Genomic DNA, 72,089 nt, shown 5'->3' on the forward strand with positions numbered 1-72,089 from the left:
TGGCTGAAAGGAAGAACAGGACATTGATTGAGACAGCCAGGACGATGCTTGCTGATTCAGGGCTTCCTATTACTTTCTGGGGAGAGGCAGTGAATACAGCTTGTCACATTCTGAATCGGGTTTTGACAGTTAAACGGTTTAAGAAAACTAGTTATGAACTTTTGCACAACAAAAAGCCCAATTTGCAGAATGTTGAGCCTTTCGGTGTTCCTTGCACTTTTCTTAAAACTCTTCCTCAAGGGAAATTTGAACCTGAATCTGAGGAGGGTTTCTTTCTGGTTATGTACCAAATACACCGATTAGGCGAGTGTACAATCAGAAGACTGGCAAAGTAGATCTTGGTACAAATGTCGTAATTGTAAGTCATAAACCTGCTGTACACATTGGTCCTGCTAATAATTTTGATTATGATGGTGTCTTCACTTCTTTTCGTGGTCCTGTTTCTTTTGCAGGTGTTCCGACTGTGGAGGATGTCGTTACTCTCCATGATCCTCTGGATGGTGGACCGGTTTCTGGTTCTTCTTCTGTTTCCTCACCAATAGTTGAGCCTACTTCTGAATCCGGAGAATCTAGTGGGACAAAAGTAGCAGATTCTACCTTAGAGCTTGCTCTTATAGTTCCTACTGATCCCTTGCATATATCTCTACCTGATTTGCCTTTCTATGATACTGATGACACAGGAGGTGAAAATCAGGAGGAGCCTAAAACTCCAGATTATAAAACTCCAGAGCAACATGTGCAGACAAACTTGGGTGATGATCTTTCAGTCGATAAGGTTCCTCAAACTAGGGTCAACAAGGATCATCCAGTCGAGCAAATCATTGGTGATGCTTCTGCCTCTGTTCGCATGAGGAATCAATCTAAGAAACTGTCGTGTATGTTTGCTGAAGTTAAGGATACTGGGGCAATTACTTGGTACTTGTATTATTGCTTTATCTCTCAGGTTAAGCCTAAAAATGTTGGCATGGCTCTTAAAGAACCGTCATGGGTTGAGGCGATGCAAGAAGAATTGGCTCAGTTTCGAAAGCTTGAAGTATGGAAGTTAGTTGACCTACCTCCGGGTGAATCTCCTTTAACAACGCGTTGGGTTTTTCGTTGTAAACGAGATGACAGAGGTGTAGTCACTCGCAATAAGGCTCGCTTGGTGGTTAGAGGATTTGAGCAACAAGAAGGCTTTGATTACGATGAGACATTTGCACCTGTAGCTAGACTTGAAGCTATTCGATTATTTTTGGCATATGCTAGTTATAAAGGTATTAAGGTGTATCAGCTTGATGTAAAGAGTGCCTTTTGTATGGAGACATTAAAGAAGAAGTGTATGTAGAACAACCTGCGGGTTTGAGGATCCAGACTTTCCTAATAGAGTATATCGTCTCGATAAGGCTTTATATGGTTTGCATCAGGCTCCTCGATCGTGGTATGAAAAATTGTCAACTCATTTGAAGGAAAGTGGTTTTACCAGAGGTTCTATAGACAACACGTTGTTTATTAAATGGAAAGGGAAGGACTACTTGCTTGTACAGGTTTACGTCGATGACATCATTTTTGGTTCATCTGATGATAATATGTGCAAGGAATTTGAACAGAGCATGAAGGCTAAGTTTGAGATGAGTGCTATGGGGGAATTAACCTTCTTCCTTGGACTACAGGTGGATCAACTGAAGGATGGCTTCTTTATACATCAGACCAAGTATGTCAAAGATCTTCTTACTAGGTTTCGAATGTCTAATGCTAAGGATGCTGTTACTCCCATTAAGACTAATCATGGGTTGTGTCCTGATAAGCCTAATGATCCGTACGTCGATGCCACTCAATATCGAGCTATCATTGGATCCTTGATGTATCTGACAGCCTCACGTCCAGATATTACCTTTGCTGTTTCTATGTGTGTTAGATATCAGGCTAATCCGAAAGAGTCTCACTTGAAAGCTGCGAAAAAGGATTCTTCGTTATGTGAAAGCCAAGCCAAGCCTCGTCTAGGTCTTTGGTATCCCATGTATGGTTCCTTTGACTTCGTAGCTTATACTGATTTGGATTATGGTGGTGACAATTCGGATAGGAAATCAACGTCAGGTGGATGTCAGCTTTTAGGGGGGAGAATTATATCGTGGCAGTGCAAAAAGCAGACATCTGTTGCACAGTCTTCCTGTGAAGCAGAGTACATTGCTGCTGGATATTGCTGTTCTCAGGTGCTTTGGATACAGCAACAATTGCGCGATTATGGTATGAATATCTCCAATACTCCTATTTGTATTGATAATAAGTCTGCCATAGATATTACCAAGAATCCGAAAAACTTTAAAGTCACCAAGCACATAAATATAAAGTATCATTTCATACATGACTGTTTTGAGAAAAAGCTTATTCATTTAGAAAAGGTTATTACTGATGATAATCTTGCTGATCTATACACTAAAGCTTTTGATGGACCTCGTCTTGAGTTGTTATATCAACTCAATGGTGTGAAGAATGCCAAGTAGTTTCTCTCAAAGAACTTAAATTTATTTTTCGTGTCTTTGTAGTGTAAGTCGTACATAGATAAAGTCATAAAAATACAAAAAGAGTTGTCTTAGTATAAGTTTGTATATATCTAGTGTCAGAAAAATAAAAAAAACATTAAAAAAAATCAAAAATCCAAAAAATATGAATAAAGTAAGGTTACTGCGCTAAATGATTAGAAGTGACGATACTTTAGTTTTTAAGCCTGCTTAATCGTAATATAACTGCTTAGTTCAGTGATTTCAATTTGGGATATATCGGTAGGCATAAAGTACCAAGGTTTCCTTCAATCTGAACTTAAATTATACAATGTTCTTGTGGGAAACATATTCAGATATATGGCTGAGATTGCTTGCTTTTCAGTAATGAATTGATCTAGTCCTTAAATTTTGTGAAAGATCTAGCATTACTATAAGATTTGTTCAATGTATAGGCAAGAACCTTTACCAATCATGAGCATGAAAGTAAATGTGATATTGTTATGCAAATCAAATGAATGCAAATTAAGGGGCTAATGTGGTCTTTGAGATTCGGACAAGTATGTCCTCGGGGTGTCTTTGTATACCTAGCCTACCTAAAGCTTCCAATTTGGGATAGGTTGTCAGAAAGTTCGCTACATGGATCTCATAGAAAATCACGGGTTCCGTATAAATCATGAATTGCAGACGCAAATATGTGAAATCACAAAGTAATTAAATTCAGTTATCTATAAAGTGTCTCATGATTTGGTAAGGATGTTTTTGAATATATTGAATATTTGTTATCTTAGTGCTTGTATCGATTACGGAAGTATATCTGAATGTGGGTTACATAAGTTCGCAAACTATTCAAATGGCATATTAGGCTACTAGGGTTACATGGTGACTATCCTTGGCCAGGGTATGTCGAAAGTGTCATAACTCAAAAGAGACTGGAAGTACCGAGTGTTTAAGAGGACAAACATATCGGTAATCGCTGTTGGGTCATGGTTCAGAACTTATAATAAGAGAATTATTTCTTACCCACAGGCTTATGGAACATGCTAACCTGATCTAATCAGCAGTAATCAAACATAATGTGAATAATGTATAAAGTCAAGTTAATTAGAATTTAGATTAGTTTATTATTCTGCAATTTTTATTCTGAGTTATTTTTCTTTTTATTAAGTCAAAATTGTATTTTTTATATATATAAGTTCTTATTGCACGAGAGATCCTATTCAAATTCTGAGTATATGTTTTGCTGCATTCCTTCATGTGAATTTGTAATGAGGTTATGTGGTTTGTTTACAAAGAAGATTTTCTAATATGGACATTAATTTGTTTAAGTTTAGAAAATGATCTTTCAAGTGTTATGTGAAATGTCAAAATTATTTGTAACAAGTTAAGTATTTGATTAATAACTTGGTGACATTTTAGGGTTTGACAAGAAATGACCTCCCTTGATCTTTTGTTAGATTTTTAGTTATTTCATATTTGTTAACCCTGATTGAGTGTGTTTGTAGCTTGAATTTTCTGCATTATACTGTTTTGTTCTCAATGCGTTAATGAGTTCTGTAGTAAGTGTGCAGTGTTCAGGTTAAGAAGATAAAGTTAGAGTGCTGATTTCTGTTACTACATTGTTATTTACACAGATGATATCATGACGATAAGATCCTTGGTGTGTAGTGATAATATTTGTGATGCAGATTTGAGCATGTGAAGAATGAATACATGAACTTGCTCTTGGAGTAGTTATTTACTTTATGATTCATGTATTTAATAATCAAATTTGATATTAGGTTCTTTTGAATTTCATGCTGTGATTTATGACATCCTTTTGGAAACTTTACTAAGTTCTTCAGTGAATTTTTGTTGGATAGTTCATTGTTTGTTAAGTTTTGTAGACGGCATCTAGTATAGGACTTAAGTGTTTCAAGATGGTTTGCCGTCACATATATTCATGATCAAAGGAAGTTCTCGGTGTCATAATCGTCATTGGTAATGAGATTCATATATAAATTGATTATTTTCAGGTTTATTGATGTTTAGTGTTTAAACCATGGGTTTTCATTCAAGATTATAATGTTCGGTTATATACTTACATTATGATTATGAATTTGGGTGATAAGCACGTTTTAGTACAAGGCATGAACAGGTTGCTTTCTAACGAGTTTTTGCTATGTACAGATTGCGATGAAGGGTCGTGTTTTGGAAGATCGCTTTGATGAAAATCTGGAAAAATTTTCAAAAACTTAGCTGAAATCTGGAATATTTTCTGACTTTGATTTGTTCTTACGAAGATAACTGTTATCTTCGTTTTGATAGTTCGAAATTATTCTGTCCAAACGAAGGCTATCTTCGTTTGGATAACTTCGTTTGTGCAGTTTAGCCCGACCCATAGTTAGCCCATTCTTATTTCACTATATAAAGGGGTTTTTCTTCGTTTTTTTTTTTTCACAAAACGAAAATTACTCTTATTTTCAAGCAAAACCCTAAAACCCAAACTCTTTTCTTTTCTCTCTATCTACTTCGTTTTCTTGATTCGTTTTGCAAACTGTCATCTAAGTAAGTGTTTGATCTTCTTTTCATTCACGAAAATGATCTAGGTTTTCTATGTATTTTCGATTTGATTCGTTTTCATTATATATATATATATTCTTGAAATCATTTACTGGTTTATACAAACGAAGTTCGACTTGTGCAAACGAACTTAGAGATTAGTTCAAACGAATTTAGATTTGTGACCATGAACTTAGCTTTTAGTTCGAGCGATGTTAAATTGGGTAGAAACGAAGTTAACTTTCACTTATGCCTTACAAACTTATAATTTAGTTGATAAGGAACAAACTTAGCTTACGAACTTAGTTTGTGTCCAAACGAACTTAGACTTCGTTTATAAGTTACGAACTTAGAATATAAGTTATAACTTACGAACTTGCATGTCCAGTTTAGACCTTACGAATTTAGACTTCGTTAGGTGAAAATTTCAGATTAGTTCTTACGAATTTAGTATTTATCTTCGTTCCGTTATAGCTTACGAATTTAGATTCTATTTTCGTTCCTGTATACTTAACGAATTTAGAGAGTATTTTCGTACAGTTTATACTTTATGAATTCACCTTAACGAATAATTTTGCGAAATTATTGATTAGGTTTTTCAATTCTGCCATTCATTTACCGTGCTTATTTATATTTGTTTCAATATTGTAATTTGTTTTGCAGAAATGACTCTCGCTCCTCGTCAGTTTGTGAAGAAACATAATCTTGCACTGAATCTTGATCCAGATCAGCACAATAGCAACCATTTTCATGAAATGTTTGATTACATTGCTCGCTCGAGATTATTTTTTGCTTTTTGTGATTCGCCTAGACTTGTTAGGCAGTATATCGATTTTTTTTGGTCAACTGCACATGAAGTTATGGTTGAAGGACATAGTTTTATCCGTGCTACTGTTGGAGAAATCACATTTGATTTCAACGCGGCATCGCTTCGTACTATTTTGCATTTAGGTGCAGAACCAGAGGTAGACGAAGAGGAAGACGTAGAGATGACTTATGAGTTTGAACTTCTTCTTCAATGTTTTCAGAGAATGGGATTTGTCAGTCAGGTCAAACTTCCTTTTGACAAGAGTGGTTTTCAGGGAAGATGGAGATATCTGGCATATGCACTGCTCGTGTGTTTGAGCAATCGCAAGGCTGGTTTTGATCAACTGTCTACTCAGATTGCGTCACAGATGGTTGCATTGGTGTATAATCGACCTTATCCCTTCTCCAGATACTTTTATCAGGAGTTTATTGATCAGCTTAATGCTAGGGGGAGGAAGGGATTTCTTTTGTATCCTCGGTTTGTTATGGCCATAGTTAGACACTTTTGTCCTAACTTAGTGTATGACCAAGGTCCTCGCTACGTTCTTCATGCTTGTCCTTCGCGTCTTTTTGCTGATCTTGAAGCAAATACAAGTAATGTGGCTAGTCTTGATGATCCACCACTTTTTGGTCACTTGATTAATCCAAACTATCGATCTCGTCTTGAGAATGATATGTTTGTGGATGATATTGATGAAGATTCTGATTCTGGTGACTCAGAAAGTTCGGAGAATGTTTCTGCTTCTGGTGATGATTCAAGTGATGAGTCTGATGGTTCTGATGATGGAAATGATGAAGGTGAAGCTGATAGTTATGACGGTTCTGTTGCTACAAATGAGACAGACACAGATGAATCTGTTGCTGCTGAACGTCGAACTAAGTTGATTCATGATATCCCTGTTGCTTCTGAAAGCGATCATTCGCATCAGTCGTTTGATCAAGAAGGTGTTGCTTTCTATAAAGAGCGTTGAAGTAAGGCTTGTCATGCTGTTCCAGCTGTTTCAGATTCAGCTAACTCCATTCCTGATGCTGCTCAGATTGATCCTGATATTGCTGCTCAGCATGATTCTGAACTGCGTGGAATTTTTGAAGATATGGAAGATCCGGTGAACAAAGCCAGTTCGGTTAGTCCGGTGAAACGGAAAGGGGGTGTTGATCTTCAGTATACAAGAACTAAGCGTAGACGTGTTGCTGAAGCTTCTTCTGTCGTAATTGCTGAAGCACAAGTCTTACGTCCTCTGGTGGCTCCTTCTTTATCTTACAGACTTCCTTCAGATTCTTCGATTGTTCGTCGTGTTGATCTTCTGGAGACTCGGGTTCTTACTTTGGAGTCTGATCTCACCGATACCCGAGCCGCCTTGACGTTTTTGATCAACTGGGTCAAGAATCAAGGGGGCGAATTTCCTGAAGAGGTCTGTAGATTGTCAGCAGTTCAACCAAGACGTCAGAATGACGATGATGATGCTGATAATGCTGGTGATAGGAATGATTCTCGCCCAGTTGAAGATAAAGGAAAGGGTGCAGAGACTGAGGGGGAGACAGGAGGTGATACTTCTCATGTTGGTCCTTCTGATATTGGTGCTGGTCCTTCTGGTGCTCCTCGTGATTCAGGTTTCTGATTTTGATTATGATAAAGATTTTTAGATAGAATGTATATTCGATTGTATGTAATAAGTTATGACATTTTGTGTAATATAAATGTAATCTATCTTATTTCAATACAATTACATTCATGTTTATTATAATTATCATGATTATTCTTTCTATTCTGGTGTTCATTTTGTGTAAATTTTAATAGATGATCCAGATTATACAGATTTATTCTTTGATGGTGATGAGCTTGAGGAAGGTGAATTTGTTCCTCAACCAAATCTAAACATATTCAAGAAGCCTTATGAGTTTGATGAAGTATGGGACTCAATTCCTGAAGATCCATCGATTGAAGAAAGTAGGGAGTTGGATCTGAAGAGATCAGATGTTCCAAACTAAAGTTTTACACCTTGTTGTGTATGCTAAGAATGGTGATGCATTGATTCCTTCTGATTATGAGATTAATGTGACAAGACCATTCAGTCCAAATGATTTTCCAGTTCCTCTCAGAGATGATGATTCATTGCATATGGTTGATCGACATGTTCCCGAGAGAAGATTTAATGAATGGATAGTACATAGGGAAACTTGGAAACCAAATTTGTATTAGACTCATATCTCAGACAAAGATGCTGCAAAGTACAAGACAATCATCTGGAGTTGGTTCTATGATGATGAATTGAAGCTGTTTGTTCTTAAAAGACTAGAAGGTTGTCAGTACTTAGCTTGGTGTGAGAGACATTTCAGGAGTTTATGTGAAGAAGATTTACATGAACTTGGAAATAATTGGATTATCAATCCAAGTGATGATGGTTTAGCTGATATTGTTGGTAAGAATCTTCGAAATGATTTCTGGTTGAGAAAGAACATGAAAGATTAAGATAAACCACAGTTTAAGATTGAACCAAGATCGAAGAAAAGAGTGGTCAAGCCAGATAAAACAGTTGAGTATGTTCAACATGATGTTAAGTGTACGATCAAAGTCCCTGCCAAGAAATGGGCACAAGATGTCTTGGACAAGATGGATAATTGGGAAATTGATCGAAATTCTAGTGAAGCAAAGATATATGCAGACTCTAAGAAGAAGATTTTGTTGAGAAGAGTGTATGATCCGATGTAGTTGGTGAACTTCTCAAGAAATGATCTAAGGAAGTTATACGATACAGAGTGTTCGTTCTTGCCATTTTGGAAGCATGAAGAAAGTAGATATCGTAAGATACTTCAACTCTGCTTACATGAAGATATCCATGCGAATAGCGAAAGATTGTTATTTGATGCATGATCAGATTTTGAAGACTGAAGAAATCGAAGGTGCTGCTGTCAAGGGGGAGTTTGTTGATGCACGTTGATGTGACAACAGCAACTTAGATTTGATCTGTCTTTTAGATTAAGACATTATGTTATTTTATGTCGTATCTATATATGTAATTGATAGATTATGGACTTTATGTTTTGGTAATGATCGATTACATGTTTTGGTGTTATATATATGTTATGTATGATGTTTGTTGTGTGTTATACAAGTACAAACATAATATGTGTTAGGATTCCTTAAGATGAAACAGTTAGGAATATAACCAAGTATTACATCTAACGAAGATAAGGAATATCTTCGTTAGAGGCAAACGAAGATAAACTTTGTTTGGTACAAACGAAGATTAACTTCGTTACATGGACTGGGCTGCTAAGTTCGTAAGAACAAAGCCCAACAAGCCCAGTTTCGATCTGAAACATATATATACGAATGAATACCCTAAAATGAGGTATCACATTCGACATACACGTACTCCAGACCACTAAGTTCGTTCTATAGCTTATAGAAACGAATATAGCATCATACGGCTGATTATTTAATTGATAATTAGCGATATACACGTTAATTAATCAAAATAGTTATCTCGTGAGGATTCCGCACTCACGATATAATAATAGACGATCTCGAGAGCGATCTGTAGCTATCGAGGGACTCACAGGTTTGACTTTGTTGAAGATTGTGAAAGAGCATTTAAGAAACTTAAGAAGCATCTCATGGAATCACCTATAGTAGTATCACCAGATAATGCATTACCTTTTGAGATAATGTGTGATGCTAGCGATTATGCCGTAGGAGCAGTTTTAGGACAAAGGATGGACAAACACTTTAGACCGATTTACTATGCTAGTAAGACCTTGAACGAAGCTAAAAGGAATTACACTACCACTGAAAAGGAGTTGCTAGTGGTAGTTTTTGCCTTAGATAAATTTAGGAATTACATAGTCATGCCAAAAGTGACCATCTTTACAGACCACGCAACAATTCGATATTTAGTTAACAAGAAGGATGCAAAACCGAGGTTGATTAGATGGGTGTTACTGCTTCAGGAATTTGATTTAGAAGTTAAGGATAAAAAGGGAGCAGAGAATTTAGTTGCAGATCACCTAAGTAGGTTAGATAATTTAGATGAAGAAGAAGTAGATCATGAGGAAATAGGAGAATCATTTCCAGAAGAAAATTTGATGAGAGTAGAATTAGAAAATAAGGATGATACACCATGGTTTGTTGATATAGCAAACTACTTAGCTGCAGGAGTGTTACTACTGCATTTAGATTATTACCATAGGAAAAAGTTCTTCTCTGACATTAAGCATTATTTCTGGGAAGAACCACACTTGTTTAGGATTTGTGCAGATGGTATGGTTAGGAGATATGTGTCAAAAAGTGAAAGTAGAAGGATATTAGATGACTGCCATTCAGGACCCACAGGAGGACATTATCGACCAACAACAACAGCAAGGAAGGTTTTCGAAGCAGGATTCTATTGGCCAGGAATTTTCCAAGAGGCCAGAACTCTAGTTAGCTTATGTGATGCATGCCAGCGCCAAGGATCCATAACAAAGAGAGATGAGATGCCACAGAAAGGCATACAGGTATGTGAAATTTTTGATGTTTGGGGCATAGATTTTATGGGACCATTTCCACCATCTCATAAGTATAAGTACATACTTGTAGCAGTAGATTACGTGTCAAAGTGGGCTGAAGCCAAGGCTTTACGTGTCAAATGATGCCAAATCTGTCATAGATTTCCTTAAGAATTTGTTTAGTAGGTTTGGTATGCCAAAAGCCTTAATTAGTGATAGGGGTAGTCATTTTGCTAATGCTCAGTTACAAAAAGTGCTTAAGAGGTATGAGGTTAACCATAGATTTTCGACAGCTTACCACCCTCAAACTAGTGGACATGTAGAGAATACAAATAGGGCACTTAAGAGAATCTTAGAAAAGATAGTTACCGATAACCCCAAAAACTGGGCACTTAGGCTAGATGATGCACTTTGGGCATTTAGGACAGCATATAAGACACCTATAGGAACAACACCGTATAAGTTAGTTTATGGCAAAACTTGTCATTTTCCATTAGAGATCGAACATAAGGCTTATTGGGCACTTAAGAACTTAGATCTTGATATGTTAGAGGCAGGAGAAAGGAGACTCTTACAGCTTCATGAATTAGATGAAACTAGGTGGATGGCTTATGAAAATTCAAAGTTGTATAAAGAAAGGACAAAAGCTTGGCATGACAAGAGAATAAAGGCAAAAAGGTTTAAGGAAGGAGATTTAGTGTTACTGTTTAATTCTAGGTTCAAGCTTAAATCACCTAAATTCAAACCAAAATGGTCAGGACCATACTTATTACTTAGAGTATATTCCTCAGGTTATGTAGAATTAAGGACCAAAAATGGAGATAGTTTTATAGTTAATGGACAAAGAATTAAGGTGTATAATCATGAAGTAGGAGAAAGGCAAGTCGACCCACGGGACGAGTTCACTTTCAAAATGACTTAGGAAAGCTAGAATTTTAGGTTAGGTACTAACGTAGATTTTTAGGAATAGGAAATTATGTTTTGTATTAGTATTGCAGGTTCAAGAATGAAGGTAGATCATGGAGCTCAGAAAGGAAGAAAAAGGTAAGTTTTTAAGCTGATTCGGAGTAACCAGCGCCGCTGGAGCATCAACCAGCGTCGCTGGTAGTGCACCAGCGCCGCTGGTAAGTGTGGGGGAATTTTCCAGATTTTCATAACTTTTATTATAAAAAAAGGGGGGGGGGGCTTAACATGCGCCGGCCATGCTAACGTGCGCCGGCCAGGTTGACTAGTCAAAAAAGGGTATTAAACCCTTATCTCTTTTACAACCACACACAAACAAAAAAATCAAAAAACCAATATAACCACACCCCCCCCCCCAACCGATCGGCCACCACCACCATCTCAACTTTCCACCATTTTCTTTCTCTTTTCTTCTTCCCATCATGGCTCATGAGGTAATGTATCTAAACCCTTCTCTCTTTTTCTTGTGTTTTTAGTTTTATAACCCTAATTAATTAGTTTTAGGTCAAAATTAGGAATTAACAAAATAGGTTGAATTTTGGATTAAAAATGGTTAAGATAGGTAATACGGAGTTAGATTCACAAAACCCCATTCATAGAATTAGTTTAAACCTATGCATTAACTAGATATAGGTTAATTAGTTTACTTTAGGAATAGTAAACTATGGTTAGTTGAGAAAATTATGTTTTGAAAGAATGAAAAGTTGTTTTTGCACAAAAGATTATATTGTTGAACTAAGATTAGCAGTTTGTAAGTTATAGGATACAACATTGGATTAAAAATAAAAAAAAATAAAAAACAAAAATTTGTTGCTGAAACAGAACCACCAGCGTCGCTGGCCACCCACCAGCGCCGCTGGTTCCTGGAATAAACCACACCAGCGCCGTTGGTCATGACCCCAGCGCCGCTGGTGACCTTACCTGATCAAGGAGCGTCGCTCCCCACTTGCCAGCGACGCTCGTCACAAGTTTCTGAGCAAACTAGCGGCCGCTGGTCAGCCACCAGCGCCGCTGGTGACCTTTTGGACAGAATACTTATATTTTCGTTTTCTTCTGTTTGTCACACGTTTTGCAGCATAAACGGCCTAGGATAAGCTCAGATTCAGACAATAACAGCTCTGAAAGTTCAGATGATGTTTGGAGACCCGATGGATATGATTTCACGATTGAAAAGCCGCATGATTTCAACATTCCATTTATTGTAGCCAAGAAAGATAAAGATTATGGTAAACTGTTCGACGAAAAGCACGACTGGTTGCTTTGGCCCAATGCTAAAAAGAGTGAAAAGATTAGGTTGAATAACAAATTGGTGAAACTTCAGAACAAGGATTTAGCAATTCCAAAACGTCTTGATTGGAATGCTCTAGAAAAAGCAGGATTGAGAAAAAGAATCCGAAATATGATGGAAACAGAAATCGAGGATGGAGATGAAACAATTAGTTGGAATATGTGGGCTTCTTTGTTTACTAATGAAGAAAATGTTTACAGGGAGTGGTGTTTGGAATTCCTCAGCTCACTTTATGTCGAGAACTATAAGCCAAAGGAGATTAACATTGCCCAGGTTATTCACTTCAGGGCAGGGGGTGTTTGGAGGCATTGCACGATTGCTGACTTTGGTTACTTGTTAGGATGTTGGGATTTTCAGCACTTGAATGATACTGATTTGGATAAGTTCATTGAAAGGGCTCTAACTACAACAAAAAGTAATGTGGAAACGATGAATGCCTTTTGGCAAAGGATTGGTGGTAAAACAACTCTTAAAGGAAACTCGAGCAAAGCTTCTGAGATACATGATGCGGCATACAGGTTGCTACATAAATTGGTGGCATTTAACTTTAGGCATCGTTCGTTGAATAGGGACAAAGTTTATGCTATGGATGCTCAGCTCATGATGCTATGGATTGAGGGATCGCCGATGTACTTCTGCCTTGCACCACTTATGGTCGCACGCTATCTTCAGTCCCACAAGGACGAAAAGATAGTTGGTGGTCATTTCATATCACAGATTTATGTCAGACTTGGGTTAGGAAGCACCAGACATGAGTGCTCATTCTTCAGGAATACAGAGGTGATGGATGAAAAAGATTTGATAAAGATGCAGATTCTGGATAAAGATGGAAACCCATGGAACAAAGGCAATACAGGAGAAGCCGACATTGAAGATCAAGGGCGAACAACAGGACACATATTTGAGACAGGGCAGAACAGCAGGGGACCCACTACCCGATTGAGGAATGATATCGATTCACTCACTGCAGAGGTTCAGAGACTTAAAATGCAGCAGCAGCAGTACCAGGGGTCTGTTTTAGGATACATGATGTATCATACTCAGAGATATCAACCAGTCCAGGAGAGATATGTGGAGCAGTTCTTCCCGAGTATGCCAGCCTATTCAGCTCCTACAGTTCACCATGTCCAGTACCCATTTTATGACCACTATTATCCTGGCACTCCATTCCAGCCGCTTACTACCAGTACGACGATGGGAGTTGACACTGTTTCACACAGTCGGGACCGTACTAGGGCCTCCGACAAATTTGATTTTGACACTAGTGCAGGTATTTCATATGACACGACTGGATACTTTAGACAGGATGTTGATGATGGTGTTGGTGATCAGTAGCTGCTGCCATGAACCTCGATGATGATCCACCAGATGACTAATGATGGTTTGACTAAGTTGAAACAATTTCTCTCTTCTCTCTCTTTTGATAATTCTTTCTTATTATTATGATGGTTGTGGTTGGAAACCGCCTGCGTGCAGATGATGTAGTTTCAAACAATATTCTCTTCTCCCCCTATTTTATAATTCTTATGGTCAGTAATGTTAGATGCCCGCTTGCGTGCAGAGGAAAACAGTTTAAAACAATTTCTTTCCCAAAACCCCCGATAATTCTGTAGTATGGTAACTTATGTGGTATGTAGGGTAACAAGACAACTATCGAACATTTTCTATGCTTTATGTTTAATGACTATCATGTTATGTTCTATATCTGTTGCTTTGATGTTTGTTTTAAGTGTGTTTGACAGTGATAATTATCGAGTGAGGAGTGATTTTACAGATTTCATGGAAGAACACGGCCAAGAAAACCCGGGAAGTTTCGTTACTCTTTTGAATTTTTCCCATTTTTTCTTTTTAGCCTTAGTTTAGTATTTACAATGAGGACATTGTAAAATGTAAGTGTGGAGGGAGAAATGCGTAAAATAGGAAAAAATTTCAGATTTTTGGTTTGAAATATAAGAGTTTGAAATGATATTTAGATGGTTTTGGAACTAGTGATTTATTAGACAGAAATGATGAGTATTGTTGTAGATACCGTTTTAAGCTACATCTCTTGAATCCTTAGCACATATTAGATCTACCCTAAGTGATAAAGCAGTGTTTCATGCATGATAAATGGGACTTAAGTTTAAACGATTGATAGTGCGTATTAGAGGAAGATATAGCAATTTCATTTGTAGTCCTAGGTTAACACGAATAAATAACTGCCGTGTGAGCTAGAACCTTTAAGATTTATGGAAATCCTTAAATTTCAGGAAGTAGATTGTATCTAGTAAGAATTTTTGATGATAGTGTGACCCATCTGGGGGTCTGTCGGCTAAATTATGCTTAAACAATAGTAAGTATCTTTCGATAGCTGATATATCTTAAAAAGAGTGTATTATGCTTTAAGTTATCTAGCTGTGTTTGTAAACGAAAGAATTAAATAAATACAAAATCAAATTAAAGGTCAAGTTATGTCGCTTTGGGTGTGGGGAACCACCGACCTGTCACCGCTGTCTTGACCACCTACACAGTCTAGCACCAAAAACAAAATGGTGTACACCCTGACCTGAGTTTAGTTATGTCACTTTGCGAGTGGGGAACCACCGACCTGTCACCGTTGTCTTAACTCTTAAAGATGTTTATCCTAGATTGTAATTGTCATAAGATCATTAATTAGTCGAACTAGTGCAAGCAATGGAATGGAAGTATTTCAAGAAGGGAAAAGCAAAAACACATTAATAATAATTATGTACTAGGATTGCTTATGAATTGTTGGCATTAATCTGTACTAACCGTCAATCATGGTAATTGAATTGTCAGTGGTAGCATTAGACATATGCATAAGCGATAAAGGTATGAACAAAATAAGTGTGGGGGAGGAAAAGAGATGTTAGCGTAAGAAATGTATCTAGTAACCCTGATTGGTCAAAAGCTAGTTCCTAACTTTGAATTAAGATTGATTTAGATTTTTGCTTGAGGACAAGCAAAGGTTTAAGTGTGGGGGAAGTTGATGAGTGATTTATTTGTGACTTTTTCCCCATTCGTTTGTCATGATTTCGAGGTATAAATGAGTCGTTAGTATGAACTTTAAGGTACTTAATGGAATTAGGTTTGTGAACAGGTTTGATTTGAGAGATGACAGATCGAGAGAGTAGAAATGAGCTTAGGAAGATTAAGGATGAAGTTCGGGAGATGCATGTATGAAGAATAAGAGCTAAAATAAGGAAACGCGTGCGAACTGGAGCAACCAGCGCCGCTGGTGGACTAACCAACGCCGCTGGAATCGTACAGGAACTAGACCAGCGCCGCTGGTCCCCTTCAGGCAACTCACGAGCGTCGCTCCTCAGTCACCAGCATCGCTTGTCCCTTCAGATTACACAACCAGCTTCGCTGGTGATTTACACCAGCGTCGCTTGACTAGGTCGGCCAGAATTAGGGTTTTTCGTATTTTGCCTATAAATACCCCATTATAAACCCTAAAAACGCAAGCAGAGCACATAGGTCGAAAGTGACGGCTAGGGATCGAGAATTTGGACCTCTCAAGCACTACGGAGCAGATCTAACATCATCAGACGCTTGGGAATCCAACCTAGTGATTTATAATCACCCGGTTCTATATTCTTTCTTTCTTTCCGTCATCTCTAGATTCCTATGTTATTTTATTTCATCAGATTGTTCATGGCTACTCAAATTATGAGTAGCTAAACTACTAGATATTTGTTTGGACGTGATGTAAACATGACTTGATTGTTGATTATGATTGATTGTTGAATAGTTTCTATGCTAAATCGTTGATCCATATTTATTTGAATCTGAATTGTTATTAGTTTTCATATACAAACTGATTTTTATTGATTTGGTCGAGTCGAATTGGATCCGAGGCTGCAGGGTCATTTTAATCTGTTTGCGAAACATTGATCGTCTTTAATCAGTGTAACCATTTGATCTATAACTGGACATTTGATTGAGAATTAATAATTGGTTCAAACGAGTATGTGTTTAATTAGGTTAATCTAGCTGATCTGGCGAACGGATACCGAATCCAGGTGGTTAGGGTAATCAATGTCTTTTAACTTTAACAAGAACAAAGACTTACATAAAAGATTTCAGTCATAGTTACAGGCTCAGTTTTTAATGCTCAGTGAGCGACCTTAACAGGAACTCATTGAAGTGTCTGACCAGTCGAAAGGCAGTCAGGCTAAACAATTCAAGTGAATCTAACAAGAATCTTAATGTGAAAAGAGTCGTTCAACAACTTCAACTGTAACCACTTTTAAGCATGTCAATCAAAACCAAACGAATGTCAGTATTACAGTTATTATTGTTTTCAATTTCATATGCACTTAGTTAACTAGGAAACCCCCAAAAGAAAACTGTATCTTAATTTTTAGTATTTTAATTTCCTTGGTTTAAGTTCCCTGCGAACGAACCTGGACTTACCTAGACTATATTCCTACTAGACAGAGTACACTGCTCTTAGTTGCATTTTAAGATAGATTAGGTAAAACCTTGAATTATAAATTTAAAACTTAGATAGTTTAATAAAAAAACGCACATCAATCATGCACTAACACATCAGATTACCAACATTAAAAGTACTTGAAGCTGCCATATCTCCAGGTAACTCAACCTTGTAAGCATTATCACCAAATCTTTCTAGAATCTTGAATGGTCCTTCAGCTCTAGGCATTAACTTGTTCTTTCTTTTAGATGGAAACCTTTCTTTTCTCAGATGCACCTACACAAGATCACCTAGAGCAAAACTGGACTGTTTTCTATGCTTATTTGCTCTTGCCTTGTATTCAGCGTTGGTTTTCTCAATTCTGTCCTTCACTTGCTGGTGAATTTTCTTGATTTTTTTTGCTCTGGCGTCTGCTTCAATACTCGCCTTTGGTTCAATCAAAAATGGGATCAAATCAATGGGAGTCAGTGGATTGACACCATAACAGATTTCAAATAGGGATTTACTGGTTGAATAATTAGGAGCTCTGTTGAAGGTAAACTCAGCATGAGCTAACTTCAGATCCCAATCTTTCAACGTCTTCTTCACTAGTGTTCTCAACAGCATACCAATTGTATGATTTGTCACTTGAGTTTGTCCATCAGTTGGAGGATGATGAGACTTACTGAACATCAATCTGGTACCCATCAATCTCCATAAAGTCTTCCAGAAATAACTTAGAAATTTAACATCTCTATCTGAAACAATGGTCTTTGGAATTCCATGTAGACGAACAATTTCTTTGAAAAATAAGTTTGCCACTGCTGAAGCATCATTTGTAGTATTGCAAGGAATAAAATGAGTCATCTTCGAAAAACGATCAACAACCACCATTATTGAATCTTTTCCCCTTTGCGTTCTGGCCAGTGCAACAATAAAATCCATGCTAAGATCTTTGCATGGTTGACTTGGAACTGGAAGAGGACTATATAAACCTTTTTGAAAAGTTGCCTTCGCCTGGTGACAAGTTGGACAGCGACTGATGATAGTCTGGACATCCTTCAGTAGACTTGGCCAGTATAAGTGTTCAGTGAGGATCTCTCCAGTCTTATTTATGCCAAAATGGCCAGCCAAACCTCCTCCATGTGCTTTCTTTATCAGTAGATCACGAATAGAACCCCTTGGAATACACAATTTACCATTTTTAAATAAGAAACCATCTTGAACAACAAATGGTTCATCTGGTTAGCTTCAGTGAGACGATCAGCAGAGTCTGGATCAGCAGAATATAACTCCTTAATGAAAGAAAATCCAAGAACTCTTGCTTCCTGAATTGATAACAATGAATATCTTCTAGAAAGTGCATCAACAACAACATTCGCTACTCCAGCTTTATGTTTGGAAACAAATGAATAAGACTGCAAAAATTCCACCCATTTTGCATGTCTGGTATTAAGCTTGTGTTGACCATTAATAAACTTCAGTGCATCATGGTCAGAGAATAAAACAAACTGTTTGGCTTCTGATAATATGACCAGTGAGTGATAGCACGAATTATGGCATAAAATGTTTTGTCATAAATGTTATACTTCAGTTTTGAGCCATTAACTTTTTCACTGAAATATGCTACTGGATGCCCTGATTGTACTAGAACTACACCAATACCCACACCACTAGCGTCACACTCTAATTCAAACAACTGATCAAAATCTGGCAAAGATAATACTGGAGCTGAACTGAGCTTTTCCTTTGATGATTCAAAGGCTAACTAGCTGAACTTGGCTAGTCAAACACACCTTTCTTCAGACAATCAATAATTGGAGCCACAACTGTAGAGAAATTCTTGATAAATCTTTTCTAAAAAGATGTCAGTCCATGAAAACTTCTTACTTCAGTGATTGTAGTAGGAACTAGCCATGAACTGGTCATGATCTGATGGCTTCTACCTTGGAAGGATCCATTGAAATACCCTTTTTTGACGCCACATATCCAAGGAAAATTACAGTTTCCACCATAAAGTCACATTTCTCCAGTTTGCCATACAACTGGTGCTTCCCTAGTAACTAAAATACACTTTTTAAATGATTAACATGTTCAGCTTCAGATTTTGAATATACAAGAATATCGTCAAAGTAAACAACAAACTGACCAATGAGTGGTCTGAGGACTTCATTCATTAACCTCATGAAAGTACTATGAGCATTGGATAAATCAAAAGGCATTACTAACCATTCATAAAGGCATCCTTTAATTTTGAAAGCAGTCCTCCACTCATCTCCATCTTTCATTCGAATCTGGTGATAACCACTTCTGAGATTAATTTTTGAAAACACACTGGAGCCAGGTAACTCATCAAGCATATCATCCAATCTGGGGATGGGATATCTATACTTAATAGTTATATTATTTATGTCTCTATTGTCAACACAAATTCTCATCGAACCATCTTTCTTTGGGACAAGGAGAGCTGGAACTGAACAAGGACTCATACTTGCTCTCACATAACCCTTAACAACCAATTCATCAACCTACCTTTGCAATTCTTTTGCTTCAGTTGGTGAACATCGATAAGCAGCTTTGTTTGGAAGAACTAAACCTGGAACCAGTTAAATCTGGTGTTCTATACCTCTAACTGGCGGCAAACCTTCAGGTAAGTCTTATGGGAAAACATCAGTGAATTTCTCCAGTAGAGACTTCAGGAGACTAGGGACTCTAGTGAACTCCTTGTCTTCAGTATGTTCAAGCACCAGTAACATCATAACTGGAGAGCCTTCAGTTAACTCTTCTTCAACTTCAGTTTGGGACATAAACAAAGACTTGGGCTGGTCTTTCTTATTGATTTTCACTAACTCACTAGGTTTTAGAGAAGTCAAAGTGACCTTCTTCCCACTTATAAATAATGAATTAGAGTTTGCACGACCATTATGAAATACATAATCATCAAATAACCAAGGTATACCCAGTAAAATATGACAAGCATCCATAGGGACAGCATCAGAAACAATTTTATCTTCATAAACAGATCCAATGGAAAAAGGAATAGCAACTTGTTAGTTAACGTTTACCTCAGATCCTTCACTGAGCCATTGCAACTTGTATGGACGCGGGTGTTTTGTGGTAGGTAACTCCAGTTTTTCTACCATATATGTTGAAGCAGTATTAGCACAACTTCCACCATCAATGATCAGATCACACACTTTGTCTTTAACAGTACATCTGGAATGGAAGATATTATTGGAATTTCGGATGCCCAAGACACATATTAAATTGACGTGGCTAGTATGTGATGATCCAAGTCAGGTCATACCCAATAACAAGTTAGACAAACACTTATGATATGTATTTATATGATATGATCTTTAAATAAATATCAATACTTGAAGCATTTAGGAAATGGGTTTCTAAATAAATGCACTTGAGAAATATAAGTAAATTATATGGATAATTTATTTTGAGAAATATGTGAATGTGTTTATTTGGCAAAATAAACACTTATGTGTGTTATGTATAATACATAATATGTTACATAAGGTATATAACATGTTATAATACATAATATGTTACATATTGTATAAAAGGAAAATGCAAGTGGATTTTGAGTTGGTGAGACCCATGTGGTCTCACCTTGAGGCCGGCCACCCCCCACCCAAAATGCACATGCATTTGCTTGTTTTATATAACCCACTAGCTACATTGGAAACACACACTTAATACATGCACTTGCTATAGTGTTCTCTCAACTCTCAAGTGCAAAAACTCTCTCTTTTTCTCTCTTGATTTTCGGCACAAACAAGGCAAAAGGAGAAGGGTTTTTCAAGTCTAAATCCTAGCATATTTGGGTGTTTGTTGGAGGCTTGGGGTATACAAGCTTGAGGTACTTCTATCTTGAAGACTTGGCTTATTTAAGAACATCATCTTCTTCATATCAACCTTCTCATAAGCTTGGAAGAAGGTAGTCTTCTAAACACCCTATGGTTGCTATTTTGATTGTATGACATTCATATACATGGATCCTTATTGTTTGGGGTTTTCATTTATAAGTTAAAATTTGGTTTTAACTATATATAACATAATGAAAGGTTCATTTTTCCGCTGCGTTTTTCATGTTATAAGGATAATATGACTTTGATAAAACCCAAAAGACTCAACAATGGCATCTAGAGCCGGTTATATGGATGTATGCATCAAAAGTTGATTTTTGTTTGTGTATTATAGTGTCACAACTTAGCCAAAAGACCTTGTGATTGTTTGTAATAGTTAAATAGGATTTTCTTCATTCATTTGGTTATGTAATTTTATTTATTTCATTTGGAATGTAATAAGTAGACTAGTTGCATTTTTTTCTTGTAAATGTAATCTCCAAGAAGGCTTTAAAGAGTTTAGGGGCTGTTTTGGAGGCCAAAAGGAAGAGTGAAGAAAGACATTCAAATCACATCACAAAAGATTACTTGAAGCATTTGGATGCAAGATCAAGTGGGAGTTCATTGACACAAATTTTGTGTCACTTTGTCCCTTAGGTTGAGACCTTTTGACACACTTGTTTCGGCTAACAAGTGTGGTCAAATTAGTTGGCTAATGTTGTGCACTTATTATTATGTTTGTCATGTTTGTGTGGTTGTTTGATAATATTGTCATGTGGATGTTCAAAACTACAAACTAAATGACATACATAAAAGTTTAAAAATTGGTTTTAAAATTGACATTAACTTGGTAAAATAAAATGAGTTTTATTAAAAGTTAATGGCCACAATTATAAAAATGGATTTTATAAAAGAAATTTCAAATATGGATTTCAAAATTTTCATCATGATACAAAGTTTTAACTAGAATATAAAAACTCAAACGACCCTTTAAAAACAAGTTAAAACGCATTCATGCGGGATCGCTAACATCTGAGCGACTTGAGTAGCAATGTTGGGTATCATCGCATTCATGCGGTTGGTGATAAGATCTGCTACATCTTCCAGAGTAAAGTTGATAGTAGTATTAGGTTGAGGCTCGGGCTCAACGACGGTCTCGGCAGTGGGTACGGCTCTTGGCTTTCTCCCTCCCTTAGGCGGCATTCTTCCTTATGCCCCTAAAAGACAGAAATAAGAAATTTTCGTATATACAATGATCATTGATAGCACATTATAAAAATAAGAACAGTCGTCGGTCGTACGTCAAGGACCTATAATCGTATAAGCTCTAAGGCCTATAGATGATGTGCTAGTACGTAAGTCTTTCAAGCACGGATGAACCCGAAGAGAACAAATGAACATGAACGATTTTGAACAAAGTTCCTAATTGAGCTCTAGGAATTGGATGACACCCTCAATAACGCACCTTGAGGTCCTAGGTGCCTTTATCTTAGTTATATGTAGTTGATCAGGTTACATATAATTATGATAAAAGTACCTACTACTCAAACCGGTCATCAAAGGATCACCTCAGAGTGGAATCAAGTTATAGCTCAAGTTTTCCTTAGGGAAAAACTCGGTGTTCACTATAACCATGGGCTCTGATACCAACTGTAACACCCCGCTAAAGCGGAATATACGGGATGCACAGGCAAGCACAAATGCACACAGTACAAGTTCAACACAGCCATTAAGATTAATCAAAGATCAAGAGAACAAAGTCATTACGGATCATAATTAAGTCTAGATCAGAAGTACAAATGTTATTACAGAATATAACTAAATCAGAATAGCCAAATTCATGGGACAGAACAATTGTCCCATAGAACAGTACTTGAGCTAGAATAGTAATAAGGCCTTCGTAGCTCCAGGACTTGTATGCACGAACCGTCACCAAAAGGATGAGCTTAGAACGGAAGACTCTTATGCTAAAGATCTAGTACCTAGCCTGAAAAGCATGTAAGTTCAAAGGTCAACTACGAAAGTAGTTGGTGAGATTCACATAAAGTATTTTATAAATATACATAGTACTGGTATGTATAAAAGTCAAGTCATATAGTCTGTACGGCTGTCGAATGTACCTTGCTGTAATAACAATAGTTTAGAATCTGTAATGTACTTAATATGTATGTCTATTATTACTGCTAATCCGCTTGGCCATAACGAGCTATGATAAATCAGGGAACTCATGTACTCAGATAGTCTATAAGTACGAACTAGGTCAGAACCGGTGACCAGAACATGTGATCAGAACAGGTGATCAATAAGTCTAGGTAATATGCATTCTCCTGTCCTGAGGAGAATGAGGATGGGCCTACCCTAACAGCGCTGTCCATAATACCTACGGTCCATTCCCAGAACAAGTGGGAGATGAATTGATAGCAGTAAGTCTTAGGTCTCATACATAGACAATAAGTACACACAAGAATGTATTCAAGATCCTGTCCATTCAAGATCTAGAACACACATTTAGAAAATAAGTATCATAACATAAATAGTCTGTCTGTAAATAGTCTGTCTGTACATAGTCTGTCTGTACATAGTCTGTCTGAAAATAGTCTGTCTGTACATAGTCTGTCTGAAAATAGTCTGTACATAAATAGTCTGTCTGTTTTAAGATAGAACGTAGTACAGTCAAGAAAATATATATATATGTATAGGTACAAAATAGTTTTCATGCTTTTCAGTCCCCGATAAAGAACTTTAAAAATGTACGAAAGGGGGAATAAGTGAACTCACAGTGATCTGGTAAATTCGTTGGACTGAACTGAACGAAGTTAAACCTTAAGTTCGTTGGACTGAACTGAACGAAGTTAAACCTTAAGTTCGTTGGACTGAACTGAACGAAGTTAAACCTTAAGTTCGTTGGACTGAACTGAACGAAGTTAAACCTTAAGTTCGTTGGACTGAACTGAACGAAGTTGAACCTTAAGTTCGTTGGACTGAACTGAACGAGGTTAAACCTTAAGTTCGTTGGACTGAACTGAACGAAGTTAAACCTTAAGTTCGTTAAGCTAATTTCGTTTTCAACAAGATAATTTCGTTTGATGCTGCAGGCATACGGACATAAAACTGAACTTAACAAAAATCACGAGTTTTGAAGATTAAGGCATGTTACGACCCAAATTTGATCACAAAACAGTCACTAGACTCATTGAAACATAAACCCATCAATCTTTAACACGTTTTTGACATCAAAATCGACCAAATCATCAAGAACACAAGTCTAAAAGTTATTTTTAAATTTCATCAAAAACATAAGATTTGTTGTTGTTACCTCAAAACCGATTACAGAAACACGTTTTGATGATTACAAGGAAGCTAATGATATCAATGATTTCACCCAAACCAACCAAAATTAGGAGATGAATTTAGTGTGTGTTTTAAGGTGTGGGGAGTGTGTGAAGAGAGGTAGGAGATGATGAATAGTAAACTTTTAGGGTTTTACACTTTCTATTTATACCTTACCATAAAATGAAATTTCACAACTACAAGGACCATTTTGCAATTAATTTAGGCTGAACTCTTTTAGGAACTTTTAACATTTACGAACCGAACTTATTATATTATTGCACGTAATCACAAACTCGTCGTACAATATTAATATTTAGATCAATTTGAAGTTCACATAAGCACATAATGAACATCTAAAGTACGTCTATAACTCATATAAATTAGACTGTCTGACCGATTTAGTGGCATATGTACATTTTTAAGAACTTAAATAGAACATTTCTGGGACGGTTGTTACAATATAAATAAGAATCGCATACTAACACTTCAAAAGAATGGTCTTTTGAAAACAAAATCAAATGATTCATTTGATGTATGTGAATCTTGTTTACAAGGCAAGATGACTAAGGCTCCTTTCAATGGCACTAATGAAAGGCAAAAAATTTATTAGGTATCATACATTCGGATGTATGTGGTCCTTTTAAGCCAATGACAAGGAATGGTGAAAGATACTTCATCACATTCACCAATGACTATAGTCGTTACGGTTATGTGTACTTATTAAAACACAAGAGTGAAGCTTTTGAAGTGTTCAAAATTTTCAAGAATGAAGTAGAAAACCAACTCAGCAAGACAATAAAAATTCTTCGTTCTGATAGAGGAGGTGAATACCTAAGTGATGCTTTTCAAGATTATCTCAAAAGTTGTGGGATCATCTCACAGCTAACTCCACCTGGAACACCACAACATAATGGTGTGTCTGAAAGGAGGAATCGAACCCTATTAGATATGGTTCGTTCTATGATGAGCAAAAGCTCACTACCTCTGTCATTTTGGATTATGCCATAATCTCTGCTGCCAGAATTTTAAATATGGCTCCAACCAAGAAAGTGGAGAGAACACCTTTTGAAATATGGCATGCAAGAGTTCCATCCTTGTCATATTTAAAAGTATGGGGTTGTGAGGCTTATGTAAGACATGATACCTCAAGCAAATTAGAACCCCGATCCACTAAATGTATCTTTGTAGGATATCCTAAAGATGATTTGGGATATTATTTCTACGATCCTAATGAGCAAAATGTATTTGTTGCTCGAAAGGCTGAGTTCTTGGAGACTAAATTCCTTATGGAAGGAACTAGTTCTAGAACAGTGGAACTTGAAGAAGATCAAGAACCACTGACAGATACACACTTGGGTGACACTCGCTTTCAACAAAAGTATGTTGAAGATGATCAAGGAGTTGATCAAGACACACAAAACGTTCGCAGATCTGGGAGAGCTTCTGATCCACCTGAAAGATATGGATTTCTTATGGATGAATGCTATATGATGGTTTCTGATGAACCTACCACCTACCATGATGCAATGTCCAAATCGGATTCGGACAAATGGTTAGAAGCCATGAACGCTGAGATGCAATCCATGTATGATAACCAAGTTTGGGAATTGGTTAATGAACCACCAAATTCCAAAGTAGTTGGAAGTAAATGGGTGTTCAAATTGAAACACGATATGTATGGAAACTTGCTTACTTATAAAGCTAGACTTGTAGCAAAAGGTTTAACTCAAACTCGAGGGGTCGACTATGATGAAACTTTTTCGCCCGTGGCAATGCTAGTCTATTAGGATATTATTTGCCATAGCCGCTCATTATGACTATAAGATATGGCAAATGGATGTTAAAACCGCGTTTCTAAATGGATATCTTGAGGAAGATGTCTATATGGATCAGCCTGAAGGTTTTGTCGATCCTAAACATCCTAAAAAGGTATGCAAATTAAAGAAATCAATCTATGGATTGAAACAAGCATCAAGAAGCTGGAATCGTCGTTTTGATGAAGAAGTCAAGAAATTTGGCTTCATAAAAAACGCTGATGAAGCTTGTGTGTATAAGAAGGCTAGTGGGAGCATCATTACTTTTCTAGTATTATATGTCGATGACATTCTTCTATTTGGAAATGATATTCCAACCTTGGAAGGTGTAAAAGCCTGGCTTGGAAGTTGCTTTTCCATTAAGGATCTTGGTGAAGCCGCCTATATTTTGGGGATAAGGATCTATAGGGATAGATCAAGGCACTTAATAGGTTTGAATCAAAGTGCATACATAGATAAAATCTTGAAAAGGTTCAAGATGGAAAACTCTAAGAAAGGCTTAGTACCTATTCAAAGAGGAACTATATTGAGCACTTCTCAATCCCCTAGCTCAAAAGTTGAGCAAAAGAAAATGAGTGGAATCCCATATGCATCTGCTATAGGATCCATCATGTATGCTATGATATGCACGAGACTGGACGTGTCATGCGCTTTGAGCATGACAAGTAGATACCAACAAAATCCAGGAGATAGTCATTGGATGGCTGTCAAGAATATATTGAAATATCTTAGAAATACTAAAGATATGTTCTTAATATATGGATCTGGTGAGGAGGAGCTCGTTGTAAAGGGTTACACGGATGCGAGTTTCCAAACTAATCGAGATGATTCTCGATCACAATCGGGGTACATCTTCATTCTAAATGGAGGAGCTGTTTCTTGGAAAAGCTCGAAGCAAGATGTGGTTGCATTGTCCACTACAGAGTCGGAATACATCGCCGCTTCTTTGGCAGCACAAGAGGCTGCATGGTTGAAGAAATTCATTGCCGATCTAGGGGTTGTTCCTTCCATTCAAGAACCCCTAGAAATTCATTGTGATAACGAGGGCGCAATTGCTCAAATCAAAGAACCTCGTGCACATCAAAAGACTAGACACATTGAGCGGAGATTCAACTACATAAGGGATGAAGTTGAAAAAGGAAAGATATGTATTCGCAAAGTTCACACCGATCAAAATATTGCGGACCCACTCACGAAGCTCCTTGAAAGGCCTAAGCATGAAAGTCATACTTGTGCCATGGGTCTTCGATATTCTAGTGATTGGATTTGATCTATTTTATGTATTTGGATATCGGAACATTTGTATTTGTTAACACTTTATATGAATATTGGTATTATGCATTTAAATTGTGTTATGTTCCATTTTTTTGCATGTTTAAATCCATGAATAAATTAGTTATTCTACATGTCCGTAGTCGATCATATTTGTGGGAACAAATATGAATATAAGACTGTTATGAACTTGGATTGGTCGATCATATTTGTGGGTTCAGGTTTTGAATATAGAGCAATGTGTTGCTGCCAAGGTTCATAGATATTTGTGGGATACAAATATTGGACTGACCTGCACTCAAGCATTACTACATGGAATCTTTGTGATTGATCATAAGTAATCTTGATTTAAAAGGCGAATATCATTGTATCCTCAGACCTGAGATACATATTGGGTCTTGATATTCACTGAATATTACACTTTGACTTGGTTCTTCGCTGTTCTGAAACATGGCAGTACATAAGGCTAAGCTCAGGTATGATATAAGGTGATTGTGAAAGACATATGTAGTCGAAATGGGATTTGTTCCTCTTATTCGTTGAGAGTTAGATGTCTAAGGCCTGTTACAAAGTTAAATCAACAGAGAATGATCACTCTATGTCTCTAGGATTTAACATGACATCTGCGACAAAAGGAAAAATGATCGATTCACCTAAATCATTTCAAGTAGGGACTTGAAGGGGATGATGTTATTGAATGGCACTACGTCACACGTATTAGGGGTAGCAAACCGTTGTTAGGCGGTATTTGCTATTTGCGTCAATATTCTATGAATCTTGTGCAAGTGGGAGATTGTTGGAATTTCGGATGCCCAAGACACATATTAAATTGACGTGGCTAGTATGTGATGATCCAAGTCAGGTCATACCCAATAACAAGTTAGACATACACTTATGATATGTATTTATATGATATGATCTTTAAATAAATATCAATACTTGAAGCATTTAGGAAATGGGTTTCTAAATAAATGCACTTGAGAAATATAAGTAAATTATTTGGATAATTTATTTTGACAAATATGTGAATGTGTTTATTTGGCAAAATAAACACTTATGTGTGTTATGTATAATACATAATATGTTACATAAGGTATATAACATGTTATAATACATATATATATATATTGTATAAAAGGAAAACGTAAGTGGATTTTGAGTTGGTGAGACCCATGTGGTCTCACCTTGAGGCCGGCCACCCCCCACCCAAAATGCACATGCATTTGCTTGTTTTATATAACCCACTAGCTACATTGGAAACACACACTTAATACATGCACTTGCTATAGTGTTCTCTCAACTCTCAAGTGCAAAAACTCTCTCTTTTTCTCTCTTGATTTTCGGCACAAACAAGGCAAAAGGAGAAGGGTTTTTCAAGTCTAAATCCTAGCATATTTGGGTGTTTGTTGGAGGCTTGGGGTATACAAGCTTGAGGTACTTCTATCTTGAAGACTTGGCTTATTTAAGAACATCATCTTTTTCATATCAACCTTCTCATAAGCTTGGAAGAAGGTAGTCTTCTAAACACCCTATGGTTGTTATTTTGATTGTATGACATTCATATACATGGATCCTTATTGTTTGGGGTTTTCTTTTATAAGTTAAAATTTGGTTTTAACTATATATAACATAATGAAAGGTTCATTTTTCCGCTGCGTTTTTCATGTTATAAGGATAATATGACTTTGATAAAACCCAAAAGACCCAACAGATATTTTCTCTCTGGGCAGCATCACTTACAACTTCATTAGCATGCATCACTTTTCTCACGAAAACCATTTCTCCAACATCTGCACCAACATATGTTTCTTCACTTTCATCATCATTGTATACTGGTTCACCTTCTTCAGTGTCAACATCTGGTAAGCTTTCAAACTCATTAGCAGTAAGTGCTCTCTGGTTGGTACTCTCTGCCTGGAAGTGACCAAAACCATGACATTTAAAACATTTCTTTCCAACTAACTCTTGTGATCCTCCAGTTTCCTTGCCTCTGAAAGACTGTTAACCAGTTGCACTGGACCTTTGACCTGGTTGACCAGTTGCACTGGACCTTTGACCTGGTTGACCAGTTGAGCTGGGCTTCAGAACTGGTTGACTAGAACTGGATGGAATCTTAGTGAAAGGTTTGTACTGGACCTTCTTTTTCAGTTGCTAACTTGCAATCACCTTCGTATGTCCAGATGGGCTGTAATTCTAACTTCTCAGCAATGGTAGTATTTAACCCACCAAGGAATCTGGCGATAGTATGCTCTTCAGTTTCTTTTACACCAGTTCGAGTCTTCAGTTGCTCAAAATCTCTAATATACTCTACAACTTCTTTAGTACCTTGCTTCAGGCTATTCATAAGAAGATACTGATCTTGCTTATATGACTGAGGAACAAATCTTAATTTCCATTATTTTCTTTCAACTTGGACCAGGTCTTAATTTCCATTATTCATAAGAAGATACTGCATAACTTTTTTCAGCTTGGACCAGGTCTTAATTTTGCTTTTACCCTTATATTTTCTTTCAGATTTCATATTATCATACCAGCTTGGACCAGGTCTTAATAATGGCAACTTTAAAGATTTTCTTATCATCATAACCTTTTATTTCCATTATTCTATCCATAACCTGAACCCATTCAAAGAATTCTTCAGGGTTTGAAGAACCAACAAAATCTGGGGGATCTATTTTAATATCTTTCGTATCATCCACCTTATGGCTCCTATGCCTTCTTCTAGACTGATTAGACTCATCAGAGTCACTAGAAGATCTGGGTGTACCATCAGATCTCTCACTAAGACCTTGAGACCAATCATCTCTTTCATATACAACACGTTCTCTATTTATTCTTAAACCACCATCTTCTAATAGATTAAGAACCCTACCAAGTGTTTCTTGTAGATCTTCGATCTGCCTATCCCTCCTAGCATTATGAGCTTCTTCTAATGTCATAATTCTTCTAAAAGCCATTAATATTTAACAAAACAACACCAACAATAACAGACTTAGACAAAACAAACCACAATCCTAACAGATCTAATCTGACCCAACAAAGAAAATAACAAAAACCCATGGATAAATAGATTAAGAAACCTTTTTTGAAACCTGGCTCTGATACCAAATTTGATGCGTAAATCACGCAATAACTGAAGCACAGCGGAAGTTAAACAAAAATGGAATTAAGTATTTTTGGTATTTTCTAGATTTTATGAAATAAACAACAAAACAAGACGATAAATAAAATGATAGATAAAAGAATCCACCACCAAGATTCGTAAAGGCTAAGCCACCAGAATCAAGGATAAAGGAAACACTCAAACCTACCACTATGTTTGATAAAGGTCTAGCCATCACAAACACAGATAAAGGAATCGAAGATTTAAGATCTCACCACTATATTTGATAAAGGATGAACCACCACAATTATAGATAAAGGGATCACTCCAAACCACCAAGATCAAAGATCTTTAAAGGTAAATGAAGATTTTGGATAAGAAATAGAGGTTGCTCTATTAATTTCATTCAACAACATAATCTTATTTACATTGAGAAATACAAGCCCTATTAATAGCCACATAAACTATTTCCTAGGAGTTATCGACATAATAATAAAATAATCTAAAACTGTCATGTGGAAAGGACAAGCATTAATCTATTAGCCAATGGGAAATAGACAGATAAAGCTTCTAGAAAGATTCTTTTTGTAAGAGGGCCCACAAGCCGTTAGAAATAACCTGGGCACTTACTCCTTTGTTGTCATCTTCTTTTGACAGCTGTCATCCTTCCTTTATTGGACCCCACAAGCATGCGTCAGAACATTTTATTAAGGTATCTGGAAAAACTGAAACCTAGACTTCCACTGGAGACTGGAACTGGTCACTTGGAGAGCTTCAGTGGACTGGTGGGCCTTAGTGGAGAACTTCACTGATGGATTTCTGATGGTTGTATTTGGAGCTTCTGGCCATTGGAGAAGTGTTACAACTGGTGGCTGGACTGGTTCAGTGAACACTTATCTGAAGTAGGCTATCGCTGGTAGAATAAGCATGGCTTGTTCAGATGGTATCACTTGCTCAGAATTTTGATTCATTTCAGATGACCCTTTCAGTTCAGAAATGGACTTCAGCTCAGAATTTTCTTTTATCTCAGAAATTCCCATCAGTTCACTGGTATCGATTAGTTCATTGAATCTGGTCATTTCCGCATCACTTCCCTTCATGTATAACCCCATTAACATCCTTAATAACCTCAATACGACTCCGATGATTCTTACTTTTCACGGAATTGTGGAAAAGTTTAGAATTAGAGTCGCCGCATTTTAACCACTCCACATTTGACTTTTGTTTTAGAAAACATTCTTCATCATAAGATGCATCGTTGAACTCTTTTAACACAACAACTTCCTTCTCACGTAACCCCAAATTGGTAGGATCCTTATGGATTTCCGCTTGAATTTCATCAAGGTTTGCTCGTTTCTCTCTCTACACTCTTGTTGAGAATCATGCATACACACCCTATTTATAGGCAAAGACCAAGAACTCTCATGTCAATCCCATTAGGGTTTTGGCCTGGTTTGAGAGTTCTTGTTTACAAGCATGCTTTTGCTTATTCCTCAGAAACTCTCAAATCCATTTGAGTATTTTTTCCATAAACAGACTTTTGCTCATTCCCAAGAACCCTCAAATAACACTTAGGAATATTTGAGTTAATGTTTCTACTGTTGTCAAGACGTAGAACCAACAATAACTCAACTAACGTTTATACTGCTGTAAATATATACAGGACCAACATTAGCTACAACAACGTTTCTACTGCTGTGAATACACAGAAACATCGTCATCTATATTACCTATTGGAAGTATTGATTAAGTTAATGTTTCTCCTACTATTAATAAACACAATTAACTTAACTTCTCTTTGGAAGTACATTAAGTTAATATTTCAACTGCTATTAAACACAAAAACAATATTAACTTAATGACTCTTTACATGTAATGTCTATATTCATGTTAAGTACCTGCAAAACATAAATAATAAATAAACATATAAACATAAAAGAAAGGATCCCATTTTGATCAACAATATATGCCAAGATAATATTAATGACAAACGGTAATTACAAGATAAATTACAAGACATTAATATATAAATATACATCACACATCTAGAATGTTCTTGTAACCAAGAAACATACACCAACATTTTGAAGGCAAGGCATGAATGAGTTACAGGGGAGGATGGGTTAGATTTAGTTTTTGAAAATAGGAGGGAATTTCAATATTTTCAAGGCACACGGTTAAATTTAAATGCTTTTTATCCTATATCAAAATCAAAAGTTAATTATGTAACTCTGTGCCGAAAGTAAAGGAAAACAGGTTTAGATAAATTTTCCCCAAACCGGTCTCTATCAGATTATTTTAGGGATTTAGGGAAGTGTTTTTAATTAAAAAATGGTCTGTATAAAAGGATAGCGGTTTTTGCTCCAAAACCGGTCTCCATGTGTAGTCATAGATCGTGTTTTTTGTTTTAAACCCCTCTCTATAAATGTAAACCATTTTTTTTTGTATAAAACTGGTCTAAGTTTTTTAGAAATCGGCTCCATCAAATTTTTCAAAAACACCTTTCTATGAGGGGTCTCTATTTGGATTTTGGTAGTATTGGTTGTGTTATTGTGCCTATATATATGTGTGAGATATATTTTTAATTAAAATGTTTTAATTGGCAATCCTTGTTTTTATTAAATTAACATGTTATCTTACTCAGCTTTAATAGCTAACACTTGTTTTTCTAGAAATGTGTTGTACCCTCAGGTTTGGCGTTGGTCAGTGGCTTGGTAGCATGTTTGTGAGATGGGTAGCTTTTACTAGAGCTTATGGATGTTGTCTTTAGTTACCCATAATTGCATTTACATAATGTTGGACCTATTATTTAGCCGTTTCGCCGTTACTTTGTTGGTTTTAATTGTTGGTATCATTTTTATTATTGTGATGATACTTGTTGGTAACACCTTTTGAGACATTTATTATGTTTTATTGATTCCGTTAGGAATCAAATAGGATTTTTAAACGTCTCTTCTGCAATTTGTTAACAGTGTTATTTTTAAAGTTGAAAACTTTTGAAATCCACATTTTTTTATAAAACAGGGTGTTACACTTGGTATTATTTAGAACATTTAATTAAAAACCTTCTAATAAAACATTAACATCATAATTAACTAAGAAAAAAATTAATCTAATTTAATATAATAAAACACCACGTTTTTGGTGTTGTTATATATGAATATTTTATAAAAAAAAAATAATAATTAGTTAACCTCGCTAATTATATACGCGGAATAAATTAATAAATCAATTAACTAATTAATTCCTTTAAACGATCTATAATGCATGCAATTTAATCAACTAATAATAAATAAATAAACAACGAAAGAAGGCCTAACCTTTGTTTAGAAACCCAGAGTCGAAAAATTTGTCTCGTGCTAGAGCCCAAAGTAGAGTTGCTCTCTAGTCTCGTACACACGAACGGTTCTTCGACACTTAGCTAAGTACTAGCTATAACTTCATGTTATAACAATATACCCACTATAAAAAATAACTAGTTAGTTTGCTCTCCACCCTAATGAGGGAGTCGAACTCCCATAAGAAAAAAAAGTAAAAGAAGAGATTTTGGTGCAAGACTTAAAAGAGAAAAAATGAGTTACATTTATAAGAAATGAAAAACATTCCGCATTTTTCTCCTCCCCCCTTCTCTTCCCCCTCGTTCCTTGAATTAGGTGCAGACCTAGGTATCCTCATGGGTCGACTTTGTGGGCCCATGTGTCGACTCATTGTTCTTGATGTCTCGACTTTGTCGGCCCATGTATCGACTCATTGTTCTTGATGTCCGATCTGATTTCAGACCTGATTCGCGTTTCCGACCCATTCTTCATTTTCAAATCTATTTTTTGAAATTCTTTGTTATTTTCATTTCTAATGGATTTCTTGTTATTTATATGAAGTTCAACTAAGCCCTTCCCATTCTTCGTGTACAACCTTAAAAGTTCATAAATAAATGGTCGTATAAATATATTGAATATTTTCATAACTACAACACTAAGAGGTGAAACATAAGTGGTCGTTTGGGTGTCATCTTGAAAAGAATGATCATTTGGTTCAAGTTGACATGTGCTTGCTGATAAGAGAGGATTTGATTGATCAACTTCAGCATTATACAATTTTTGGAGACATGAATTTTCTGATCATATGTGCACGAATAGTGATATGATCACATATATGTTGGTTGATCATATGTATGCAAGTATTTTATAAGTTAATATTTTCATGAGATTGGTGATGATAAGATGTATATAGATGATTATATAAACATTTATAAGCAATTATATAAGCATATGAACATGTGTAACCAATCATATACTCGTAATAAATAACTCTAATTTTAAAAAAAATTCCTAAAAATTCATGGCTTTTTTTTTCGGGAAAATATCATATTTGCCATTAAAGAACTTGTAAATATCATATTTATCCGATTAAATTTTAAAATATCAAAAATGCCATTATTAAACTTTAAAAATATCAAAATTACCAAAATGATTAAATTTAATCAATATAAACATTAAAATCTTAATAATTATTGAATAAAATTTGGAAATTACAATTATACCCATTTTAATTAAATCCTTAATTACATTACATAAGCAAAATCCCAAATAACATAATGCGATCTTTACTTCCTACCTCAAACCCCCATATTTTTCTTCCCTCATTATCAATTAGGTCGTTCATAAACATGTGTTTATTGGTGATTAGCCATACTCTTGATCATGTTGCCATTATTTTTCTCTTCTCTAATAATCAATTTTATCAGGTAAGGTGTATATCTCCTTACGTTGTTGTTTAAGATGAATTTCCAAGTTCAATGCATATTATAATCGATGATATCTCCTTACATGACTTTTTTTTTTAAAGAAACACAACTACCCATAATCCCATATCATCCTATGCTAAATACATACTTTGCTAATGATTGTTAGTTCTTCATCATTCTAGTCACAAATTGGCTTGAATACATGAGAATTATACCCAGTAAATAAGATAAAATCGGACAACAAAATATTGTTTGTCAATGAGGTTTGAGAACAAAATGAGTTTGATATCTAGTTTGCAACGTCGGTTACATGTAATTAGGATAATTATAAATTAAATAAAAGATGGTATAATTGTAATTTGCAAATGTCATTCTAATAAGTTTTAAGGATTTTAATGTTTATATTGATTAAATTCAATAATTTGGGTACTTTTGATATTTTTAAAGTTTAATAATGGTATTTTTGATATTTCAAATTTTAATTAGATAAATATGATATTTACGGTCTCACTAGTGGCATATATGATATTCACCTTTTTTTTCTAATATAACTTTTCCCTCTATCTATATATATATTTCTCTCTTAATTTTCCCCGGGTCTCCCTCCTAATAAAACTCCCATCCTCACTCATACTCTCATTTTCATTTTCGATTTCATAAAATGTTCCTTGAGAAACGGAACCAATTTCACACAAAAAAAAAGAAAAAATTTCAAGTTATGTTTAATTAACAAACTAATTTAATTTTACGTTCTTTTCTTTGATTTGATTAATTGATATATAGAAATTATGGCAGTGAATGAATGGATCAATGGTTACTTAGAAGCAATTTTGGATAGTAAAACGACCAATGAAAACAAGGTTAATATACGCGAACAAGGCCATTTTAATCCGACTAAATATTTTGTTGAAGAAGTTGTTACCGGGGTCGACGAGACTGATTTGCATAGGACATGGATCAAGGTTGTTGCCACACGAAACACACGCAAACGAAGTTCTCGACTCGAAAACATGTGTTGGCGTATATGGCATCTCACTCGCAAAAAGAAACAGGTACGTATTTATTTTTATTTTTTTCACATACATACACATGTGTGACGTGATCGAACAATATATCACGTATATAATATTTTATGTCTATGAAATCCTATAAAATAACATATGTATTTCTTGAGTTATCTTTATGTATTGAAACCATATTTTATTTATATTTATATGTGATTTGTTTGAAGTTCGTTTATTTTAATGTTCATAGCAATTTATGTAATGCAAAATTGTAGCATCACATCTTGCGTGTTGTCTTGTATAACCGTGCGTCTAATATTTGAATTTGTTCAAATAAAGAAGAATATGTACACGTGATATTGGTTTGTTGTAACCATCAACAACTAGTATATTTTGGGTAAGAGGGTAGAAGTACACCCGGTTAGTATGTAATTACCCAAAAATATTAAGTTCCGACGACATTATAAAATACCAAGTCAACAATTACAAAACATGCTAAACAGCAACAAGTCAAAAACCGGAAAAGAAACTACTACGACAGGTGACATGCCACAATCACATCTAGCCTATCTATTATATGAACGAATACATAGACGAGTAACACGACTAGACACAAATTCCTTTGAACCATCGAATAGGGTTAATGAGGATCAAACCCTTGCTTTCTGATTTAAACCTGGATGTCTCACTAGTAGTCTCTAGATCATTGACAAACTTTTAAGTTATATATCAATATAAATTTCATTTTTGTTTCACGACATCGGATATGCGACTTGTTTTAAATTTCTAATTTTCTATAATTTTTTTAGAATGAGTGGATATATTTCTTAATCCTGGGTTTTATTTTCTTCCAATTTATTTCCAACTTGCTAATTACAAAGAGAAGACCGGAGTATACTCAAAAAGTTCTACGAAATGAACATGCAAATACTAGTTGAATGCGTAAATCAAAGCAATGTTTCAAAACCGGACTAGACACTGAACCGATATCATAAAAATTTACCAGTCTGACAAGTCTGACCTCAATTGAACCGAGTTTTGATGAAATCTACATTTTATTCAATAATACCATAAGATTCATGATTTAAACACAACATAAGTTCAATAACATTAAGTTATATCATTTATCCAAAAAAAACAAAATTTTAGCACAAAAGCCATTAAACACATAAAATGTAACTTTTTTAAAGTCATTTCTTCATACAATAACAAAAAAGAAATACAAATTAAGCATAAATATTGTTTTTCTATGAAAATATAAAAACCAAATTATTAAAATAAAACTCATTTGTTATTTGTTAACAAAAGCGATTATTTGGTCCCTAAATTATCAAAATTAATTAGTATACTACATAGTAATCAGAATTAGTTAGTAGCTCTACTTACGTGGGTTGGCCAGGGGTATCTTCTAAATCCACTATGTGGGCCCCGGAGGTGAGTTTTTCCCAAGGTCTCGGATTTGAGTCTTGGGTTTTTCATCTCAAGGTATTTTCCATGAGGAGAGGGTTGGAGGTCCAGCGAATTGTTGGTTAAAATTATCTCCAACTCGTCTGAATCGAAACTAACTTTACCAAAAAGAAAGCTCCATACGCAGCTTACTTAAATCTATAACTTTCAATGTATTGAAGTTTATATATATATATATATATTGAAAAGTCAGTTTTGGAACCCAAAAAATTGCAAGAACTTTTAGGAACGTTCTTTAAATTAAAATTATGTACTATTTGATTGATTACACATGTTTATATAGTCATTGTTCACAAATGTTCCTATAACTATCTATATACATTTGATCATCACAAATCTCATGAAAAACATTAATTTAAAAAATATTTGCATACATATGATCGACCAACATACATTTGATCATACCACTATTAGTGCACATGTGATCATAAAATTTATGTCTCCAAAAATTGTATAATGGATGATAATCCATGTCTGTTCGTAATTCTAAAATACAAAATTGCACCTAAATAACTCAAAAACAATCAAAAAACAATAACCATGTAAAGAATAATCAATTATTAAGCTTGATTTAAAAAGTCCCTAACTAGTATTTGCATGTTCATTTCCTAAACCGGTCGGTTCGAAAACATTGCATCAAAGCTAAAGTCTTGACTTTTCCCGGTAGCCTGAACACGCAACCATCTTAGTTTACACACATTTTAGGCCATTTCTGTCATCACTTTAGCACTGTGTTTTTTTCACATCAGGGAAATAACGAGTAATTGTAATGAAACTACATATTAGAACTATATAGATGAAATCTTGTTCTTTTATGGACCTGTGAAAATCTTGAACATCTTAGAAGTGTTATATGTGAGTTATGTTGTTAGAAATCAAATGATCTATCGCCTTCCAACTATGCACACTTGCTGTGATTGGAAGACATTGTATATTGTTACTAACTAGCAATTTAGAGGATTTACTGATTTACACATTTTTGTTTTTCAAATAGCTGGAGTGGGAAGATTTCCAACGAATAGCAAAGAGGAAATTCGAAAGGGAACAAGGGCGCGTAGATGTAAGGGAGGATATGTCAGAAGATATGTCGGAATCTGAGAAAGGAGATCTCATTGGAGATTTAGGCGAGAGCCCAAAGAAAACTTACCAACATAATGTGTCTGGTGTGGAAGAGAAAAAGTTTTACATTATCCTTGTGAGGTATTGCTTTTGTTTATTTATTTTGCATATGCATAGTATACTTTTCAAGTTTAATCACGGAAATATCTTATCTTTTTGAACAGTTTACATGGTTTGGTTCGTGGAGAAAACATGGAGCTTGGTCGTGATTCTGACACAGGTGGTCAGGTATAAATTATAAAAGTTGTCCAAATAGCGGATGTCGACAAGCTTTAGACCATTTGCTAATGACTTACAGGATTATTCGGGTTCATTTTTATTTCTAACGGGTCAAATGGGTAAAATAGAAAATACGAGTAGCCAATAATGAGATAGGTCAAATGGGTCAAAAACCTATGTATTTTTTAATGCGTAAACACCCTAAATAGTTGAAAAACCTAAATTTGGTTTTAAAAAAATTAGTATTTGTGATCATATTTCCCATACTTCTTAGTAACGATTACATAACATATTTGGTCAACCAGAACCCATTCAGCGGGACCAAATACTGTTTCAATCTCCTCATGTTTCCGCCTCTAAGTATGGATATCATCATTATAGTAATAAAAGCTTCGTATGGTTCATTTGAATTCCAGATCAAGTATGTTGTAGAGCTTGCTCGAGCACTCGCTAAGATGCCATGGGTGTACAGAGTTGATCTATTCACCCGCCAGGTGTTGTCACCTGAAGTGGATTGGAGCTACGGAGAGCCTACTGAAATGCTTACAGTTGGATCCGATGATCCTGATGATGTTGGTGAGAGTAGTGGAGCTTATATTATAAGAATACCATTTGGCCCACGTGACAAGTACCTTCGCAAAGAATTACTTTGGCCTTATGTTCAAGAATTTGTAGATGGGGCACTTGCACATATTCTTAATATGTCCACGGTATTAGGTGAACAAATCGGTGGAGGGCATCCAATTTGGCCATATGTAATTCATGGTCATTATGCGGATGGTGGTGATAGTGCAGCTATTCTTTCGGGTGCACTTAATGTTCCAATGGTTTTAACTGGACATTCACTTGGTAGAAACAAGCTTGAACAACTTCTTAAGCAAGGTAGGCAGTCAAAAGAAGATATTAATTCAACTTATAGGATTATGAGAAGGATAGAAGCGGAAGAGCTATCATTAGATGCAGCTGAACTCGTTATTACAAGCACCCAACAGGAAATTGATGAACAATGGGGACTTTATGATGGATTTGATGTTAAGCTTGAAAAAGTTTTACGAGCTCGTGGCAGACGGGGTGTTAATTGTCATGGTCGATTTATGCCTAGGATGGCGGTAGTATTCTTATACTTCTTGTCAATCAATTTTCCTTTTAGCTATTTGCATTTAAAGATAAGAAACATTGTTCAGTTTTGAATAATCGACATTTTTGACCAGAAAATAGGAAAGTTTCAAAAAAAAAATTATTGAAGGTGATTTACCTAAGATAACCGGTTTTCAAGCGCGACATCAAAAAAGATTATCAAACACCAAAAAACAATGACAAACTAGCCTTTTAGGCTTTTAGTGAAATTAGCCTGCTTTTTATTATTTGTCAAATATTTATCACTCGATATTTGCTTTCAGGTTATTCCTCCCGGAATGGACTTCAGCAAGGTTATCCAAGAAGCAAACGAGGCTGATGGGGATCTCCCGTTTACCAACACAGAAGGGTCTTCTCCAAAAGCGGTTCCGCCAATATGGTTAGAAGTGAGTATACCTGGTAATAACATATGGTCCTTTTCATGTTTCTTTGTCGTATCCCTTTTTCATTAGAAAACTTTTATTGCAGATTATGCGGTTTTTGACAAATCCACACAAACCAATGATATTGGCATTGTCAAGACCTGATCCAAAGAAGAACATTACTACTCTTTTGAAGGCTTTTGGAGAGTGTCGCCCTTTAAGAGAGCTTGCAAATCTGGTAAGTAGACTTAGTTTATGTTTAAGTATCCATATATGTATGTTTATGTGTTAACCCATGAAACTTGCTTCAACACAGACGCTTATCATGGGGAATAGAGATGATATAGATGAAATGTCAGCTGGAAACGCTAGTGTGCTCACAACGGTGCTGAAGCTGGTAGACAAATATGATCTTTATGGGCAAGTGGCATTTCCTAAACATCATAAGCAAAACGATGTTCCAGAAATCTACCGTCTTGTTGCCAAAACTAAGGTATTATTTATATAACATACACAGTCATATTGTAGTCCTTTTAACCAATGAGCATACAATAGTATTAGTTATATTTAAAATTGCACTATTCATGTGACAGGGTGTTTTTATCAATCCTGCTTTGGTTGAACCTTTTGGGCTTACATTGATTGAGGTTTGTTATAAATCTTCCCAATTTATAGGACTTACCCTCAACCTTCGTCTTACTTGAATACTGGAAGTTGGTATTCTTTGTTTTATTTTATAGGCTGCTGCTCATGGACTTCCTATGGTAGCAACTAAAAATGGTGGCCCTGTCGATATTAATAGAGTAAGTTCTATTGTATCTTTTCCGTTTAGGGTCCTGCATTTACTATATATTTTGAGATTCTTCTTGCAAGTATAAAACTATTTTGATACTTAATTTAACAAGGGTGATTGCATATGTATCTTAAGAACTTAATTATTTGAATTCTTAGTTTATAAGTTTCGGCACACTTAACACAGCTTATCATTATCTAATTTCACAAAGTATCTTTTCTTTTTAACGACATATGTCATTAGTAAAAGGAAATCCATACACTATCTCATACAACCCGTTTTATCATAGCTGATTCTGATTTTTAATGTTCACTAGGACACGATCACTCATCCTATCCGGTTAAGTAACATGAAAAGGCTAATGTTCATATTTATGTAATTACAGGCATTGAACAACGGGCTGCTCATAGATCCCCATGATCAACAAGGAATAGCTAATGCTCTACTTAAACTTCTATCGGAGAAGAATTTGTGGCATGAGTGCCAGAAAAACGGTTGGAGAAACATACACCTCTTCTCGTGGCCTGAACACTGTCGTACATATCTGACAAGAGTGGCATCATGTCGAATGAGACATCCCGCATGGAAAACAGACATACCTTTAGATGAAATGCCTAGGGAAGAATCCTTAAATGACTCACTTCAAGATGTGCAAGATACATCTTTGTTCCTCTCAATTGATGGAGATAAATCTTATTCAATCAACGACTCATTAGATGGTGGCGGGGATATTCAAGATCAAGTCAAACGAGTGATGAGCAAGATGAAGAAACCTCACTCATCTGAAAAAGTTGGTGAGATGAACAAGAAAGTAACCTATAATAATAACACCGATAATGTGTCTCAGTATCCGATGTTAAGGAAGAGAAGAAAGTTGATTGTTTTAGCGGTTGATTGCTATGATAACAACGGTGCACCTGAGCAAACAATGATTAATATTATACAAGAGATGCTAAAGGCGATCAAATTAGACTCACAACTTGCAAAAGCAAGTGTTGTTGCCATATCCACAGCCATGCCATTCTCAGAGTTAATGGAGTTCTTGAAATTAGGGAATGTTAAAGTTAACGAGTTTGATGCTATAGTTTGTAGTAGCGGAAGTGAAGTCTATTATCCCGGAACTTGTGAAGAAAATGGTGAACTTCAACCGGATCCTGATTATGCCTCACATATAGAGTATCGGTGGGGTTCTGATGGTGTTAAGAAAACCATTTGGAAGTTGATGAATGCACCCGAAGATGAAGAAGGAAAATCAAGCAAAACTTTAAAAGTGATTGAAGAAGATGTAAAATCGAGCAACTCTCATTGTTTGTCATACATGATAAAAGATGTTGAAAAGGTGTGAATTATAATCCGAATAATCTATATATAATTCGTTTCATGATATTAATATGGTATTCTATTTGGAATTGCAGGCAAAGAAAGTGGATAATTTGAGACAAAAATTTAGAATGAGAGGTTTAAGGTGTCATCTCATGTATTGTAGAAACTCAACAAGAATGCAAATTATTCCTCTCCTCGCCTCTCGAGCCCAAGCCCTAAGGTAAAAATCCGTTGTTTAGGCTTCAAATTCATATTGCACATACAGTTTATAAAATAGGTGGGTAATGAGCTTGGAAAATTGTGTAATGGGTTTAAATGAATTCGAGTCAGAATGGAAATCAAACCTTTACTTTCATATGATTTTAAATGTCACAAAGGAGTTAATTTAGACTATGAAATCTCAAAATTGTCTTGAAATTACCCAAATCAAGCTATGGAAATCAAGCTATTATGCATGGCAGGTTTTTTTTCGTGCGTTGGAGATTAAATGTTGCAAACATGTATTTAGTTCTTGGTGAAACCGGTGACACAGATTATGAAGAACTCATATCAGGCACCCACAAGACACTTATTCTTAAAGGAGTTGTGGAAAAGGGTTCCGAAGAGTTGCTCAGAACCAGTGGTAGCTACTTAAAAGGGGACATAGTTCCTGAAGAGAGCCCGCTCATTTCCTATGTTAATACAACTAACTCCGAAGAAATTGCAAGCGCCTTAACGAAGCTTTCTAAATGTGATGCATGAATATTTGATGTTAAGTATACTTATATTTAACTATTTTTGAAAGATATACCAAATAGGATAATAACATGTATCACCAAATAGGATAATAACAAGTATCAATAGTTTTTCACAATGTGGGTTTAATTGTATGATTAGCAACATATATTCTAAAATCTATTGTTATAAGTTGCATTTCGCTGTTATATATTACATGCTACATGTAATAACCAGAAATTAAGCTTTTTTTTGTTGTTCTGTGTTTTAGTGTGTGTTAATGGTGGTTGTGTGTGTGAGTTAGTGTGTGTAACGAGAGAGATGATACAATTGGATGATTAGATTGCTTGAATGGGTAAAAGGTTACAATATTAAGCTATGGAGGGGGTTTATATACTACTATACAATTTCCACTATGCCCCCTTCCATACTTAGACATTTTACAATATAAGTACAAAATATTATACAAATACAAATCAACTGCTACTAATTATATTTCTAACAATCTCCCCCTTAGTAGTGATTTGTCAAAAATATCCATTCATCAAAAATCTTGAAGCTCTAGTATTTGGTTTGTCTCTGTTTGGATGTTAGAACCAATTATCTCCTTCAGGTCTATCGTTTGGGATCACCATGTTCTCTTCAAAGTCTCTCGGAGGAAGATTATGTGGTCCTGGAACATTGCTAGGCTCATACTTGATCCAGCAACCTCATCTTCGACGGACGACATACTTTGACTTCTTAACATTGTTTGCTTCTCTCAACATTCTTATGCTTTCTCTGAAATCAATTCTTTGAACGATCTTGTTGATTACTCGATCAAATAAAGCTTTCTTCTTTTCATCTTGTTCATCTTCTTTTAAACATGACAACACATTCTTGCAGTATTCCAAAGTTCCATCAAAATAAGAAGGAAGGTCACACATTTTAATGAAAATCTTTCTCTTCTTGTTGTATAAAGACTTTGATCAGGATAAGGAACATTAATCTTCCTCTTGACCAGCTCAAAACCAATCTGAAAGTCTTCTAATGAAGCATGTTGGATAACACTTGACATATATCTCTTTACAACATCAAACGCAATAAGATCTTCACGATATCTTTGAAAGGCATTCAGGAAATGACCGTAGGGAAAGATTATATCATCTACAAGTAAGAGCTTGAACTGAGCTTCACTGAATCTGAAATTATATCATTCTCTCTTTTAACATGGAAGCAGGGAGTAGAAATGTGTGTCTTTCTTATCAAAATCACTCTTATCAGCACCAAGATTTTGTACTTCCTTTCTTCTTCAAGAAGTTTTGGATTATAGTTATCCATAAGTTTAAAAAGCTCTTCGTATTCTTCAAGTTGTCTAGCATCCTTAAACTTATACATAGAAGCAAATTCGGGTCTTTCGACTTTGGCAATTTTATTTGCTCCGCAAAAGATAGGGAATGCTCTTTCTTCTAAATATCTTGATTTCATTGCAGCTCATTTTGGTTTCACACCTAGAGTAACCATTCTTTCTTTATCTCTTAAGAAATATCATCGATTGATAAACTTCCACTATTCTTTAGTCAATTCAGTTGAAAAATAATCAGGAAGTACTTCATCTTCAGATCTGATTGCCTCTTGAATGTAGACTTCTTGAAGTCTTGAGCAGCAGCTTCAGGAGTCTTTCTTATTTCATTAAAACCATCGAAATCATTAAATGTATAAGGTTGTGGAGTTGCTACAGTGGGAATTGAAGATTCTCCAGTTTCGTTTCTAATTGATGAACCTGTTTTAAAATAATCAAGATCTGGAAATTCCTTAAACACTGGTTCATCGGCAGCTTCTACATTTACTAAAGTCTCAACAAATTCAAGCTCATCCATAACAACATTGTCTTTAATAGCCTCTACATCAGCCTCTCCTTCAGCAAACTCAATGATAACCTCATCAACAACATCCTCATTGTAGATGTAGATTCGTTGTGACAATCGCAACATAGATTTGATTATTGTTTATGTTTTTAGGAACTTGTGTGTAATCATTTAAATAAGAACTTGTGTTGATATTTAATGATTACGTTCGAACTTCAATATTATATCTGTTTGTGTTTTGTATTGTGTTTGTGTATTATATATTGTTTTGCAGATACAAGAACATAGAATCAAGGTTTATAAGTGTCGTAGAACACTTAAACGATGATTGGATGTTATGTACGAGCCAAACGAAGTCAAACAAAGAACAATGGGTCGTCCCTCGTGCTGACGTCATCAGCATGATGGATCAGTCTCATGCTGACATCAGCACGAGGCAGATCGATTGATTATTATTTCAGGCCTAATACGTAACTAAGGCCTAAGCCCACACGATCCAATACGTAACTAGTATAAATACAATACCTAATCTACGAAATTAGGTTAATGATTGACGAATTCTTGTTAGTTATTCACGAATTTACGATCTAAGGTTATTTGTTCCTTCGTGTGTTCTTCTACATGAACCACAAGCCTTGTGCATCTCCTTGGGTTGATTAATTACTTATTAATTAACAAAAGGCAATAGCAATCTAGTTATCTCAAGAGGATTCCGCACTCTTGACATAACGAATCGCATCTTATTACGATCCACGCAACAATAGGGCACCTTACAAGTGGTATCAGAGCCCTAAGGTTGATTACCAGAAGGTTTAAGATTGTTTGATTCGCTATTGATTGCAAAATCAATTCGAAATTCGTGTTTTTGGTCAAGTTCGTGCTCTTCTTCGTGTTACTTTGTGCATACGTCAGCACGAAGTGAACTTTGTGTTCGTGCTTACGTCACCCAGCAGACTTCGTGTCCACTTCATCCCACGTCAGCGCGAACCACTTTTCGTGACTTAGGTCGTGACTTGTGTTTCGTACTTCGTGCAACGTGTCCTTCGTGCTATACGAACTTCGTGCCATGTGTCCTTCGTGCTATATGAACTTCGTGCCACGTGTCCTTCGTGCTATACGAACTTTGTGCCACATGTCTTTCGTGCTATACGAACTAAGTAGTTTTTTCGTTTTACTTGAATTCAAAAGATTCGAAAATACGACCTTACCAGCTGCCGCAAACTCACCAAATGCCTTACTTATCAGCCAGATGATCATGCACGATCATGAGGTTGGTCGGGGTAATACACCTCTAAAGCTTTTCCGTATGGAAAATTATTGGATGTGGAAGAGACGTTTTGAAGACTACATTCGTCTCACTGACATGGAAATGTGGCTAGTGATAACTCAAGGTTTTGATTGGCCTTCATATGAGAAGAACGGAGTGATCAGTAGGTATACTTATGCTGATATGCCTATTGAAGAACGTAAAGGATACGTTGTTGAGGGAAAGGCATTGTCTACTCTTAATATGGCCTTGTCTCAAGATAGTGTACATGTGTTTAAAAAGTACACTACTTCAAAGGATTTATGGGATGCTCTCGAAAGATATTGTGAGGGTGATGTAACTTTGAAGAAAAATCGTATCAAGCTTCTCAAGTGTCAGTATGAAGCCTTTAATGGACTGAAAGGAGAATCTCTTGACGAGATTATTATTTGATTCAGTCATTTGACCACTAAGTTGTCATACTTTGAAGTTGTTTATCCTCAAACTGAGCTAGTTGATAAGTTTCTGGATTCACTGCCTAAGACTTGGACTAATTATGTTCATCAACTTCAAGATGATCAGGAATACAGTACATGGGAATTTGAGAAGGTAGTCTCCAAGCTGAAGAACAGAGACAGGAAGAGAAGGATTAAAGACACTCACTCGGATTTTACACAAGATCCATCCTTATATCATGCTAAATCTGTTCATTTAGCAAGCTCCAGCTCAGGAAACAATGCATTTCTAAGTGGTGCAGAAGCTACACCAATAGTAGATGCTTATGGTATTGCCGGATATGTTGCTTATGACAATACAAATTCAAATGTTAAGAGCAATGTACAATCTTTCCACTCTATGCCAATGAGTATGAGTTCTGTAGAAGGAAGAATGAGTGTTTACTCAGCCTTCTGTAATGCTCATGAAGCATTTATTAGGGGAAAGGTTACTGATCCTGCAGTAATTGATGAGGATTACAATCAAATAGATCCTGATGATTTGGAAGAAATAGATCTACAATGGTAGCTTGCTATGCTTACTATTAAGGTCAGAAGATTCACTCAGAGAACTGGGAGACCTATAGGTAATGGAACTAAAGGTTTTGACAAATCCAAGGTGAAATGTTATAATTGTGATGGATTTGGTCATTTTGCAAGAGAGTGTCAACGACCTAAGAGGATTGATAATACACCGAATAATCATAAGATGCAAGCAATTATTACATATCCTGTTACTCCACAACAACCAGTTTCGTCACCATTTTCAGAGTCAAAGGTTGTTGTTGTTCAAAATCCAGATGGTACTTATCAATGGGATACACAATCCGATGATACCTCGAATCATGCCTACATGGTAGAATTATATGATGAGGTAGCTACAACGATTGATTATGCTGTGTACTCAAGTGAAGAAAGTGCATCTGAGATAGTACATAAGAATATGTGTAATGTGTTGGGTCTTTTGGGTTTTATCAAAGTCATATTATCCTTATAACATGAAAAACACAGCGGAAAAATGAACCTTTCATTATGTTATATATAGTTAAAACCAAATTTTAACTTATAAAAGAAAACCCCAAACAATAAGGATCCATGTATATGAATGTCATACAATCAAAATAACAACCATAGGGTGTTTAGAAGACTACCTTCTTCCAAGCTTATGAGAAGGTTGATATGAAGAAGATGATGTTCTTAAATAAGCCAAGTCTTCAAGATAGAAGTACCTCAAGCTTGTATACCCCAAGCCTCCAACAAACACCCAAATATGCTAGGATTTAGACTTGAAAAAACCCTTCTCCTTTTGCCTTGTTTGTGCCGAAAATCAAGAGAGAAAAAGGGAGAGTTTTTGCACTTGAGAGTTGAGAGAACACTATAGCAAGTGCATGTATTAAGTGTGTGTTTCCAATGTAGCTAGTGGGTTATATAAAACAAGCAAATGCATGTGCATTTTGGGTGGGGGTGGCCGGCCTCAAGGTGAGACCACATGGGTCTCACCAACTCAAAATCCACTTGCATTTTCCTTTTATACAATATATATAAATGTATTATAACATGTTATATACCTTATGTAATATATTATGTATTATACATAACACACATAAGTGTTTATTTTGCCAAATAAACACATTCACATATTTCTCAAAATAAATTATCCATATAATTTACATATATTTCTCAAGTGCATTTATTTAGAAACCCATTTCCTAAATGCTTCAAGTATTGATATTTATTTAAAGTTCATATCATATAAATACATATCCTAAGTGTTTGTCTAACTTGTTATTGGGTATGACCTGACTTGGATCATCACATACTAGCCACGTCAATTTAATATGTGTCTTGGGCATCCGAAATTCCAACATAATGTTGCTGAGACTGTAAGATCTGAGAGTGAACAAATGACTGCAGTAAAAGCATCTGAAGAAAAGGAAGAGTCATCAAATCCTGTTGATGACATTTCCATGAAGAGTATTGAAGAGCAGATGAAGAACTTCGTGATACCTGAAGGTATGACAACTGAAGACTTTGTTGCATACATGGCAGATTGCATGGCTGCAGATCAGAAGGTATCTTGTTCTTTATCTTCTATAATTGACGTATGTAGAATGGTGTCAGATTTAAAACAAAAAATATTGAAACTAAAAGAAAGTTCAACTAGTTTAACTGCTGAAAATGTTATCCTTAAATAAGAAAGTAATGTGTCTAAAGATTCCGATGTATTTCTACAAGGTCACAAACAAACTGATTTAGATTTTAATCCATATGAAGTAGTATACTACACATTGAAAGACTGTGATACATTTTTCTATGATAAAGAAGTATCTATAAATAGGATTGAACCTAAATCAAGAATTGATAAAGTTTGGTGTGTGGAAAATAAAAAAGAATGGTTAGCTGAACAAATTCCATATAAGGATAGACATTATGCTCCTTTTAAACCAATAACAAATATGGAAGAAGCAATACAGACGCTTGATACCATAAATGAAATGAAGGAGTATGGTATACTAATCCCTGAAATAGAGAATGGTCAATCTAGAAAACAACAAGTAAAGAAGTCTTATACTTGTCGTGAGAAAGGCTATATAGCTATTGAATGTCCAAATAGGAAGGTCAAGAATCCTAAGAATGACAGTCAAGTCAAGTCAAAGGATGTTTGTGATATTTCTAATCCTAAAGGGAAGGGTAAACTAGTTGAACAAGTAACTTCACCAAAATTTATGAGTGCATATAAAAAGGATTATTATGAGGAGTATGCAAAAAGACATCCTGATAATAAACACGCACAGAATTATGTTAAGTTACTTAGAAATGTGTCATATGGAGAGTCTATTGTTACAGATCAAAGAATTAATGTCAATAGATCTAAGACTCCAAAACGACAGGGACCTTCACAGAATACTACTTCTAGTAGTGTAAGTCCGAGTCGTTGTCGTACACTTCAAAGGAGTATTTCACCTAGGAAGATGACTCAACAAAATCGATCTCCTCCTGTTCGAATTAATAGTTCGTCTAAATTCTATGATCGATTAGGGAGTCAACCTAGATTTGGTACTCACTCACCAAGGAATTCACCTCCTAAGACTCGTTTCACTTCACCTAAGAAACAGTCTGTGACACCATCTTCATCCAAGGCTCCATTAAAGAGCGATGGGTATTGGACCGAATTAATCATTAGAGATGAATTCGGCAAAACCTAAACCTCAAAAGGTTTTGGTTCCCTTCAGAAACTAACCATCTTATCGTCTAATGTGCAGGGAGAACCAAGGAAGCCTATTAGTCTTTGGTATGTTGACAGTGGATGCTCTTGGCACATGACAGGGGACAAGAATGTTTTGTCCAATTATGAAGATGTAAATGGCTCGTATGTTAGTTTCGCAGGTCCCAAGGGCGGCAACATCTCGGGCCAAGGTGATGTTGTCAATGGGAAGATTACGTTGGAGAAAGTTAATTATGTGGAACAGTTATCACATAATTTATTAAGTGTTTTTCAGATTTGTGACAAGGGTAACACTGTCCATTTTAATGAGAAAGAAGCACTTATATTGAAACCGGGATATGTTATTCCTGAAGACTGGATCCTGCTGAAAGCTCCTAGGAAGAAAGACATCTATGGCCTTGTGTTAGGTGTTGATAATCCAGAGGAGTCTGTTTGCTTGTTATCGAAAGCAAACGAATCTGAATCGTTACTATGGCTTAGAAGAATGGGACATATCAATTTCTGAAAGATGAATGACATTGTCAAACATGGTTTGGTTGATGGTGTTCCCATGAAGCGGTTTGGAATGGAAGACAAATGTGTACCTTGTTTGAAAGGTAAACAGCAAAAGTCTGCACATAAGCCGAAACAAGAAAATTCTATTGCCAATCCTTTCGAGTTACTTCACATGGATTTATTTGGTCTAGTAAATGTAAGAAGCATCGGTGGGATGTACAACTGTTTGATTACTCGAGATTCTCATGGGTATTCTTTCTTAAATCGAAAGATGAAACTCCGCAGATTTTGATAAATTTCTTTGTCCAAAACTGAAAACATTTATGGAGTTCGTGTTAAGAGAATCAGGAGTGACAACGGAGCTGAATTCAAGAATAATGTGATGGATGTCTTTTGTTTTTCAAAGGAAATCCAACATCAATACAGTTCTCCGTAAGAACCACAACAAAATGGAGTTGCTGAAAGAAAGAATAGGACTCTAATCGAGACAGCCAGAACTATGCTTGCAGATTCAGGGCTTCCTACTATGTTTTGGGCGGAAGCGATGAATACAGCTTGTCATATTTTAAATAGGGTTACTGTAGTTAAGCGTCATAATAAGACATGTTATGAGCTTCTACATAAGAAGAAACCGAATTTACGGAATGTTGAACCATTTGGTGTACCGTGTACTTTCTTGAAGTATCTACCTCAGTCAAAGTTTGATTAAAAGGTTGAAGAGGGATTTCTCATGGGTTATAAACCGGGAACATCAATTCGACGGGTTTACAACAAACAGACTGGCAAAGTTGATTTGGGAACAAATGTCAAGATTGTCAGTCATAAGCCCGCTATTCATTATGGAAATGGCAAAAACTTCGATTATGATAGTGTATTTAGTTCACTACATGGTCCTTATTCTTATTCAGATCCTGAGACAATTGATGATGTGATTATTTTAAGAGATCACATGAAAGTGGTAAGGACAAAGATAAGACACCAGATTCAGACAATAATGAACCTGCAAACACTACACCACCTACTCCATCGAAGGTTACACTTCGTGATGATGATCCTATTTCTGAAGAATCGGAAGATGATTTCAGCTCTCCTGAGTTTCAGATTACAACAAATTTAGGAGAAAGTTTGAATGTTGATTCGGTTCCTCAATATCGAATTAATAAGGATCACCTAGTTGAAAATATTCTTGGAAATCCAACATAACCTGTTCGAACTAGAAATCAGTTGAGTAAGGATCTAACTAGTTTGTTCTGTAAAGTGAAAGACACTGGTTTGATAACTGAGTGTTTGTATTCTGGTTTCATTTCACAAGTAGAACCTAAGAATGTTAAGGCAGCACTTCAAGATCCATGTTGGTTTGAAGCTATGCAAGAAGAATTAGCTCAATTTGAAAAACTTGGAGTTTGGGAGTTAGTAGATGTGCCTAGAGGTAAAGAACCGATTGGAACTCGTTGTGTATATAAATGCAAACAAGATGACAAAGGGATCGTTACTAGAAATAAAGCACGTTTGGTTGTTCAGGGGTTTGCACAACGAGAAGGATATGACTATAACGAAGCTTTTGCACCAGTTGATAGGATTGAAGCTATAAGGTTATTTTTAGCTTTTGCAAGTTTCAAAGGTACAAAGGTGTATCAGCTAGATGTTAAGAGTGCCTTCTTATACGGTGAAGTTAAAGAAGAAGTGTATGTTCACCAACCACCAGGGTTTGAAGATCCTAATTATCCAAGAAGACATATCGTTTGGATAAGGCTCTTTATGGATTGCATCAAGCACCCAGAGTGTGGTATGAAAAGTTGTCGACGCATTTGTTGACAAATGGTTTTACAAGAGGATTGATAGACAGCACATTGTTTATCAAGTGGAAGAAGCGAGATTATCTAATTGTACAAGTTTATGTGGATGATATCATTTTTGGTTCATCTAATATAAAGATGTGCAAAGAGTTTGAAATGAGCATGAAAAATGTATTTGAAATGAGTGCTATGGGGGAATTACAATTTTTCCTAAGACTACAAGTAGATCAAAGGAAAGATGGATTCTTTATTCACCAGTCTAAGTATGTCGATGACATCTTAGAGAGGTTTCAAATGTTAGAGTCCAAGACATATGGTACTCCTATTTAGCAAAATCATGGTTTAGGGGTTCTTGATCCAAAAGATGAACTTGTACATGCAACTTATTATCGTGCTATTATTGGCTCATTGATGTATCTGACTGCTTCGCGTCCAGATATTATGTTCGCTGTTTGTCTTTGCGCTAGATTTCAAGCTAGTCCGAAAGAATCACATTTGACTGCAGCAAAACGTATTCTACGTTATCTTAAGGGAATCCAAGGGTTTGGTCTATGGTATCCAATGGGAGGAACGTTTGATTTTGTTGCATATAATGATTCGGACTTTGGCGGTTGTAACAATGACAGAAAGTCTACGACTGGAGGTTGTCAGTTGTTAGGAGGAAGATTAGTATCGTGGCAATGCAAGAAGCAGACATGTGTTGCTCAGTCTTCATGTGAGGCAGAGTATATGGCTGCTGATAGCTGTTGTTCCCAGGTACTGTGGATTCAGCAACAACTTCGTGACTACGGTATGGATTTTCTTGATACTCCTATTAGGATAGACAATAAGTCAGCTATAGACATTACAAATAACCCTGTCATGCATAAGGTCACCAAGCATATTGATATTAGACATCATTTCTTGCGTGATTGTGCCCAAAAGAAGTTAATTCATTTGGAAAAAGTTATAACCGATGATAATTTAGCTGATTTGTATACCAAAGCATTTGATAAGACCCGATTTGAGAAGTTAATTCTTCTCAATGGGATGAAGAATGCTGATTCATATTAAATCTCTCAAAGAACTAATTTTGTAAGTTTGTGTCTGTAAATAGCTAGAGTCATAAAAATACAAAAAGAGTTCTTAGTGTCATAAAAAACCATAAAAATGTGAAAAATGAGAAAATGACAAAAATATGGGGAGATTTAAGTTAATGCTGTCAGATGATTAGAAGTGAGGATACTTAGCTTTTAAGTCTGCTTAATCGTAATATAACTGCTAGTTCAGTGATTACAATTTGGATCATATTAGTAGACACAAAGTAGCAAGGTTTCCTTAATCTGAACTTAAATTATACAATGTTCTTGTGGGAAACATATTCAGATATATGGCTGAGAATGCTTGCTTTTCAGTAACGAATTGATCTGGTCCTTAAATTTTGTGAAAGATCTAGCATTACTATAAGATATGTTCAATGTATAGGCAAAAACCTCTACCAATCATGAGCATGAAAGTAAATGTGATATTGTTATGCAAATGAAATGAATGAAAATTAAGGGGCTAATGTGGTCTTTGAGATTCAGACAAGTATGTCCTCGGGGTGTCTTTGTATACCTAGCCTACCAAAATGCTAATCTGATATAATCTGCAGAAACTTAGAATTTCCTGTAAATAAATAAAGTAGCTTAGTTTATTTTTATTTTTATTTTTATTTTTATTTTTATTTTTGTAATAAGTGTCAGTTTGTGTGTTAAACTAGTTCTTATTGCACGAGAGATTTGATAAGCATTTAAAAGTTATAATTCTTAGTGAATTATATAAGTCTTGTTGCTGACGGTATTAATGTTTAAAAGATGGATTTTCTAATTTAATACATACGTTGTTAAATTTAGAAAATGAAATATTTTGAAAAATTGAAAAGTCAAAATATTTTTGAATGTGTTTCAAGTAAATTTTTGAAATTTCAATTGTTTGTGGTTGATAAGTATGCTTGACAAGGATTGGACTTGCCTTAGATCTTGTAATGGTTACTAGGTTAAGTTTTTGGTTGTTTTGCATATTTATGATATTTTTATTGTTGTTTTTGATGCATTGATGAAGTTTGTTAAGTGTGCAGGTTACAGATAATAAACTCATTTTAAATGCAGTTGGCATAAAAAATTTCAGATTGGGATTGAAGGCAAAATTGTTTTCGCTAGCTTATTGGAATTGCATTGCGACGGACAATAAAAGCTTATCAGAAATTGCTTCTACAGACTGTGTTACAAGGATGGATTGTCTTGTAATTTAACCTAAGACTTAGTGTGATAGGTTATTATTTTGTTATCAAGATCACAACCTAAGATGTAATGTGATAGGTTGTTGATATGATATTTTGCAATGCATTATACATTAAAATGCTTTGCATTGTTGAGTTAAACATCAATGAAAAAATGATTGATTTTATGTCAAGATAATAATGTAAGATTTATTTGATACATTATTGTGATGACAAGTTAGTAAGGATGATTTACGATAGCATATTCGAGTAGATACAGGTTCTTAGTAACGAGTATCTACAGGTTTATGTTTCTGGAATTTCTGAAATTTTTCCTTGTTTAAATTTCTGGAAAATTTGCGTAATTTGGCTAAGGAATGAAGCTTATGTGGTTTAAAAACTGAAAAATTCGAAATCACCTCGTGCTGACGTCAGCATGCCTCGCGCTGACGTCATCACGAAGCCCACGAACTACGTGTTCGGCCCGGCCCATGTGGATTCGAATATATATATATGGGTTGTTACTATTCATTAATTACCATTAATCGAAATTAACCCTAAGTAAATCACACGAACTTCGTCTCCCTCGTGCTACTATTCATTCGCTCCTTAGTTCGATCAATTCCTTCTTTCTTCGTGTTATTCATCCAGATTTGTTGGTATAATTCCAATCTAGGATGATTGATTGATGTTTTGACTATACGAATTAAAGATTACAAGTCGTTATAATGCCCGATTTTTGATTTTACCTCGCGTGAACAGTAACTCGGACGAACCACGAATTAGATCTTTGATTTTTGATGATTTGGACTTAAATTGGACTTAAAATTAGATTAATTGATGTTTAAACATGCTAAATCTAACAAAACTTTAGGTTAACAAGTGTTAAATCAAGATTAATCAATGAGATTTGTGTTTTGGTCACTATTCACACGAAGAACACGAACCAACTTCGTGTTCATCAAATTCGTTTTGATTTTGTTTTCTGGGCATCCACGAACCATAAACAAGTCCACGATGATGTTTTTGATCGATTTTAACATCATATGGAGATGTTTTTACTTCGTGTTCTGGGTTCATGGTTGGCTCGTGCTGACGTCACGACGAGGGAAATCCTCCTCGTGATGACGTCATCACGAAGCAGACGAACCAAAACCCTAATTTTTATTTTTGTTTATTCTAACTTTTGTTTTTCTTGTCGTTTTTGGTCTGTTTTTGTGCAGGTATGGCAAGACAAGGTAACAATGCTCGTGTGTTCGTCAAGGAGCACAATGCTGCACTCGATCTCAGCATTACGCAGACGGGGTGCACTTTAGAGTTTCACGGTGTCCTACAGTTTCTTGCACATTCTCGTGTTCATTTTGCAGTAACAGAGAACCCTCCGTTGGTGATTAGTCTCATTCGGGAATTTTGGAACTCAGCCCGGTCAGTGCAGATGGGTGCTCATACATACATTCGCACTACTGTTGAAGGCCGTTCTTTCTCATTTTCGGCTGGAGACTTACGGACGATATTACACTTGGGTGATGTTGAGATAGAGCAAGGTCTGACTGAGTTTTCTGAGGATTTCTGCGACGGTGCTCTACGTCGTATGGGGTATACTGGAGCTATTTCTCACCCATACTTCAGGAATCATCTTCGTGGCAAATGGAAGCTTCTTGCTTACTATTTGTTGAGGGCCATTAGTCATCGGAGTACAGGCTATGACCAGATGAATATACATAATGCTTCTCAGATGGTTGCCTTGGTGCTGAATGTAAGGTGCCTTATTGTTGCGTGGATCGTAATAAGACGTGATTCGTTATATCAAGAGTGCGGAATCCTCTTGAGATAACTAGATTACTCTTGCCTTTTGTTGATTAATAAACAATTAACCAACCCAAGGAGATGCACAAGGCTTGTGGTTCGTGTAGAAGATCACACGAAGGAACAAATAACCTTAGCTCGTTAATTCGTGAATAACTCTCAAGAATTCGTAAATCATTAACCTAATTTTTTGATATTGGGTTCGTGTGGGCTTAGGCCTTAATTGCGTAATTAGGCCCGAACAATAACTAATTGATTTGCCCCGTGCTGACGTCAGCACGAGGTTCATCCTTCACACTGATGACGTCAGCACGAGGGACGACTTTTAGTTCTTTGTTTGACTCGTACATAACATCCAATCACCGGTTAAGTGTTCTACGACACTTATAAACTTTGATTCTATGTTCTTGTACCTGCAAAACAATATATAACACACAAACACAATACAAAACATAAACAGATACAATATTGAAGTTCAAATGTAAGCATTAAATATCAACACAAGTTCTTATTTAAATGATTACAAACAAGTTCCTAAAAACGTAAACAATAATCAAATCTATGTTGAGATTGTCACAACGAATCTGCATCTACAGACTCCCCCTTGACGATTGCAACTAGATCTCTTTAAAGTCTTCAAAACTTGAACTTCAAAGCTATCCATTAAACAACAGTCTTGTGCAATTCGCATGAATTCTCTCTTGTAAACAATGAGCGAGAATATTGTGATAGCGTTTTTCCTCTACTCTCCAAAAGTCCACAACTGAACAAGGTGTATCCAAAAGTCTTCTTTGATCACCTCTTGACAAGTTGACAACCTGCATTGGATCATACATGCGTAGCAACATCTGTTTCTTTGAATCATCAACAAACATCTGTGCTTCGCCTGACTTGATATCTATCTGCCAAAATGTCATCTCTGTCAGCATATCTTGATCCCATCTGATAGCGGGTACCTTTTTAACACATTTAATCCTTTTCTGGACAAACCGAAATGTGCCATCTGAATTCTTAATCTTCTTCAAAGGTGTTGGCTTTATCAACCTTTCTTCTGGCTTCAGACCTCTATCACTGAAATACTTAATTCTTTCATCTCTGAATCTATTCTAGTAGAAATCTGCAAGTCCATTGCTCTGAAGATTAACGAACCTGTGTCTTCCCAAATCTATCATGTCTGAATCACTGAGAGAGTGGAAGTGTCTTTGACTTATCGACATGTACTGGCAACCCTCCTTTCTCTTGATAATAAACAATTTGATTATGTGATCATAGAACCAACTTTGTATCACTGAGAAGTATTTGGGTGCATCCTTGTCTGAGACATATTCCCAAAACATCGATGGTTTATACGTATCACGTATCATCAAACCAGTATGTCCTCTATAACCTGGAATTAGTCTATTAACAATAAACTCATAATCTTGCTGCACCGGAGGTATATTAAATCTTCCAAGGTCAACCTCTCGTGTAGCATCTATATTCCAGTATAGATCAAAAATATTGTCATGTCCTTCATCGACTATGTTTGCATATACATCAAATCTCAACCTTGCAGCATTCTTAGGTTCATCTGGACTATCTCTGATTGGATTAAGATTGAGATGTTCTACTTCAGCTATTGGTTCAACTTGAATGACTTCATCTTCATTAAAGACATGATCAAAGTCATAAGGTGTCTCAAGCAACCTTTTTCTATCAGCTTCCGAAGTAATGAACTCTCCTTCTTCCAAATCTTCATCATCGATACTATCTAGATCTTCTTCAGCAACAAGATCGTCCAATGCACCTATTGTTTGAAGCTTATCTGCAATTCAAACGATTTACATATACAAAGATAAAGAACATAAATCACAAGTCAAGACATAATAAAATAGTATAAATACATTAAAAGAAATTAAAATAAATAATAATATATCATAAATATAATGTAACAATTACATTAATATTTATCTTATAATCTTTATCTATTTTAACTTACAACAATAATATTATATCATAAATATAATGTAACACATACATTCATATTTATCTTATAATTATTATTCTTCATTACTCGAGTATTTTATAATTACACTGTCAATATGTTAAGCCGAACAGAATAATTCTTTGATCACTATTCTAAGCTGAATAACACTTTGATTAACACTCTAAACTGTTAATACAACTCAAGTAATCTAATGTATACACATCAATTAAAAATACAAAATCAATAGCACTAAGGTTCATAATCCGAATTTGACTCTGACTCTGAAGATGTATGAGTTAACTCTGACTGTTCTTTCATTAGATCCCTAAGTGATCTTGAATCATAATAATCATCATAATCCATAATCTCAGCTCTAGCTCTCATATGAGCTTGTGGATCATATCCCAATCTCTTTTCTAGTCTATGCACAATTAAAGGATGCAAATCTAACTCTGTAGAGGCATTGGTAGTAGAATCAGTCTTAGTTGACTCACTATCCTGAGTAGATTTTCCTTTGCTAAGATTTTCTTTTTCTTTATGATTATGAGGATCATTCACTATCTCCCTTTCTATTCAATCAGAATTAGAATCAGAATTACCTGAATTGGAATCTTCCCCATCATCATTGTTATCTGGATCATCAGGATCTGCATCTGGAGCGGTCATCACAGCTTTGCCTTTATCTTGAGTCCCAGAAGTACTAGCACCAGCTGTACTAGCAATCTCTGACTCTCTTTGTCTTGATGACTCCCCCTGAACATCAGCAGTCTCTGTATCCATAGCAGCATCATTAACAGCATCTTGATCTTGACCTATATTCTCAGGCTCACCATCTGCTTATTGTTGATTTGGATCTTGAGCTCGATCTTGATCATCATGATCATCATCTCTAGTCTTTTTTGCTAGCTCATCATCCTTACAACCATCTTTTATCTCCCCCCTGAGGCAAGAATTGGTCAAGTCTAGATCCAAGAGAATGAACAAGAGCTGTCATTTCGTCCATCTCTTATTGATGCTTAGCAGCTTGAGACTTTAGCTGATTCTCCAAAGCTGTAACCCTCAACTTTAACATCTTCTTCTCTGAAAATAAACGACTCAGCTGCACTTGAACCGGAACAACTGGACGTGACGTAGAAGCAACATCAGATGTAGAGGCCTGAGGTGGCATCGTAGCTTCAAACGAAGGCATATGAGCACTAGAAGTTCCTGTGGGAGGCATCTGTGGTCTTTGCAGAGGAGCCAACAGACATCCCATGACAGTAGAAATAGGAACTGTTGCCTGAATAGGAGCAGACGAAGGCCTAGGAGCAACAAGTGTCGGCTCTGGCTCTTGACGAACTGTAGACTCCGGAGCAACAAGAATCGTAACAGTTGTAGCCTCAGTAACAACTTGTGCGCGAAAACCAATTCCTCTTATGATAAACTTTGGTCTCGACCTTCTCTCCCCAACAACAACACCAGCAGCAGAAGGAGCAGACACAGACGCAGGAACATAAAAAACTGAAGCTCTTAAAGCAGCAACCGATAGAGTATCACCAACAGCAGGTGCATGAGACCTCTCCATGGCTTCAGAATAAGCAGCAAACTCTCTATCAACTTTAGCTTGAGATCTTGCATGTCTTCTTCTTCGTTTCGACAGTCTTTCTCCCTCTTATTCATCTTCCGAGTCCTCAACAACATTAACCGGGACTTCAGAAGGACCTACATCAACATCAACTGGAGCAGAGGTAGAATTAGAAACTCCAGTAGATGGTGGTACAATATTTGTAGGATCATCAATATCCTGCATAAGAGCGTCCATATCTGGATCATCCTCCAGATCTCCAGCATACAGAGGAACATCATTTAGTCCCTCAAATTGATCAGCTCGCTCTTCTTGAGGATCTTCTTGAGCCTGATCATCACCACCAGCAGCTGCAGCAACGGATTCTTCATCCTCCCAATCTTGTCTAGGTGCAACTGTAACAACCGCCTTAGAAATAATTTGAATAAATCCATGATATGTTCTAGTTTCGAATATGTGCTCACATGAAGGTCTATTCACTCTTAAATCTTAAATTATAAGACGCGTCTATGGTCTATTATGATAAGAATGTTAGGTTTCAAGACGTAAGCGATTGTATTCAAGAAATTCTAGTCCAAAAATGTTTTATTTAGACCCTACAATTATTAGAAACATTAATTAAGGGAAAACTATAAAAGGGTTAGAAAACCCCATTTTCTCTACTTCTTCACCATTTTTCCTTCCATCTCACCTCTCTCTCTCTCTAAAAACACACACATACATTCACCATCTTCACCCACAAAAATTCATCATTTGATTTTGAGTTGTTAAACCAAGATTTCTTGCATTTTTAGCTTCCTTGTGATAATCAAAACATATTTCTAGTATCGATTTTCAGGTAATGACAGCAAATTTTGAGATTTTCATCAAAATAAAAGTTTACTTTTCAAGTGTATGTTCTTGATGATTTGGTCCATTTTTGGTGTAAAAATCGTGTTAAAAGTTAGTGGGTTTGTGTCTAAAAGTGTTTAGTAACCTTTTCGTGATCAAATTTGGGTCGTAAACATGTTTTAATCTTCAAAACCCTCGTTTTTGTTAGAACAGTCCCAAATTCGTCCTAAAAACACTTAAAACGAATTTAGTATCCTAGAAACGAATTTAAGTCTTCCAAAACGAACTTAAGCTCCAAACAAACTTAAGTCCTCAAACGAATTTAAGGTTTATCTTCGTTCAGATACACCTAAAGAATTTAAGGTTTATCTTCGTTCAGATACACCTAACGAATTTAAGGTCTATCTTCGTTAGTTGTAGAAATCAGATTTTATACTTAGTTGTAATCCAAGTCTATCATGTACAAGGAAACCCTAATTAAGGTATAATCAAGACATATTCGATCTTGTTTATCAAAGTGCGAGTTTAAAGACGTTCATTACGAGTCTAGTGTATGAAAAACAGTGTTGAGTCAAACGTTTAAGGATCTTTAGTGAACCAAATCATCAGTACATCAAGGACACTTAGTAAATAAATAATCACGAGAACTAATACATGTATCCATCTATGCTCAATGGTTTGTGATTAGGTTGACATCAAGACATACTTGGATTCGAGTAGATATATTTTACTATATCTGTGCTTATACCCTGTGCTTGTAGAACTACGCTTGTAGCAGATCACTGTGAGTCTTCGTAGCCCCTTTTTCTTTACTTATTTCGGGGTGAAAGGAATATTACTTAAGCTTTTATACATGCCGTAACTACTTTTACTACTCTCTGGCTTTTTGACTACTTGTTACATATTAGCCGGTCCTATTAAGGATTGTGTGTGCTCTATTGTTACATATTAGCCGGTCCTATTAAGGATTGTGTGTGCTCTATTGATACTATTAGCCGGTCCTATTAAGGATTGTGTGTGCTCTATTGATACTATTAGCCGGTCCTATTAGGGATTGTGTGTGCTCTATTGATACCATTAGCCGGTCCTATTAAGGATTGTGTGTGCTCTATTGATACTATTAGCCGGTCCTATTAGGGATTGTGTGTGCTCTATTGATACTATTAGCCGGTCCTATTAGGGATTGTGTGTGCTCTATTGATACTATTAGCCGGTCCTATTAGGGATTGTGTGTGCTCTATTGATACTATTAGCCGGTCCTATTAAGGATTGTGTGTGCTCTATTGATACTATTAGCCGGTCCTATTAAGGATTGTGTGTGCTCTACTGGTACTATTAGCCGGTCCTATCGAGGATTGTGTGTGCTCGCTTACTTATGTGCAAGTTGGTCACTAGCCACTACATACTACTTTACACTTGAGATCTATTGACGGCATAAAATGCTTTTATACTACTTGTTTATACTCAAACCTACGAACTCACCAACCTTTGTGTTGACTCTTTTAAGTATTCCTTTCAGGTAATCAGGCTAATCGTGGCTAGGTGTGGTAGCATGGGACTATTAGCAGACTTCAGGATTTAGGGTTGGAGTTTGCATGCTTGTAATTTGTGGTTGGTGGCAATATGCCCAATCGTATCCCCTGCGTGGGACTTTTCATACTTGATTTGATCATCTTTGTTGAACTTGTGTGTAATAACTACTACTATGCTTGTTTGGTTATGAAATTGACTATTTATGTTTATTCTAAGCACTCATTTAGTATTCCTATGTAACATCCATGTGCGCGTGTGCTTTATCTTGCATCCCGAGTTTTCCGCCGCTGTCGGGGTGTTACAGCAACATAGTTAGGATTAATCAAATGTCCGAACAGAGGTGGATTATGAACCTCAATTGGAACATTTCTTCCCGACACGTGCTTCAAACTTTCAGCAAATGCCTTATAAGTAAGACGACCTAAATTAATCTGCTGCAAAGTGACGAATTATGATCATCACAAATCTTGGAAACAAGTAAAACTTCTTGTCGGTTCCAAATGATCTCATTTGCCTTTCAAAATTATCAAAAATGTACTGAGAAAAGCTGTATGGCTTGTTCAGCACCAAAGCAACCAACTGAGATGCATTTTGGATGTTAATCTGATCATGACCCGTACTCCGATGACTCATAGACCTCAACAAATAGTAAGCAAAGAGCTTCCATTTGCAGCGAAGATTCTTCCTAAAGTATGGGTGTGTAATGTTACCAGCATAACCCACACGACGTAAAGCACCGTCACAGAATTCTTCTGTAAACTCAGTAGGACCTTGCTCCATGTCATCAACACCTAAGCGTAAAATAGTCCTTAAGTCTCCAGCTGAGAACGAAATAGAACGTCCTCCAACAGTAGTGCGAATGTACAAATGATCACCCATCTGCACTGATCGGGCTGATTTCCAAAACTCCCGAATGAGACTTATTACCAACGGAGGATTCTCGGTCAACGCAAAGTTAATGCGACAACGTGCAAGAAACTGGAGAACACCGTGAAGCTCTGTAGTGCACCCCGTCTGCGTGATGCTGAGATCGAGTGCAGCATTGTGTTCCTTAGCGAATACACGTGCGTTATCACCTTGTCCTGCCATACCTGCACAAAAACAGACATAAACGACAAGAAAAACAAAGTTAGAATAAACGAAAATAAAAATTAGGATTTTGGCTTTCTGCTTCGTGATGACGTCATCACGAGGAGGTTTTCCCCCGTCGTGACGTTAGCACGAGCCATGATGAACCCAGTTAACACGAGGTAGAAAACATCTCCATTCGATATTAAAATCAATAACTAACATTAACTTGGAATTGTTTTGCTTCGATTATATGCCTAGAAAGTGATTAAATGTCGAATTAAATGAGCACGAAGTAGATGTTCTTCGTGCTTCGTGTGAATAGTGACCGAACCATAATTTTATCAATTAATCTTGATTTAACGCTTGTTAACTTAAATTTTCATTAGATTTAACATCATTAAACTTTGATTAATCGAATTTTAAGTCTAATTTAAGTCCAAATCATCATTAATCGAAGTTCGAATTCTTGGTTCGTCCTTTTTACTGTTCACGAGAGGCAAAATCAAAAATTTGGCCATTATAATGACTTGTAATCGTGCAAATCCATAGTTAAAACATCAATAATCTATCCTAGATCATGTATTTACTAACAAACTAGGATGTTTAATTTGAAAAGAAGATGAAATTGATCCAAAATAGGCACGGATGAATAGTGGCACGAGGAAGAGGTGATTCGTGTGATTTACTTAGGGTTAATTTTCGATTAAAAGTAATTAATGAATAGTGAAACCCGTATATATATTCGGAGCTTCGTGGACCGGGCCGAAGGAGTCCTTCGTGGGCTTCACGCTGACGTCAGCATAAGGCATGATGACGTCAGCATGGACCAAAACGAATTTTCAGAATTTAAATCACATAATCTCCATTCCTTAGCCAAATTTCACGAATTTTCAGAAATCTAAATAAGGAAAAATTCCAAAAATCCAGAAACATAAACCTGTAGATACTCGTTACTAAAAACCTGTATCTACTCGAATATGCTATCGTAAATCATCCGTACTAACTTGTCATCATAATAATGTATCAAATAAATCTTACATTATTATCTTGATATAAAATCGATCATTTCTTCATTGATGTTTAACTCAAACAAATACAACCTTACATCAAAACACATTTAATGTATAATGTATGACAAAATATCATATCAACAACCTATCACATTACATCTTAGGTTGTGATCTTGATAATAAAACTATAACCTATCACACTAAGTCTTAGGTTAATTACAAGGCAATCTATCCTTGTAACACAGTTTGTAGAAGTAATTTCTGAGCAACTTTCATTGTTCGTCGCAATGCAATTCCAATAAGCAAGCGAAAACAATTTTGCCTTCAGTCACAATCTAAAACTTTTGATGCCAATTACATTTAAAATGAGTTTATTATCTGTAACCTGCACACTTAACAAACTTCATTAATGCATCAAAATCAACAATAAAAATATCATAAATATGCAAAACGACCAAAATCTCAACCTATCGATAAAATTAAATCTAAGGCAAGTCAAATCTTTGTCAAGCATACTTAGCAACCAAAAACAATTGAAATTTCAAAAATTTACTTGAAACACATTCAAAAATATTTTGACTTTTCAATTTTCAAAACATTTCATTTTCTAACCTTAAACAACTTATGTAATAATTAGAAAATCCATCTTTTACACATTTATACCGTAAGCAACAAGACTTATATAATTCACTAAAAATTATAACTTTTAATGCTTATCAAATCTCTCGTGCAATAAGAACTAGTTTGACACATAAACTGACACTTATTACAAGAATAAAATAAAAAGAAACAAAATTAAAAATAAAAATAAAATACTAAGCTACTTTATTTATTTACAAGAAATTCTAAGTTTCTGCAGATTAGATCAGATTAGCATTAACAAAAGTCTGCAAGTGAGAAATAATTCTCTTATTATTAATTATGAACAGCGATTCAACCACGATTACTGGTATATTTGTCCTCTTAAACACTCGGTACTTCCAGTTTCCTTTGAGTTATGACACTTTCGACATACACTGGCCAAGGACAGTCACCATGTAACCCGAGTAGCCTAATATGCCATTGAATAGTTTGCGAACTTATGTGACCCACATTCAGATATACTTCCGTAATCGATACAAGCACTAAGATAACAAATATTCAATGTATATTCAAAAACATCCTTAACAAATCATGAGACGCTTTTTAGATAACTGAATTAATCACTTTGTGATTTAACTTATTTGCTTTTGCATTTCATTATTTATAAGGAACCCGTGGTTTTCTATGAGACCCATGTAGCGAACTTTCTGACAACCTATCCCAAGTTGGAAGCTTTAGGTAGACTAGGTATACAAAGACACCCCGAGGACATACTTGTCCGAATCTCAAAGACCACATTAGCCCCTTAATTTTCATTCATTTCATTTGCATAATAATATCACATTTACTTTCATGCTCATGATTGGTAGAGGTTTTTGCCTATACATTGAACAAATCTTATAGTAATGCTAGATCTTTCACAAAATTTAAGGACCAGATCAATTCGTTACTGAAAAAGCAAGCATTCTCAGCCATATATCTGAATATGTTTCCCACAAGAACATTGTATAAATTAAGTTCAAATTAAGGAAACCTTGCTACTTTGTGTCAACCAATATATCCCAAATTGTAATCACTGAACTAAGCAGTTATATTACGATTAAGCAGACTTAAAAGCTAAGTATCCTCACTTCTAATCTTCTGACAGCATTAACTTAAATCTCTCCATATTTTTGTCATTTTCTCATTTTTCACATTTTTATGGTTTTCATGACACTAAGAACTCTTTTTGAATTTTTATGACTCTAGTTATTTACAGACACAAACTTACAAAATCAGTTCTTTGAGAGATTTAATATGAATCAGCATTCTTCATCCCATTGAGAAGAATTAACTTCTCAAATCGAGTCTTGTCAAATGCTTTGGTATACAAATCAGCTAAATTATCATCGGTTATAACTTTTTCCAAATGAATTAACTTCTTTTGGGCACAATCACGCAGGAAATGATGTCTAATATCAATATGCTTGGTGACCTTATGCATGACAGGGTTATTAGTAATGTCTATTGCTGACTTATTGTCTATTTTAATAGGAGTATCAAGAAAATCCATACCGTAGTCACGAAGTTGTTGTTGAATCCACAATACCTGGGAACAACAGCTACCAGCAGCCATATACTCTACCTCACATGAAGACTGAGCAACACATGTCTGCTTCTTGCATTGCCACGATACTAATCTCCCTCTTAACAACTGACAACCTCTAGTCGTAGACTTTCTGTCATTGTTACAACCACCAAAATCCGAATCAGTATATGCAACAAAATCAAACGTTCCTCCCATTGGATACCATAGACCAAGCCCTTGGTTTCCCTTAAGATAACGTAGAATACGTTTTGCTGCAGTCAAATGTGACTCTTTCGGACTAGCTTGAAATCTAGCGCAAAGACAAACAGCGAACATAATATCTGGACGCGAAGCAGTCAGATACATCAATGAGCCAATAATAGCACGATAATAAGTTGCATCCACAAGTTCATCTTTCGGATCAAGCACTCCTAAACCATGATTTTGCTGAATTGGAGTACCATATGTCTTGGACTCTAATATTTGAAACCTTTCCAAGATGTCATCGACATACTTAGACTGGTGAATAAAGAATCCGTCTTTCCTTTGATCTACTTGTAGTCCGAGGAAAAATTGTAATTCCCCCATAGCACTCATTCCAAATACATTTTTCATGCTCATTTCAAACTCTTTGCACATCTTTATATTAGATGAACCAAAAATGATATCATCCACGTAAACTTGTACAATCAGATAATCTCGCTTCTTCCACTTGATAAACAATGTGCTGTCTATCAATCCTCTTGTAAATCCATTTGTCAACAAATGCGTTGACAACTTTTCATACCACACTCTGGGTGCTTGATGCAATCCATAAAGAGCCTTATCCAATCGATATGCTCTTCTTGGATAATTTGGATCTTCAAACCCCGGTGGTTGGTAAACATACACTTCTTCTTTGACTTCTCCGTATAAGAAGGCACTCTTAACGTCTAACCGATACACCTTTATACCCTTGAAACTTGCAAAAGCTAAAAATAACCTTATAGCTTCAATCCTAGCAACTGGTGCAAAAGTTTCGTTATAGTCATATCCTTCTCCCTGTGCAAACCCCTGAACAACCAAACGTGCTTTATTTCTGGTAACGATCCCTTTGTCATCTCGTTTGCATTTATATACCCAACGAGTTCTAATCGGTTCTTTACCTCTAGGCACATTTCGAGTAGGCGGAGATATAGGAGTATTATCCATGTGATCTCTTAAAATAATCACATCATTAATTGTCTCAGGATCTGAATAAGAATCAGGACCATGTAGTGAACTAAACACACTATCGTAATCGAAGTTTTCGCCACTTCCAGAATGAATAGCGGGCTTATGATTGACAATCTTAACATTTGTTCCCAAATCAATTTTGCCGGTCTATTTGTTGTAAACCCGTCGAATTGATGTGCCCGGTTTATAACCGATGAGAAATCCCTCTTCAACCTTTGAATCAAACTTTGACTGAGGTAGATACTTCATGAAAGTACACGGTACACCAAATGGTTCCACATTCTGTAAATTTGGTTTCTTCTTATGTAGAAGCTCATTACATGTCTTATTATGAAGCTTAACTACAGTAACCCTATTTAAAATATGACAAGCTGTATTCACCGCTTCTGCCCAAAACATAGTAGGAAGCCCTGAATCTGCAAGCATAGTTCTGGCTGTCTCAATTAGAGTCCTATTCTTCCTTTCAGCAACTCCATTATGTTGTGGTTCATACGGAGAGCTGTATTGATGTTGAATTCCCTTTGACAAACAAAAGACATCCAACATATTATTCTTAAATTCAGTTCCGTTGTCACTCCTGATTCTCTTAACACGAACTCCATAAATGTTTACAGTTTCGACAAATAAATTTATCAAAATCTGCGGAGTTTCATCTTTTGATTTAAGAAATAATACCCATGAGAATCTTAAGTAATCATCAGTAACCACCAAACAGTAATACATCCCACCAATACTTCTTACATTTACTGGACCAAATTTTTAGTCCCAACTACTACTAGATGGGTGCTGAAGACACCTCTATGTCGATGGTGAGTGAACTTTGCAACACGATCAATTAATCTGGATGTGACCTAAACAGGTTAACTGGAATTAGGTATTAAGGTGACAGAATATTAATACAAGCAATAATATAAATGACGAGTACATAAACTGGTGAGACAATATGTAATTTTCAAGTGTATTTTATTTATTACTTGTTTAAATAAAATACAAGGTTGTTGCGGAACCAAGATAATACAAGAGTGTAAATATCCTAACAACCCATGAATTACAATTGATCTAAACTTGGAAATTCTCCTAAACAATCGAAACACTTAGAGTTGTGAAATGTTTCTTTTTGCGATTGAGAGAATATTGCACAAGTTCACCAATATTGCAGAATATATGTATTTGCAAAGTTGTTAAAAATGCTTGTGTAAGGACCTCTATTTATAGTCGAAGATTGAGCATGGGGATCTCAACTTCGATGTACAAATATGGTTGACAGCACACAAAAGTATTGTTTAAATAATCCTTTGTGTGTGTTAAATAAAGTAAGACAAAAGGTTACTTTATTCAACCACTCTACATCTTTGTATCTTTATCCAAAGACAATATCATTGTCCGGTTAAAAAGGATGTAGAGTAAAAAGGTCCTCCTCGTAATCAGTGTAAGGCTTTGTAAGAGCATTTACACTGGAGGATTCTCCAGTTGATTGATCTGGTAGATTGTCAACTGGGCTTCGCTGCCATTGCCAATCTCTATCTTCCATTTGTTGTCTTTGACTTCAACTGGAAGATCTTCAGATTCTAGTCTTCTGATCTCAACTGGAGGAAGTCATCAGTTGCTAAACCTGTACAATGCAACTGGACTTCTAATATTTCGGACAATTCCTCATGCTCTCCAGATGTCACTGGAGAGCTCCAGTTTAGCTTAAACTGGACCTAACAAATTCCCCCTAATTGTCCTGAAATATTGTCAAGTGATTTCAAACTTGTTTCTATACAAGTTTAAGTTTAAAATACTTGAGTTTGATAAAACCTATTGAGTTTCCAAGACATTTTTATAGATCATCAAATGTCTTGGATTTAGTTTTAAAAGCTTGTAGATCCTATCAGATATCTTACTTGTGAGTTACAATCTGGCAACTTGTATATACACACAATTTACAAATTAGTTACAATAAAGTATACAAAATTACAAGCAGATAGTTAGAAGGAAAACTTAAACAGATGGCCCTTCGCCAGTTTTCCTTCTTTTTGAGACTGATGAAATTGGCTGAGTATCCTCAGGATCAAGGCCTAATCTTTCTTCAATGTTTTCCTTGAACTTGATAAGATTTTGCAATACGTACTCCCAGCCTCTTTCAACTTTATTCTTCCTCTGTCTCCCCTCCAGCAACCTCAACATTTCAACATGTTCGGAATGACCATACTGATGGACATCCGGGTTCTCAGTTGTCCTTTTAGGCCCACCAAAGTATTGTACCTCAACAACAAAATGCTTGGCACCAGGCTTGATTGAAACCTTAACATCAGTAATCCTGCCTCTATTGTGCCTTCGACGCTGTACATCTGACAAGTATGTGCGAGCTTCAGATTCATTTGTCAGTTTGATTTTGCTCGTGCTCAGCTTTTGTGTAGCAGCTCGAATATCATCAGTTGTGGGTTCAGATGGTTCTACCCAAGTCCTCAGATTTGCATCTCTTGGCAAGGCTTTTTGTTTTCTCCCTTTGGACTTGGGTGGATTCAATACTTTGGTGACCGCCTTCTTTACCTGCTCAGTCCTCTTGAGAATCCCTTCAGACCTAATCTCTCTGGCCTTTTCCACCGACACATTCAAACACTTAGCATCCAGTTCAGCCTCATCATCCTGGTAGTGTTTGTCCAGTTCAACTTCAAGCATCTCCTTCAGTGCATTGACTATTCTTGGATCTTCTTGTATTCAACAAGTGTCAAGCCAAGGAGTTGAGCATCAGTGATATCAACAAGAGGGGTTGGAAGATTTCTTCTTGATTCGAATTGGTTCACCTTCATTTGTTTCTTCCTTTCCTTGACCAGGTATCCCACTCTTGCTAACTTCTGACTCTCGCTTTCAGTAACTGGAGGCAACAAATCGACATTGCCAGTTTCCAACATTGGTGCATCGGTGGCCGGTTCCATAGATTCATCAGCAATGGCCTTTCCCTTATCAACACTTCCTACCACCACATCATCAAACACCTCAAACCCTTGCTCACCAGCCTCAGTACTAGTAGCCACCACAATCTCCTTCCCTTTACTTGAAGTCTTCACAAGAGTGTGAGGGGCATGTACCGACCTTTCCCCCTTGGCAGCATCTAGTCCCTGCCTGATGGCTTCAAAATCGGCATGACTAGAGGGCAGGCGATCTAGAGGCTGCCATGATTGCATTGTCTTGCACTCTTTGAAGACTCCACAAAGCATGCGAACTGTCCTCCAAAGATGATTGATCTCTTGAGACTGAGTCATTACATTTCCACTTGTCTGCTCTTGACTCTTTAAAATCTGTTTGAGTATTGAGAGATCATCTGAAGAGAGCCCAGTTGCAGGGACTTCCTTAACACTTTCAGTCACACCCTCCCTTCCTTTGCCAACTTCAGTGGTCAGATCCGATATGGCAGTTGAGTGTTCAGAGACCTTGCTGGCCAGTGTATCCAGATTGCACCTCAACCGATCAATCTCAGATGTAATAGGAGTGAGATCGACCTGGGGCGCTGCAATCTTGGTGATCTCAGACATCACAATTTCAATCAAATTGTTTTCACTGGCAGCCAAGGTTTCTTCAATCTTGAGACCCACTGAAGAGGCCAACTGGTGCCCAAGCGCAGTCACATCTAGGCCAGGTTTGTTACATAAATCTAGCACCTGCCTTTCAAGATTCTTAATATCAACCTCTGAAGATCTGACAGTACTGTTCAGTAGGTTGGATATTGAAGATGTGACTCCAGATTGAGTCAGTGCGAACGCCTCCCTTAAAGATGTTGCCAGTTGATTGGAGGATTCCACTAACTCGTTCAGCTTGCCAAACACCAAGTCCTCATTGGCAGAGAACTTGTTGATCCCCAGGTCAACCACTTTAATATTTTGCAAGTGATCCTTGTGGTACCTGGAGAGGGACTTGGTGTTCCTATCAAGTGTCTTTTGAATCTCTTCCACCCTCGCGAGAAGGTTCGAGAGATCGGCTTGGAAAGACACGAATTGGCTGTCCAATGACGGAGGAGAAGGTGTCACTGGACCAGCCGAAAAAGCTACCGGTGCAACTGGACGAGGTATGACAATATTTGGTTCTCCAGTTGCGGTAGCATCAGTTGATAGAAGAGGAGGGGTTGTAGAAATGAAGGGAAGAGATTCAATGTGTCGTTCATGCTGAGAATGCTCAGGTGTGAACGACGGCGACGGTGGGGTTAGGATGTGTCTATCTCTAGGCACACCCATAGAAGAAGGTGGTTGGCGAGAGGTGAATATTGGAGGTATATCTAAGCTTTGTACATTAGTTGGGGAAACTGAAACATGTGGTTCTTGGGGTTGACCAAGGAGAGAAGGGAGCTGATCAAGTACAGTTGCATCAGCCATC

General features: G+C 36.1%; 1 protein-coding gene across 1 annotated transcript; it reads left to right on the plus strand.

The window, feature by feature from the left end:
- The first annotated feature begins 35,858 nt into the window (after nt 1-35,858).
- LOC122604031 (probable sucrose-phosphate synthase 2) lies at nt 35,859-43,321 on the plus strand. The gene is made up of 12 exons (XM_043776919.1): nt 35,859-36,162; nt 38,576-38,781; nt 38,865-38,928; nt 39,336-40,028; nt 40,320-40,442; nt 40,525-40,656; nt 40,735-40,911; nt 41,012-41,065; nt 41,159-41,221; nt 41,597-42,550; nt 42,627-42,754; nt 42,996-43,321. The coding sequence occupies exons 1-12, from the start codon at nt 35,899-35,901 to the stop codon at nt 43,273-43,275; spliced, it is 3,138 nt and encodes a 1,045-aa protein (XP_043632854.1). The 5' UTR covers nt 35,859-35,898; the 3' UTR covers nt 43,276-43,321.
- The last annotated feature ends 28,768 nt before the right edge of the window (nt 43,322-72,089 follow it).

This window comes from Erigeron canadensis, chromosome 6 (assembly GCF_010389155.1).
Source record: "Erigeron canadensis isolate Cc75 chromosome 6, C_canadensis_v1, whole genome shotgun sequence".
NCBI lineage: Eukaryota > Viridiplantae > Streptophyta > Magnoliopsida > Asterales > Asteraceae > Erigeron > Erigeron canadensis.

Excerpts from the sequence above, each read along its gene's own strand:
- LOC122604031 (XM_043776919.1), top strand. The coding sequence starts at position 35,899 with ATGGCAGTGAATGAATGGATCAATGGTTACTTAGAAGCAATTTTGGAT. Across the intron at positions 40,657-40,734 it reads TAAGAGAGCTTGCAAATCTG|ACGCTTATCATGGGGAATAG; the intron begins GTAAGTAGACTT and ends GCTTCAACACAG. Across the intron at positions 41,222-41,596 it reads GCCCTGTCGATATTAATAGA|GCATTGAACAACGGGCTGCT; the intron begins GTAAGTTCTATT and ends ATGTAATTACAG.